We start from the raw sequence: 70,199 nt of genomic DNA, 5'->3' as shown, positions 1-70,199 counted from the left end.
GAAAGGAGATTCTTTTTTTTGGTGAGAGGACGCATTGGAGAAGACGCATTGGATGATTGGGAGGGATTCTGAAAATTTGTCGGGGAAAAGAACAGAGGAAACGAAAAGAGCAATTGCAACCAAGGTTGTCCAGGTATGCACCTCGTTGCTTTTGGAATTCTGACCTATATTTGATTTTTCCACGTGAATACTTAATGGTTTTGTTGATTTTGTGTGGACGAAAAGGGCCACAATTTGTTTTGTTGAGATTGGATGCTTGCTTGTTTGCCTTGTTTTGGTTTTGGATGTCATTGATGTCTTCGGAAGCATATAACTCCATGCCAGAATGTAATCATATTCTGTTCTTCATTTAAATCATATTGTGCATTTTTTCCCTCTGTTTCTAGCCCATGGATTAATATCTGAAGTGGGGGCTATCCATGTTTATTGATCAACACCTTCTGCCACTTCCTTCTCCAAGTTTTACTTCAATTTTTTATTTTTTTTTTATTTTTTTTATCTATATTCTTTTCCCGGTGTTCGAACCCTTGCTTTTGTATTTGGGAGTACGTTGAGGAATGCTGTAAGTGTTGATACACGGGATGAATCGTGTTGTAGTCCCACTCGAATATTTGATAACTGATTCTGAGAATCTCAATTCCCGGAGTTATCTGCAAGCGTATCTCCCAAGCGTTTCTGTCCGCAAGAATAGTGGTCTCCAAGAAAGTAGTTTGACTTGTAAAGCAGAGGCAAAGGGGCTCACTGCATCTTGTCACTTCTCACTATAAAGAACAGAGTAGTTGAATAGCTTCAATTCCTTGGAGAAAATTCAACCCATCTATCAGGACACCCAGATTCGTCATGCCAATTTGCTGCTAGAATTGTGTCTGACGCATGAAAAGCTGAAGATTGAAATTTGAAACCCTAGCCTCACCCGAGCCTTTCTGCAAACCATCGTATTGCGGATTTGGGGCAGAGGCGATTGAAGCCGGATGTAGACGATAAGTGACGGCAATGGAATTAATGCAAATCAGGGAGATACGATCTTGGAGAAAACGGAGTTCATGGGTTTGAGGGATGTAGTTTCAGAATTTCTAGAGATTCTTGATGCACTGTATTAGAATGTTCAGAAACAGTTTCAGTATACGGAAGGATCCAATACAGGTTTAGCAATTATTATAAAGAACAGAAAGAAGGAAATTGATGCAACTTCTGCGAACAAGTAAGTTCCAAATACCCCGGTTGGAAGAGCTTTCTTTATAAGGCGATCAATCAGATGAGGCATCTCGCACAGAACATCTTTCTGATTCTTTATGTTATCAACTTGATCTTGCCTCTTTTGTCGCATATGTCCAATCTGCTCATTTGATGGAATTCAAAATCCTCATTGTTGTTGCCTGAAAGAGAAATTATGGCAATTGGAAGACAATCAGTCTGACCCCTCTTGTTGAAAATTTTGTTTTGGAAAGATTTTCTGTTCAAACCTCCCCGCGGGTATTATTCGATGAAGTCCTTGGCATTAAATTTCAAGATGCTATTGAATTGATAAGTATGCAGCCAAATTGTTTCTAATTTAGCAGCCTGAAAGAGAATACGAAAGTTCTCAAGCCACCCTGATGTTGTTAGCTGCATGATCTCTACGGATGATGGGGAGTACATCTTATCATTTGCTATTGGTAAAAGATTTATTGCAGTTTGGAGCATTGATGGTATCAAAAAATAGTCAACTAGCTGCGTTCTTAGCTATTTCTGAACGAAGCACCCTGCTGTCCTCTTAGATAGCAGGCGTATCGATAATTTGGATACAGATGAGTCAGACTTATATGTCTTGGCTGTTTTTTTTGAAATTGGTGTTTGTTATTTTGGTATGCAAAGAATATGAAGGTCTTATGTAATACAAAAATCATTCTCTGCAATTAGAAGTGGATGAGCTAATGTAGAGAATAGCAATGGAAGGTCAAGAACTTTCAAAGAGACAGTAAGGATAAATTGGATAAGAAACTGTATGATAATGTCGCTAGTTCTGAGAAGAATGATGGAAAGAGGAAAGCTGAGATGGGTGATATTCGGACAGCAATCAAAGAGCAGGTAGATGAGGTTGGGCGAGCTTTGTATTTTGATAAGTCTCAAAGGATTTCAGAGCTGAAGACCATCAGCAGTCTAAACTTTCCACTTGTATCAGTGTCAGAAGAAAGAATTACCTCGATTACCTCCTGTTAAACTTAAATAGAAGGAGAAACCATTGAATACTAGCTGGGAGGAGAAGTTTGAGCATGAAGGACCTGCTTCTAAGATTGCTGTTGTAGATAGTGCGTTTCTTATAAGGTTGTATCTGGATGTTCCATTGGACAAGAAATCAACTCTTCAGGTGAAGAACGAACTGCCAAGGGCAGTTGGCATCTGCAAGTCAAGACATTACAGAGGATACCTTTGATCTGGCTTCTGGTTTCGCTACTGTTGGTGACGGATTAAGTGAATCTGTTGACTATCCAATTGAGTATTGTATTTCTGACGAATATGATGACGATGATGATGTTCAATACATGAGGGAACCTATTGAGAATGAAACCTGGTTTTCTGGCTCATGAAATCGATTGCCCAATTGACAATGAAAAAAGGAACAGAGCATGGGAGTATCCCAAATTCACTGGAAGAGGTCCAACCAAAGATGAAGACGAAGATCGATCTTTTGCAGATGAGGTATTCTTGTTTCTCTGGCTAGCAGGATTTTCGAGCAAAACATTTTGCACCGGTTTCAGCTTCAGATGATCCTATAGGGCTATCAGTGACTGAAATGAATGGGAGGACTGAAGAAAATGATTTAATAACTTGATACGATGGGCAATTAATGGATGAAGAGGAACTGAATTTGATGCGCGCAGAATTTGTATGGCAGGGATTTGTCACTCAAACAAACGAACTTATCATGTTAAAAGATGGGTGAATGATTGTGAGAGGCCAAGGCTTGATGATAATTGTATGGATGAAGATCAGTATGGTTCTGTTATATCGATTGGCATAGGGATCAACAGTGATGCTGCTGACATTGGCAGTGAAGTACGAGGAAATTTGGCAAGGCAATATAGGGAGTATTTGGAGAATTTACTGATGCTCAAGTGCTGGAATTCATCTCTGATTTTGAAAAAAACCTACTGCACTTCTTCCTGCTGCTATTGTTGCCTGTGTTCCAACAGGAGCGCGTGTTGAAGAAATCGAGTTCAAGATATCTCCAGGTGATATCGCAGTCGTTATAAAGCAGGTTTAGAGGAACTCATTGAAACTGAAAGATGAGGAATCTGCAGGTTTCAGTGAGTCATTAATTTCAGCATTTTAATAATTCAAGATATGAATAGATAGTTCAGATTGAGAGCTAAAGCATAGCCTTGCATTCGATAACGAACTTGATCCTCAGCCAGTTATTGATGCTAGACCATTGACACATTGTGGTGAATCTTGTGATGGAAATGCACATTACTACAGGATTACATTGTTCGTTGCTACCATTAGATTCTATTATAGTGAACCTGGCTTGCTTCATGGTGTGGAATAAATGCCATCTAAGGGGGTAGTGTAACTAAAGAACAAATGCTGAAGTGCACAGGAGTAGTGTAACAGAGGCCAATTAGGATGTTGCTATGGCATTGCTATTTGGAGTGGGGTATGCAAGAATAGTTATTGAAGAGTCTTTAGCCTTTAATAAAAGCAGATGATGCATTATGCTTGAGTGATGTTCCTGTTTCAAGTGGATTCCTTGAAGCGTCCACCCTAAATTTGGAATTAGAAGGTGATTCTTCATTATCTTATGAGCCATATAATCCAGTTGTTCTTTCGGGGTTATCGTCTCTTTCAGCCTCCATAAAGAAAGTTATAGGGGACAATTTCCCTATTGTATCCTCAACTCCTTATCACTCGCTATCTTCATACTTTGGCTTAAATGGAAAGGAACATCACAATAAGATCATGACGTCAGTTCCAGTTTTGAAATCTCCAGAGGCGTTTGAAAATTGTGATATGGAAGCAAAAAGTGGTTCTGATGAAGAGAAGTCACATGATAGCGAAAGACCACTGTCACCCTTGGCTTGTTCTGATATTCCTTTGGATGACGTAAAATCTGGTGGCAAAAATGAAGACCAAATGCAAAGTAAGGATGACATTGGCACAATTTTGGACTCCCAGAGCATTTTGGTTCTGATGTCTAGTCGGAATGCATCAAAAGGGCGGATTTGTGAGCAAAGCCATTTTTCTCATATCAAGTTCTACAGGAACTTTGATGTTCCCCTTGGGAAATTTTTCCAAGATAATTTACTCAATCAGAAGCATCAATGCCCCACATGTGGTGAACTGCTGGAAGCTCATTTTTACTACTATGCACATTGCAATAAGCAGCTTACCATACAAGTTAAACAACTTCCCACCAAGTCATGTTTGCCTAGGGAAGCAGAAGGTAAACTTTGGATGTGGAGTCGCTGTGGTAAATGTAAACCTGAGAATGGAATCACACAATGTACAAAAAGAGTGTTGATATCCACTGCTGCTCGTGGCTTGCCCTTCGGAAAGTTTTTGGAGCTCAGTTTTTCACACCTGTCTTCACCCAGTAGGGTATCAAGCTGTGGGCATTGTTTTCACAAGGACTTCCTCTACTTTTTTGGGTTAGGTCCCATGGTTGCAGTGCTCAGATATTCTCCCGTCTCAACTTATGCTGTAGCTGTACCTCCTCATAAGCTGGAATTCAGTAATTCAATTAGACAAGAATCTCTCAAGAAGGAAATGGAGAATGTCTACATGAAAGCAATATCACTATTCACAGAGGTTGTTAATGCTTTGAAGAAGATAGCATCTCGGTTTGCAGGCTCCACTCTGAATCTTGTTGGTTCATTGAAAGAATTTTCTGATGTTGAAGAGATGTTAAGCCAGGAGAGATATGAATTTGAGGCTATCACGGCCGGACCTCATTCAGAATAGACTATTTTGCGGGAGTTTTGTTGGTATCAGATGAGTAATACGTGTGGTGCAAAGTTGCTGCCGTGAATTTTCAGTTGATATAAATTCATATGGAAGGGTTGATCAAGATGAAAGTACTGCAGAAAGCAGAACTGAGGATGCTAGTTCTAGTCTAAATGGACATTTGCAGAACTCAAACATGGCAACTCAAGCAGATGGAATTGATAGATCCAACACACTAATAGAAAACAGCCTTAAGAATAATGGACACATGGGAAGAGATGTGGAAATCAGCGGAACTAATGATGGTCAAGAAGGAAGAGATACTGGTGTTTTAAAAACTAGTGGATTCTCCAAAGTAGGAACTGATATTTCTTATGATAATGAGAAGGATGCCATAATTTGGGAACCCCCGGAACCAGAGGATGACATGGAGTGTAGCATGGCTAATAGTGATGACGACGATGAGTTTGGTGATGGTACAAAATGGGGAGAGCCAAGTTCCTTGTGTAGCTTTGGAGAAGAAGGCAGCGGGAGCTGCAAGTTTAGGGATGAGAAGCAAAAGGCAATGGAAGAGGTTATAAATGGGAAGTTCAAGACTCTTGTGAATCAACTTCTTAAATCTGTGGGTGTTGCCTCTTCAGAGAAAGATGGTGACAGCTGGGTGGATATAGTTACTTTTTATCATGGGAAGCTGCTTCATTTGTGAAACCTGATGCCATTGAGGGTAAAGCAATGGGTCCGGATGGCTATGTGAAGGTGAAATGCATTGCAGCTGGTTCTCGCAACCAAAGTCAAGTAATTAAAGGACTGGTCTTTAAAAAGCATGCTGCTCATAAGCACATGCAGACAAGGTACAAGAACCCTCTACTGTTGTTGATTCTGGGCATGCTTGGTCATTCTTCAAGTGGGTTATCATCGTTTAATTCAATGGATTAGGAGAAGGGTAATCTGAATTCTGTTCGTGAGATGATAGATGTGTGTCGCCCGAATGTAGTTTTAGTGAAGAAAACTGTTTCTCGTGATGTGCATGAAACTCAGGATTGCAATGGGGATGGCTCAGAATTTGAACCTGGTCGATCTTGGGGGCCGAGGTCAGACATTATATAATCAGGATAGCAAAGAAGAGTTCTTACCTACAGCGGTTGAAATTTATTAAGTCATCCACTGACATTAAAGAGATCGTTGGCTTGATCTTGGAAAATAAATGTCACCATGAGCAGATTTTGTTCTTTTTCTTCAGCCAGGAACCAAATACATCCCATCATTGTACGGTTGAAATCCTCAAGGTGGATCAGAGAAGAGGAATTGCTGGAAAGATTGATTACAACCCTTTTTTTTTATGAACTCCAAATTCAGAAACCTAGTTGTGGATGACAATCTGATTCCACTCACGGTGTTCGCCTGAAAACGATTTGGGGAATTCGTTCATGGCATCACAAACAGTGTATGTACATATCAGTGTGAAGGTTTCGAAGCTACTGGTCGCTCAGAGGGTAGTGAAATTAGGTCCGGTTTGCAGTAGAAAACTCATGGCGGTTGTTACATGTTTGAGTCAAGCCATCTGTCAGAAATATCTGCAGCCCATGAATTTTCACATGAGATTCCAGAATTTAAACTCAGAAATATGGGAAAAGAAGATATTAAAAAGAGGAAACAGTGGCTGGTACGGGAATGTCTCACTAGAAATTGTTTAAAGTTGTACTCCATAAATGCAGGTATCCTTCTTCTGACCACAGAAGACCAAAAAGCTTCAATTCCTACTCTCCTATGTTAAAATCAGTCCGCGAAATGGTGGTCACTTCGACAGCGTCAATCATGCTAAAATGTTCCAATGCTCCTTCCCCTTTATTCCAACCAGGAACTAAGGAAAATGATGCAAAAGCCAGAATTTCATTGCTTGCTAACTCCACCAGCGAAGACAGGAGTATTGACTACAATGAGCAACGAGAAGCTTAAATATTCAAGAAAATGGCCTAGAGAAGTCAAAAATGGGGATTCCATAAGTGAGGAGAATTCATAAGGATGGAGTAGGCTAAAAACATTGAAGAGACAGAATAGGTATCAGTCATTTTTTAAAAAAAGGCAATAGAATTTTGCTTCAGTAAAAGGAGTTCATGAGCTGATAAATCATACTACGGCTAAATTGAATAATGTGAAATCTGATTGGTTCATGGCAACAGCAAGGGTATGTATTCTAACAGAGCTGCTGAATTAAGCCTCGATGCTGAGAAGATGACACAGAATGCAGGAAATGCAGCAATGCAGAAAATAAGAATTTTGAGCTTTATTATTCAGTATTTGACCAGTATCGGGGAGAATCCATCTGAGCTTACGAACCAAGTTATCTCATAGGTGGAAATGCTTCTGATCGCTGAATACTTTGGCAACGAATTAGGCCTTTCTATCCCGAATTCCCGAACTCCACTCCCTCTTGGCCACCTTGCCATACATCATACTCCCAATGACTCTTCTTTTTCTTTTTTGTGATCTTATACAACTTAAATTTGGATTTCAAAATCCTTTTCATTAAAACAATTTCAGTTTTCTTCAAACTCCATCCTTAGGGATTTCTAGGCATAAAATTTAGATTTCAATGATCTTTTGCTGCTGCTTTCCTTCCGGCACGCATTTCTATTGTTTTATTTGATTTTCAACTGATTTTATTTTTATTTTCTCGATTTTCAACAAGCATGAACAAACTTCATGATTCCAAACAATGGAATTCGTTGAATCAATTCGTGCAAAAGTAATATGGACTTTGGTGGGGGGTCCGACATTCATGATACCTTCTTCAATATTGTTTGCTTGATATGTTGGTTTTTGATTCTTCTTGATGATATACATGAATTTGTTTCGTATTTATTGTTGAGATGCTCTTGATTCCCATAGAGGAGTACTGGCTAGCTATCCAAGTACGCTCTCTTCTCATCTATTTTCTAGAACTCTATGGACTTGTATGCCATTGATGACCATATCCATATTTGACGTGATTCTTGGATGTCTTGATATATGCCTGATTTGCTTGAATAAAACAAATGTTATGTGCTACATTTCTACACTAACTTTTATGTTTTATGAAAGCGCTTGAAGAGCGGTTCAGGTACGCACCCTAACTCTCCTTTATTGCAATTTGATTGTGTTTGGCATGCCACTCTCTAAAATCACCTAGCCTATTTAGGTATCTATAATTAACTGATTAATTGCCACACTTCCTTTTATTTTGTCAGTAGAGACCTTTTTAGGGCTTAGAGGGGTGCTACCTCCTAGAGGTACCTTCCCAATAAGTAACCTGGTCCCCGGACCAAGACTCGAGTTTTTCAAAGACATGCCTTTTTCCAAAAAAAGAAAATTATGGAGTCACATTTTAGGGTTTTTCTTTCTTGTTTTATTTTCCCTTCAAAATAAAAATAAAATAGGTGGCGACTCCAACTTTTCTAAAATTAATTTTTCACAAATAAAAAAATGAGTCTCGCCGATCGAGTGGGGACGCACGTGAAAAATACGGGTCCACACCTACTTTTATATATCATTCATAAGGTAAAGTTTTCTCCAAGAAAGCCTCCCATTAGTGGATGGGTTTAACAAGATCCTTATGGTTGTATAACATATAAAGGCATCATAAACTTCATTGAAGATAACATAAGTATAAATTGCACAATGAAGTCCTACCACCTATGCTTGTTATCAATGTAATCTAAAATAAGATGGTGTAGGGGATGGTTGGACCCCTCTTTTCTCAAGGGCGCTTAATGATTGGGAAATTGAGATGATGGAACAGTTTATGCTTAAAATCCAAGCTTTTAGGGTGCAAAGGGAGAATGAGGATAAGATGGTTTGGACAACATCTAGAAGTGGTGTTTTCTCAATCAAGTCGTTTTACTCTACTCTGGAGCTTGGTGGTTCAGCTATGTTCCCTTATGTTGGTATTTGGAGAGTGAGTGTGCCTCCAAAGGTAGCTTTTTTCGCGTGGGAAGCATCCTGGGGCAAAATCTTAACTTTAGACCAACTCCAGAGGAGGGGTTATTCTTTGGCAAATAGGTGTCTTTTTTGTCTTGCTGAAGCAGAAACGGTGGATCATCTTTTACTCCATTGTGTTATGACGAGGACATTGTGGAATCTTCTTTTTTCTCTCTTTGGTGTGGAGTGGGTTCTCTCTAGTACAGTTAAGGAAACTCTCCTGGGGTGGTATGGAGCGTTTGTGGGGAAAATCCGTAAAAAGGCGTGGCAAATGGCCCCCTTATGTATATTTTGGTCAGTTTGGAAGGAAAGAAATTCGTTGGCTTTTGGGAATGAGGTGTTATCAATCCAAAGGTTGAAACATTTTTTTGTATGTAATCTGTGGTCATGGGTGAGGGTGTTTATAGTTTTGAGCCCGCAGTCTTTGGTTAACTTTTTTGAGTGGCTAGCTTTAGTTATAGGTAGGGGTTTCGGCTTGCTTCCTTGGTTTAGAGTCGAGGGGCTGCTTTTGTATACTCTTTGTATACCTAAAGGACACTAGTTTGGTGTCTCCTCTTTCATTTTAATGTACTTCTCCTTACTTATAAAAAAAAAATGTAATCTAAAATAAGATAGATTACCATTTCCCAAAGAGCTCATGGACCAAGTGAAAAGAAATTTGAGATGGAGATCTGTCAACACAAATTCCAAATACTCCAAGCCCTAAAAGATCCTTCAATTTTGCTGAATTCTTTCCCAGCTCAGGTGGAGGATTTTTTGGGACGGATGGATGTATGTCTGTGTGGATGTATTAGGGGGTGAGGGTGGGGGTGGGTTGTGAGGGTATTTTTACTGCATTAGGATTTTGTTATTCCCTGTTTTTTATTGGGTTAGATGTACCTAATCACTCTGGTAATGAGTTCCAGACTACTTTATATAGGTCCTTGCTTTTAACTTTCACATCACTGTTTTGTACTTGGTACTCTTTGCATAATTTGAATTCTCAGTCATTGAATCATATTATTTTTCCATCCTAGGTTTTTTGTCTTCTCTGCTCGTATTTTGTTTATTGAAGTGTCATCCACTCTAAGATATCATTTCCACAGCTGTTTGAACAAAATTATCTGTGCAGCTCTTTGTGTGTATAATTATAGGGTGATTTGTCACCCCAAGCATTAGTAGGCACATATTTTTCATGATTCAATAAAGGCAGTGTATAACTGAACTAACATCATCACTGCAAATGGAGACCAATCTGAAGTGGGAGATAAAATGGACCCCTATGATATGTGAAAGAGAGAGTTACTTGTGGACTGGTAGATGTTCCCCTCTCCCAAACTCATTTATCTTCAATTTTGACCTTCAAAAGTTAATCCATGGCTTATATCCATGTGAAATCTAGTTATATGATAAAAGTGATTGCTATGTGCACATGAACTGTTTTATTTGTTTCATTAGGTTTCTTTAAACTATGTGAAACTTTCAGTTTTTGCCTAAAATTGAATCGGCATGACATATGATCTCAGGCTACACCCAACTACATTAAGCATGGAAAAATTCCTCATGTAAATACTTTCTTGTGACAGAATCTCTTATTTTGTTTGAAATTGAATTCAAACATATTGGATCAAAGAACTAGGAAAATTGAAAAAAAAACTCTAATTTTTTTTTTCTTTTTTCTTTTTGGTGTATGCAGGAACTTATGAAATAGAAAAAAAAAAAAAAAAACAAAACCTTTACTGAACATTGTAACAATTAAACCAACTGAAAAATAGGTCATTGGTTGAACTGCTCCCTTTTTGTTTAATGAATTTGAAAATGAATACCATCCAAAAGAAAGATATAGCGTACTAACAACCTGGTTGCTTACTTTTAGGAGGGCTTGTAGAAAGATTTCCAAGTCTTGATTCTGAAAGCAGAAAGATCATGAATTTTGTTCTGATACTGATTTTAATTGATTGAAGTGTAGATAATAGGTAGTTACAATTAGTAATTATCTTATGTAGCTCATTCAATTTTTATGATGTGTTGTAAATGGCTGTTTAAATCATAAATGACCAGTAGCAATCTCCTTGAGTAACATCCATGTAGATCTCTTCTTTGATATCACAATGCAAGATTGCATTTTTTATATTGCTATGTCAGAGTTTATTATTTTTTATCAGAAATAAATTATGCATTGATGTGGTTAAAAAGTACATGAGAAGGCTGAGGAATCCTTCCCAAATTTACAAAAAATGATTAAAACAGATAGATGATTGAAACTTCCCTAGTGTACAATGTCATGTGCGACTATAAGATTGTACAATATAAAGCAACTCATCATTCCATGAGGGTTAACCTATCTACTTCGAACTGAAACCAAATCAATGCTCCTTTGCTTGCTATGCAAACCCTTTTGATCTACACACTGAATACCAATCAAGCTGAACAACATTTAGAAGAGTGCTCTTAAATGCTGTGGTACTGTCTGTCTCTGAGGTATGTTAGTTTATTATTGCTAATATGATATTAGAGATATTATTGTAATTTTCTCATTTTTAGACTCAGTTATATTATTATTAATAGATGGCAAGGTATAGGAAAATCAATGGAACAAACTTGAAACTCTTCTATCCTTTCTTTCCTCTCTTTTCCATCTTCCAAACCCTAGATTCACAAGTGTATAGTTTCAACTTATGAAGTTGAGAAAATGGCTAACCTTTAGAGACTAAGTGCAACTACATAGAAGAGGACTCGCACTCAATTATGTCGGACAGTCAAACTACTGGAAAGGAAGTGTCAAAAATGATCGGTGCTGGAAATTTGATGTAAAATTCTGCCACCATACAATCTTTTAACCATTAAATAGCTTCATTTGTTAGGTAGTTAGTAGCTCCATCCCCTAGGTACTTAACATAGAGTTTTGAGCTATGATTCTTATATGATGCTTCCATATAAGATAAATGGAAGAGAAATAAAAGGTAAAGATTGTGCAGAGGAATGACAATGTGGAGATAAATATGTGAAGAGAAGACAACTTCCTTGGGAGGATGATGAGTTCTGGACTTTGTTTCTGTGAAAAGAGAGAAAAGGGAGAATCCCTAATTCTTGTTATTGAAAAACTGTTAATAATACACATTGGACTTGGGTATATATATATACATGTTAGTGGGACCCACAATACAATAAGGAAAGAAAAGGAAAAAGAAAAGTAAATAACCTAAATAACTGTACACTATCTAACACTCCCCCTCAAGCTGGAGCATATATGTTATATGCACCAAGCTTGTTACAAATGTATTTAATTCTAGGACCTCTGAGAGATTTAGTAAAAGCATCTGCTAGTTGATCATTTGAATTGACAAAACTAGTCGCCACACATCCTGATGCGATCTTCTATCTAATGAAGTGACAGTCAACTTCAATGTGTTTGGTCCTTTCATGGAAGACTGGATTAGATGCAATATGCAAAGCGGCTTGGTTGTCACAGATGAGCTTCATCTATTCATTATTTCCAAATCTCAACTCCTGAAGAAGATGTTTCAGCCATATGAGTTCACATGTTGCCAGAGCCATAGCTCGATACTCGGCTTCAGCACTAGATTTAGCCACTACATCTTGTTTCTTACTCTTCTAGGATATTAGGTTACCTCCAATAAAAACACAATACCCGGAAGTGGAACGTCTATCTGTGGGTGAGCCAGCCCAATCTGCATCTGTGTAACCAACAACCTGGGTATGATCTCTGTTCTCGTACAACACACCTTGGCCTGGTGTGCTTTTGATATATCGAAGAATGCGGATTACAACATCCCAATGGCTATCACATGGTGACTGTAGGAATTTACTAACAACACTTACAGGAAAAGAAATGTCTGGACGAGTAATGGTGAGGTAGTTCAGTTTACCTACAAGTCGCCGATATCTCCCAGGATCTCCTAAAGGCTTCCTCTGTCCTGGTATAAGTTTGACATTTGGATCCATAGGAGTGTCTACCAGTTTACAGTCTAACATACCGGTTTCTTCCAAGATGTCTAAAGCATACTTCCTTTGGGAAAGAACCACACCGGAACTGGATTGAGCTATCTCAATCCCTAAGAAATACTTAAGTTTCTCCAAGTCTTTACTCTGAAAATGGGTGAAAAGGTGTTGCTTTAGTTTCTGAATACCATTATTAGTGTGGACAAGTTCAAAAGGAGAATTTGCCCGATTATTCAAACGCTTTGGGAACAAGACACGAGTATGTTTCCCAAGCTGACAAGACTCACACACAAGTGACGACAAAACGAAGGACCATTTTCTGGAACTTGGATAGACTAGGGTGGCCAAGGCGACTGTGGATGAGGAGGAGAGCATCAGTGGAAATGCAAACTGCAGGAGTTGAAGGCGAGGTGAGGTGATAGAGGCCTTGAGACTCACGTCCTATGCCAATCGTCTTCCCCGTAGTCCGGTCTTGCAAGGTCACAAATTTATCAGAGAAAGTGATAGAACAGTTAAGAGTACAAGTTATTTTGCTAATGGAAATAAGATTAAAAGGACACTCAGGGGCATAAATGACATAATGGAAAGGTAGGGAAATGAGAGGATGAGCGAAACCAAAACCTTTAGCCATAGTTTGGGAACCATTAGCTAAAGTAACAGTAGGTAAGGCAGAGGTAGTAGTAATAGAAGAGAAAAGATCTTTATTACCAGATATGTGATCGGAAGCGCCAAAATCTAGAATCCAAGGTCCAAGAGAAGATGTGTGGGTAAGACAAGCAGAAGCATTACCAGTCTGGGCAACAGAAGCAATAGAAGTTGACTTGGTGGCCTGATAGCGAAGATAGTCATCATACTCACTGTCAGTGAGGGAAATACCCTGAGACGTGGAGGAGCTGGGAGGTTGAGGCGATTGAGGATCAAATGACTGGGCCACGTGGGCAGTGCGGGAAGGCCGCCCATGTAACTGATAACACCGATCACGAGTGTGGCCAAGCTTATTGCAATAGGTGCAATGAGGACGTTGGCCTCTACCTCGGTTACCACTGCGTCCTCCTCGAGAGTTAGTTTGAGAAACTAACACAGAAGAATCTGAAGTGTTATCATATGGCAAAGTCTGAGTGGAGGAGATACGGAGGAGGCGAGCAAACACATCATCTAAGGATGGAATTGAGGAACTGCCAAGAATCTGATCGTGGACGGTCTCAAGATCTGTATGGAGGCCAATAAGCGTAAGAACCATGAAGAACTTGTCAATCTGTGTTCGTTGATCCCCAACATCAGTAGTAAGAGGCATCACGGTCAAGAATTCTTCCTTAAGAGTGGCAATCTGGCCAATATAAGTAGATAAATCTATGTCTTGTTGTCTGACATTGACAATAGAAGAAGCCACCTTATAAAGACGTTGGATATCATTCGTGTATAACCCTTTCGCCTGATTCCAAAATTTAAAGCATGTTTTGTAGGCCCGAAGATGAAGTAGAATCTTAGGATCAACTGATTGCCATAACACACTGCATAACTGTGTATCTATCTTCCTCCATTGTACTCTGTCAACCTCAAGGATATCCGCCTCCTGCGTAACAAGGTGATCCTCATAACCTTGACCCATAAACCAAAGCTCCACAGAGGCAAACCAGGACAAATAATTTTCACTACTAACCAATTTCTCCAAAGTAATCATAGGAGATTCAAATATGACAAAGGAAAAAGTAGAACTTTTAGTAGCCATATCTACTTATCTGGAGAACGAAATATGTTTAGATCGAAGAGAACCCTAATACGGCTTCAGATCGCGGCTGAAAGAAGAAAAACTGAGGATCCGCGGCTGTGAGAGACCAAATAGTAAAGAAAAATAAATGTGGCACTACTGGAAGGGTAGAAGAACACTTCCTAAGACACGTGCAGGGCTCGAGGTGGAGAGGAAGTCACTGGAGGTCGCCAGAAAGGCTGTTTAGAGGGCCGACGGAGACAAAAAACCCCAAAAAATGCACTTTCAGGGCTCGGATGGCACAAGCACAGATGGAGGGTGGCTAGACGGCGTCAAGCTAGGTTGGAGGTGGAAGCGCGTGGCCAGAAAGTGTTCCACGCGCCCTCACGCGTGAGGTTCAGGCTGCCGGAGAAGAAACGCGCGTGGCTGGCGCGTGGCCGAGAATCTCCCTTTGGTGCTTTGAGAAAACTTGAAGATCTCCTCCTTGCGCACCTGATGGTATGGTCGGTGTCGGAAAAGGACTTCGCCAGAAAAGGTCGCCGGAAAAGTCACCTGTGGTGAGGGTTTTTTGACGGCGATACGGTTGATCGGAAAGCTTTAGGAGATGGGAAAGGTGACCAAAATGAAACACAGTCACTAAAAGATTTCCCAGAATGGATTCACGGATAAACCGGAAATAATTAGGGTTTTTTTCTCCCTAGGCTCTGATACCATGTGAAAAGAGAGAAAATGGAGAATCTCTAATTCTTGTTATTGAAAAACTGTTAATAATATACATTGGACTTGGATATATATATATATACATGTTAGTGGGACCCACAATACAATAAGGAAAGAAAAGGAAAAGGAAAAGTAAATAACCTAAATAACTGTACACTATCTAACAGTTTCTTTTATTAATGTCGTGAGCATGAAGAGGTAGCAGATTGCTGAGATAAAGCTGATGCATCCTACAGCATCAGATCTGTTCTTGGTCTTCTTTATAAATGAGGTGTTTTAGTTATGCTCTCAGTAGCAATTTGCATGGGAACATAGGAATAAAACTAGCCTACAATGTCTGTGTCTAAGGTCTTCTACTGTGAAGAGAAAAATGATTCCATGCAAAAATAATGGTATACTGGGTATCTAAACATTTTGTCCTTTTGGGTATCAGAACAATCTATAAACACACATTTAATCAAATGTGGATTATCTGAACTTAATATAAGAACTTGGTAAAGAAACGCAACCAAAAACTTGATATGGTGGTTCAAACAAAATAGGTGCGCTCAGGTTCATAAAATAAAGAAGGAATTTAATTGGCTGTTGAAGAAATGGCATGTGACTATTAAAATTGCAAGAGGTCAAAATTGCATTAAGAACAGAACATGCATCTGAAGCAACAAGTTCTTGCTAGTTTTAGTAAATATCCATTTTTAGAGGCTCTATAAGGACATGGTACAGGCCTCATATGGGACCCCTGACCTGGGGTTGTGACTAATTAAAATTGAAAGTAGTTGAAATTGCATTCCTATAGAATTTCATAGGAACATTCATCTGAAGCACTTGTCTACTCAAATATTTTCTAGAGGGTCCCACAAGGCTTGGTTGAGGCCTCATAGAAAATTGCTAGTTACAGGTGGGAACTAGTGTCTGAGGTTTTCTAACATTGCTTTTACTGCATTATATTTAGTTTCCTGGACCTCTTAGTGATAACAAAGACTAGTTCAATTAACCAACTAGTTTTTAAATTCCTTGTTATTTTTGTTACATGGAATATCCTTTTGGATGAACCTACACAATGAAAGATGAAAGAAGCATTCAAAGAATGCCTAAAGTTTGCTTCTGGGAGAGAACTGGCCTACAAACCAAATCAGAAGCCAAATGTTCCAGAATAGATATCTTGTCCAAGACTACATGATGATTGTTTAGGGAAAAAAATGTGCGCTTATAAACTACATGATGATTGTTGACCTCCTCCCAAATTGTCAACCAAACTATCAATGAAATCCAAACATAGACAGATTAGCACCATCTTGTGAGCTCCTAAACCTAGTGAATAGAAATTTGAGATGAAGATCTTTCAACCCTAATTCTGATTGCCCCTTCTTTATTGTCCTTACCAGCTTGGGTGGAGGATTTATTGATTGAAGGGAGAGGGTGACTGAAGTCATAATATTTAAGATATTTATAACATATAATCTTCATAAACAGGGGCACAGCCATGCATGGTGCAGGGGGCCCTTTTATAATGCAAAATGGCCTTACCACTCATCTAAACAATGCAAATATGTTAAATCTTGGTTCCCAGAAATAAATCTCCCACTCTTTGTCCCCCTGAAATAAAATCTCATCCTCTTCCCCCCACCCCACTCACTCTCCCAAAATTTATGAAATACCCATTGGATTATATGTTCTATCTTATTATTTGCTTTGGTTATGGTGGTCTACATTGCTTTTTGTTATGTTTGTCTTGAAATCTATATTTGCATGATCCTCCTAAAGTACTTTTGCTGCATCAGGATTTCATTACTGCTAATAAATCCTAGGTTTTGGCTTCTATACTACTGTTTCTACTTAGTACTCTTGAATGTTTTATCATTGCAGTTCCTGGTGAGAGTTTTCTGTGTTAGGTATTTTGATCTTCTCTACTCAAATTTTTTTTTTTCTATTGACAATATTATCCACTCTAAGATATCATTTCTGTAACTTGTTGAACTACTATTTGGTGGTGCAGGTCTTTGAGTATATAATTCTTGGTTGATTTGCTATCCTGTAAGTTTTGGTAGAATCATATTCTATGATTACTTAGAGACAATGTACTTGTGATACCTGAATTTCCATCTCACCACAATGGAGACGATCTGAAGTGGGAGATAAAATGGGGACCCTATGATATGAGAAGAGAGTTAGTTGTGACTGGTAGATATTCCCCTCTCCCCATCTCCTTTTTTTTTTTGTTTTTAATCATCAAATGAATCTTCCAATATTAAATCATGGCCAATGTTCACATTGAAATCCAACCATCTGTTAAAGATGATTGTTGATTTCCATTTATGAATTTTTTTTACTTGTATTGTTAGGTTTTTTTTATACTATGCTAAACTTTCAGTTCTGGCCTAACACTGCACGAAACTCACTGGCGGCGCTCAACTATATTGAACGTGGAAGATTCCCTAAAAATCTCTTGTTTTTTTCTTTTTAAATTCAATTCAAATGTATTGGATCCAAGAACTAGAACAAATTAAAGTATATGAAATCCCAAATGACTTCTTTTTGGCGCATACAGGAACTTATTACATACACACTGAACAAAACGTTTACTCAACCTAACAACAGCTGAACCAATTGGAAAATAGGTCATTGGTTGAATTACTGCCGTTTTTGTTTGATGAACTTAAAAATAGAAAGAACGCAATGATTTACTAATAAAACTGGTAACCTACTCTTTAGGTGGGCTTTGTAGAAAGACTTGAGAGTTTTAATTTAGAAAGCAAATACATCATAAATTGAATTTAATCTGATCTTGTTCTGATACTGATCCTAATTGATGAAAACTCACATAATAGCTAGTTTCAATTTATTCAATTCTTATGATGTGTCATAGAATTCCTTATAGCCCTGTGTTGATTTTTTAATTTATTTTTTCCTTTCAGTCAAAATTTCCAGTCCAACTAAGCCTCTGTGGGCGTGGAGACACACACAGTGTTTAAATTTCTTAATTAGTTCAATTACTAAGAAGGGACAAATGAAGGTGGAGGGAATCTATTCCCTCTTTGAATTTCCTGACCTCAGTGTAGAGCTATTGGCATTCATGAATGAGTGACATAAAAGTGTACAGACACTCATCAAATCTCTTTTAGAGAAACCTCAGCCATAAAATTTCACCAGCATTTATTCCATTTCATTATTATCAAATTCAATATTGCATGCCATTGTTTGGTCTCAGCATTTCACCTGACTGCCAAAACTACCATCTCATCTACTCTTCAACAGCTAACTGTCTCTCAGAGTTGGACAGGAAGTTAAAAGCCTTTTCCAAAAGGCATCATTATACAAACTTCATGTTAATTATGCTAAAACAGGCAGTCATGGTGCCCTCCTTTGACTCCATTCTTGGTGCAATAATATTCCAAAGAGGGTGATCTTTCCAAGTGTCATGGCCAAATTGGGCCATGTGGCATGGCAGCTCCAGGCAAGTTGCGTGTCGTAATAGATTTTTGTGTTAGCTTGGTGCTTGGAAATTTCTAATTAAATATAATCTTATCCGGTTTAGCTTTTGCAAATTACTATATTGGAATATGCTCATTTATATTTGGTGTTTGAGTACATGATTTCTTTTTTGCTGATGTGTGATGGTTGGTATTGGACTGAAGTTGTTGTAGAGGGTGGGAGAGAGGAAATTGAATGTGCACAACTGTCCTTCACTTCACTATACCACTTCAGCATTTTGGAAGACAGGAAACTGAATATGCACAACAACTGCCTTCACCTCACTGGATTACCTTAGCATGTTTTTTGGAGTGGCTGATATTATTGTAGCTCATGACTGAAATTATCCAGTCAAATTAAATTTAAGTGTAGGCTATCTTTTGAGTGATAGAAAGCCGAAAGAGGGTGCAGGGTCAAGACATGTCTGCCATTTCTCTTCAACTTGTACTGTTTATACTAATAATGTCATAATTAATTTGACCCGCATGATTATCATGTTCATACGAAGGGAAATCAAATTACAGAAAGTAACACGTTTTGTTTTTTAAATTGTGTACTCCTAATTCACGATTACTTTGAATTCAAAAAAGAGTTACAATGTGATTTGGGAGTAGATTAATGTCGTTATCTTAACTTGTAGGAGGAGATTATAGATTGTATTTTCTTTCTTTCTTTCTGTCAGTGTTTCCTGTTAAGCTTTCATACCTGAATATTTTGCTCCATCTTGTTATGTTAAATTGTGTGCTTCTTAGAAGGTGGATTCATGGTCAATTTTCCGACATATGAGTGTCAAATGCAGAACTCTACTTCACTTTGTTTTACTTTCCATGAATGCGAGTTGAGTGGAAGTAGCTGATAGAATAATTCTTTCTTTTGACACCTTTCTCTTTTGTCTTTGTAGTCTTTCCCCCCTTTCTTTTCTAGGCTTTCTGCTCACTCATTTTCCAAAATTTCCAAAAATTTTCTCTCCCTTAAAAATTTTCAAAATTTCTAGGCCTTCTTCCCAATGTTGTGTCCTCATTTTTGGATCATTATATTCCCTCCTTGGGACCCAAAACTTGGTTCATAAGAAACCAGGAATGGCTTGAAAATAAAGCAAGTAAGCAAGATGCCCATCTTTCCTCATATAGCTTTATTGGTTTCTCTTTACTTTGCTTTCCTTAATACATGAAAATAAAAGATATGGGGGATGTTGTACTCCAAAGGGGGGATAAAGTAGAGAGAGAAAACCAAAAGAAAGTTCAAATCAATTAGTACCATATTTTTTTATTTGGTTGGTTGAGTTCTCATGTGATGGCTTCATAGTATCTACCATTCCTAACTACCAATGCATGCAGAAGAAGATAAAAGAAATAGTTATGAGGATAGAGATTGACCCAAGGATATTTTTTTAGTACAACAGGATGTCTTAGCTTAATGATAATATCCGATTGGCATCACAAACCCTATTCTTTGGATTGAGAATGGCTTGATGGTGACTTGTATTTTCTTTCTTTTTCCTTTTGTTTTTTGTGTCTCTGATTCTGAGGAGTTCGATCTCCTTTTCAAATGTGTGAAGGGAATGAAAATACAAGGGGAAAGGGTTTTTCGTCTAGGGTATGTTTGGATTGTGTAAACCATGAGAGAGGAAGCAAGAGAAAAATAAATAAAATAAATTTAAATTTAAAAATTAAAAACCAATTTTTTCTTCCCTATTTTCTTTCTAAACATCTTAGCAAAAAAGCAACCCAAAAATACACCTTAGAGCTGTTACCTTCTCATGTTTCTTTGTTGTTTATTCTTGTTTTTACATGAAGAAAGAAAGAAAGGGAAATAGTGGGAAGATGTCCCATAAAGTCTCATAATGGGAACATGGAAATATAAGAGTGCTTTTGGAAGTGGTTTTAGAAAATATTTTTTGAATTTTTAATACTTGAATAATGCAAATTTTTAAGTATTAAAAATATTAAAAACGCTTTCTAAAATCACTATCAAACGGATTCTAAGTGAACCAAAAAATCAAAATGATCATATATGAAACCTTTGGACTTCAAATTCTCCAATGTTGTAGTATATATGGATAATAAGAGCTTCATTTTGTTTTCAAACCGCCTTTAAGGTTTGAAAGGAAAAAGCAGGGTTGATAGCAACCCTTTTTCCCTATTGGATGGGCCCATGTCACCTTCCAATCCTTGGCAAAAATATTCACGTCACAGTACATGTTGAATATTTGGTATTGGATATGAGAGTCATTCATTTTTCTTTTATTAGATTGGGTTCAATTATGTTTTTTTAACTAACAATCATGAGGAAATATTTTTTATTCTTTTGGAAATTATAATTTGTAAAAATATTTTTTTCCTCCTTTCTTGCTACAATAAAATGGTCGAAATGTGATGAAGGTGATTAAAGGATAGAAACAACTTATTTAGAATTGTTTTTAAAAAATAAAAAATTGTTTTCCAAATTCGAAAACAAGTTCGATAATTTTTTACTTTTTTTTTTTTTTTGAAAATTTATTCTTAGAACATATTTTAATTGTTTTCATTAGTTTTTTAAGACATTTAAAAAAATAATTGTATGAATATGAAGAATAGTTGAAAATAAAGCATCTCAAATAAAATTTATTTTTAAGAAATATTTAAAAACACAAAAAATAAGTTGAAAATATTAGAGTCTATTTGGCTGTGTTTCTAAATTTTTTTAATATAAATTCATTGTTGTTTTATGAAAATAATTTTTAAAAATAAAGTGAAATAAATGATACTTTTAGAAAATAAGTAGAAGTTATTTTCATCGGTTTTTTAAAATAAGAGGAAAATATAGATCCATTTAATCATGTTTTCTGAAACTTGTTTTTAAATTAAAAAATAAAAATCAATTTTTAAAAATAAGTTTAAGAAAACATGACGAAACAAACCCTTACACATCAATGAAACAAATTTTTGTTCTAAACAATATCAAATAATTACTTTTGAAAATCACTCTCAAATGCTATTTTTAAAAACATTACCTAGTAGTGCTTGATATTTTTGGTGCAAATGCATATTGACCCTCCATCTTTAAGATCTTCTCTAATTTGTCCTCTTAAATTCAAAATCCAACCATTCACCTTCAAAATTTGCAAAAATGTGTCATTTAAAAAAAATTTAACAATGTTTGCTTTTATATACATAAAATTCCAGGTATCTTATTTTGGGTTTTACCCTAAAAAAAATAATAATAACAATAAAACATTTTTACAAATTTAGAGGTTTGAAATAGTTGAATTTTGAATATGAACGGGCAAAAAAAAGAAGAATCTTGACCTTCGATGTATAGATAACATGAATGAACGTGTATAAATAAATCTCGATAACTTCATTAAGTATTCACAAAAAAACATATTTATAAAAAAATTATTATAATTAATTTGTTAATTAGTGAGAAAAAGAAAAGGATGTACACTAAAATATAATTGGTTGTTGGGGTAATATTTTATTAAATAGTTGGAAGTCTATCAGATTAAGAAAAGGCTTATCCATTTTAAAGAAATGGAACGCTTGGAGGCAAATTCATTAATTGCATTCACTTCTTTCAACCCTTTAAATGCTATAAAGACACATTGAAATATGAAAAGCTAATAAACAAACCACAAGCTTACATTCACACCTTACACCTTACTATGTGTCTACCTGCATTGACCGTACGGTTTGACCTCTAAAATTTTCTTGGCTCTTTCTAGCTAGCCATGCGGCTCGGCTAGGGCAAACCCTAATTCCTCACCTTCTTATTACACCTTGTCTATGGGCATCATCCAAGAACAAAATGAGGGAGAAGTAGAGCTAATGATGATAATTTGAGACAAAAAAGGGGGATTGGTATGATTTCTTTGTTTCTTTTTATTTTTTATTTTTAATTTAAATGATTGGATGATAGTCGGGCCGATAATGAAGTCGTGAATGATTTAATGTTTTGTTAAATTTTTTGATATGATTTGGCGATTAGTATCTGAACGTCGTAGAAGAAGATTGACACGCAACTTAATGATGTTTTATTTCAAAGCTAATAAGGTAAAGGGAGTTTTATTTTATTACGAAAAGTTAAGTAATGTGTCGGCAAATTTGATGGTCAATTGCTAAAAGTAAGTTGAATTATCTAATTAGATTTTAGTGGTTGAAACCAATTTGTGGAATAAAAGAAGAGAATATGTTCAAAGATTCATAGATTTGTGATAATTCTATAGATCTAAGAAATCGATAAAAGTCACCTTTGAGAACATTAGGTTCATGTATTTTGAAATTGCAAAAATGAACTCGTGGTTTTTCAAAAGTTAGAGACAAAGATCTTATCAAAAGACCTAATTGAAAGGTAATATATTTTTAAAATATTTTTAACTTATCGTGTAATGATTTTTAATGAATTAACTTTTAAAAATTTATATAATCCTTTAATTTTCAAATAATTTTTATTTAAATCTTATGTAAAGATCTCGAAGATGAATGGAAGTTTTCAAAGCAAAAAAGCCAAAAGTAATGTGCTAAAGCTAATACCTTGAGGGGCTCATAATGTGTGAGGTGTTAGTTAATGGTAACTTTAGGAAGCGTTTCAAGCTTAAAAAGATTTTTTTTTTTTTAAATATTTGACAAAATTTAAAAAGCACTTTAAAATTTTTGAAAAATCATTTGAAACATTAAAAAAATCATTTATAGTGTTTTAAAAAAAAAAACACTTGATAAGTGATTTTGTTAAAAACACTTTGATTAAAAACACTGTAAAATGCACTTCCAGCCCATTTCATGTCCATTATTAGCCATTTTTTTAATCACTAAAACTTTTTATCAATAAATTGTTATTTTAAAACATATTTAAGTTAATTCAAATTATTTTTAAAATTCTCAACCTTTATTTAAATTGTTAGTATATTATTATTTGGGCATTTTTAGTATTTTAAAATTTTAGAAAAATTAGTAAATTAATATGATATTGAATCATTAAATTAATTTATTTATAAAAGGTTCTACAACCACCTTTAATTTTCTAAAAAAATTAATTTCCAAAAACACCATTACACCAATTTAAGATACAAAACCAGAAATCCCTAACATTCAATAAATGGAGATCACCTAACCCTAGAAGACATGAGAAACCATGAGCTATCTACCACATCTAACACAAGAAGATGCTCTGAAATAACATGGGAATTAAATAAGGCCCATTATCCAAACACGCCCTAAGGAGAGAAATCTCCAACTGGAGCCAAGCCAAAGCCGAGCCATGGGCGAGGGGAACTGAAAAAACCGTTGGAGATGAGATTCAACCGATCATCAAAAGTTAGTTGGCTCTTCACATCCTTTTATTTCAGCTGTTCCCGCAATATCTAACAGTCAACTCCTACCAGCCCTTTCTCTCTCTCTCTCGATTCAACCATAATTGAAAAACTGAGAGTTTCCTCTCTTTGTTTTATATCCTTAAATCAACCCTACCCCACACTTTCTCTCTCTTCCACATTTCTTCAGCAGCAACCCCATTGCTGCCTCCATAAAACAACACTGCTCATCCACAAAGCTTCTCTTGCCATGGGCGTGGACATGTCGAATCCACCCGCGTCTCGTACCAAAGACTTCTTCGCCTCTCCAGCTCTCTCTCTTAGTCTTGTATATTCCCTCTCTCCTTTTGTTCTTTCTTTTCTCACACCCTTTTGATTTTTCTTCTGGGTGTTTTTTGTTTTCTTTTCTTTCCTTTTTGGTCGTTTGTTTATGGGTTTTTGTTTTGGTTGTTGAAGGCTGGGATTTTTCGAGATGGCGGCGCCGCGGCAGCAGCTGCGGCCAACATGGAGGTGGAGGAAGGGGACGAGGGGAGCGGAGGAGGGCGGAGGGATGATACGGTGGAGATAAGCAGTGAGAACTCGGGCCCGGCGAGGTCAAGATCCGAAGATGAGTTTGATGGAGAAGGAGAGGGTGATGAAGATGGAGAAGGTGAGAAGGGAAAGAAGAAGAAGAGGAAGAAATATCACAGACACACTGCTGAGCAAATCAGAGAAATGGAAGCGTAAGCTCCCTCTCTTTCTCTCTTTCTCTCTCTGTCCCTCCTTCCCATTGTTTGAATTCCTATTCTTACCAAGACTTAGGTTTTCTGAGTCATCGAAGTCTGAAAATAATGTTACATTAATCCGTCAATGATGCATGGAATTAATGTAATAGTTAGACTGTTTTCAGATATAAAATTAACATTGATGTCACCCAAATCACTGGCCATTATCGAACAAATTCGATGTGTTCGAACAAATGATTTGGTTGTAATCAGTTTTTTTGGGCAGCAGTTGAAAAGAAAACTTTATCATGGAGGGTTAAAGGGGGTTGATGGCAAGCTTACAAAAGAAAAAGGCGTAAAAGCATCTAAAGCTAATGTTAGAGCTTTATTTTTCTTGTTTGACATGGGTACTTTGATTCACAGAAAAATATGTAGATTCATCTCTATCCATTTGTCTATTATCACCTTTGTGTGCTTTTTTTAGTTAATCTTTTTACATGATCGATACGTTTACAGGCTATTCAAGGAGTCACCACATCCAGATGAGAAGCAAAGGCAGCAACTAAGCAAGCAACTAGGCCTTGCTCCCAGGCAAGTCAAGTTCTGGTTTCAAAACCGACGAACTCAAATTAAGGTATGTGGCAATTCTCCTCTCCATTTGAGCAGTGGGCCGTGTCTGGTTATTGTATGGATCCATTTCTTTTAGGGAAAGTTTTCGGCTTTTGTTGAATTGGTCATTGTACTGGAATGGCTGTTGCAGGCTATACAGGAGCGCCATGAAAACTCTCTATTGAAATCAGAAATGGAGAAGCTTAGAGATGAAAATAAGGCTATGAGGGAGACCATTAAGAAGTCTTGTTGCCCCAACTGCGGCTCAGCCACCTCTAGTAGAGACCCCACCATGACAACTGAAGAACAACAGCTGAGAATCGAAAATGCAAGGCTGAAAGCCGAGGTTTGAAAAACTAACTTGTGAAACTGAAATCAATGGCTTTGAGGTGTTTTTTACTCTTTATGGTAAGGATGAATTTCATTTCAATATGTAGGTGGAAAAACTACGAGCAGTCATTGGGAAATACCCTCCTGGAACAGGATCACCTAGCTCCTCATGCTCGGCTGGAAATGATCATGAGAACAGAAGCTCTTTGGAGTTCTACACTGGAATTTTCGGGCTTGAGAAGTCGAGAATCATGGAGATTGTTAATCAGGCAATGGAGGAGCTCAAGAAGATGGCAACTGCTGGGGAACCGCTTTGGATTAGAAGCGTTGAGACTGGTCGTGAGATACTTAATTACGACGAGTACATGAGAGAATTTTCTGTCGAAAATTCAGGCAATGGAAGGCCAAAGAGGTCGATTGAGGCCTCAAGAGAGACTGGAGTTGTGTTTGTGGACCTCCCACGGCTTGTTCAAAGTTTCATGGATGTGGTAAGCCGTTTTTGAATCAATGGTTCATTGAATTAATCCAAAGTAATATGCTAGCTTTCAAATTTGATTGACTCCCTTTCCATGATTGTCCTCTATTTTCATAGAATCAATGGAAGGAAATGTTTCCATGCACAATCTCAAAGGCGGCTACCGTTGATATTATCTGCAATGGTGAAGGTCCTAGTAGAAATGGAGCAGTTCAATTGGTGAGTAACCCATCAAAAACCCTTCTCCATCATCTCTGATTTGAACGATTTGTGGAATAATTTCTGAAAAAGAAAGGGCATCTCTTCATAGGAAAAATCAATCTCTGCCAGAGCTTGTAGGAGTGGAGTTTTTTATATGGCTCAAAATGGAGAAAAACTGAGGAATTCTCTTCTGATTTTTCTGGACAACAAAAGGAAGGAAAAAATTGTCATCATTATGGCAGAAGTGTCTTTTCCTCATGGTGAAGGCTTTTTTGAAATTGCTTCTTGGATGAACTTTTCTGCAGTAATAAACTCAACTGAAGGTCAAAAAACCCTTTTGAAAATTTGGCCTTACTTAACAAACATGGAAAACTAGGAATTCACCTAACAATCTACCACACCTTCCATTCATCTGAAACCAGTTCCATTATTTACTTTTGCTTAAGGGTGCTGGACATGGCTTAGGTTAGATTCTGCAATTAACTTTTTTCCCATTATGCTGGTTCTAGATGTTTGCAGAGCTGCAAATGCTCACACCCATGGTGCCCACAAGAGAGGTGTACTTTGTCCGATTCTGCAAGCAGCTGAGCGCAGATCAATGGGCGATTGTTGATGTTTCCATTGATAAAGTTGAAGATAATATCGATGCGTCCCTTGTGAAATGCAGAAAACGCCCTTCTGGCTGCATCATTGAGGATAAATCCAATGGCCACTGCAAGGTAAGTACATATCTGCATATGCATATACCAGACTTCTTTTTGAAACTGCTCGCCTTTTGGAGACTACATGAAGTTTGAGTCTCATTTTTCCGATGGTTTAATCTTTCAGGTGATCTGGGTGGAGCATTTGGAATGCCAGAAAAGCACGGTTCATACCATGTACCGCCAAATTGTTAACAGTGGTCTGGCCTTTGGTGCCAAGCATTGGATTGCGACTCTGCAACTCCAGTGCGAGCGGCTGGTGTTCTTCATGGCAACCAACGTCCCCACGAAGGACTCGAGCGGTAATCCTAGATTATCAGTACATTTTTAGTTCAATCATCAGATACTTCACTGAGAAATTTTTTTAGCTTACACCCATTATTGAACTCCAGGCGTTGCGACACTGGCGGGAAGGAAAAGCATTCTCAAGTTGGCACAAAGAATGACCTGGAGTTTTTGCCGAGCGCTGGGGGCATCAAGCTTTAACTCATGGACAAAGGTCTCGAGTAAAACAGGAGACGACATAAGGGTGGCTTCCAGGAAGAACCTGAACGATCCTGGTGAGCCTCAAGGGGTGATCCTGTGTGCAGTTTCATCTGTATGGCTGCCAGTGGCTCCCCACGTCATATTCGATTTCTTAAGAGATGAAGCTCGCCGGAGCGAGGTTAGATGATTCTGCCTTGATAACCATCATAAGATGTTGATAATCAGTACAACAAATATTTTAACAAGCTTTCAATGTGTGAATTCCAGTGGGACATCATGTTGAGTGGAGGGCCAGTACAGTCAATTGCAAACTTGGCCAAAGGGCAGGATCGGGGCAATGCAGTCACTATTCAGGTGAGTTCTTTCCACCCAGAAGTCAAGAGTAAATGTTTTTTTTTTGCTTTTCTTTCCTCTTTTTCCCATCAAACAAACAAAGGATAACATGGGCATTTTGAATTCAGACAATGAAATCCAAAGACAACAGTATGTGGGTGGTACAAGATACCTGCACAAATGCATATGAATCCATGGTGGTTTATGCTCCTGTAGACATTGCCGGCATGCAGTCTGTGATGACAGGGTGCGACTCCAGCAGCATTGCTATACTGCCGTCGGGTTTCTCAATTCTTCCAGATGGGGTTGAGTCAAGGCCTCTCGTCATCACTTCTAGGCCGGAGGAGAAGAGCACTGAAGGAGGATCTTTGCTCACCATAGCATTTCAAGTCTTAACAAACACCTCCCCCACAGCCAAACTAACAATGGAGTCTGTGGAGTCTGTGAACACTCTTGTATCATGTACATTGCAAAATATAAAAACAAGTTTGCAATGTGAGGATGGGTGATCAGTGTGCCTATGTTAATTAGATAGATACTCTGATTAATTGTAAAACTTATAGGTTTTGGCTTTTTTCGGTTTTTGGTTCCAAGGCCAAATCGGCTACTTCTAATGTGTTTCTTCTTTCATTTTTTTCTTCACCAATCTTAAATCGTGGAGATAAGGCTTGCTGATTCTAGTCGTTTCTCATTCCTCCTATGATATGGAAGTTAGAGCTAGTGAGAACTTCCGATTACAATCTGCCTCCTGTCTTCCTTAATTTAATTGCTATTTTCACGGATAGGGATTCTCTATCCAAAGGCTAACCAGAAAAAAAAGTACAGGAAAGTGATGCCTCTCTAATTGCTGAAGGCCTAATTTTCATCATCTAATCCTACAACATTTTTGTTCATGAGAAATGGCTCTATAAAACCTAATCTATCTCCATTTGTAACACGGTGTACTACTAAATTCTATAGCAATGAAACATATCTTCCTCTATCTTTAGGTTGTGCCGGTTGCTTCAAACAACAAGCCAGAAATGCAAGTCCACATCTTATATTGAACAGAAATTTCAATGGTATAGTGTAGCAGCATTAAAATCTTAGTCATCTTACTCAAACCGGAACATGGAAAAACAATGTAAAGCATGCGGTACTGTACTCAGAAGATGCACCATCGCAAAACAAAAACAAAAAAAGCAAAGAAGACAGGGGATCCCTTCTCTCCAACAGTCAACCAACATGAGAAAACCACTAGTTTTGAAAGGAATTTCCATGCTATGGATGACTGCAACATACAACATTTGACAATTAGACTCCTTGAACTTTTTTGCCTTTTCATTTGCAGAAACTCCTAGGAGTTAATACTGAACACTAGTCAAACATCGTTTCACAAAAACTCGACTAACTTTATCATGCCTGTTGAATACCCTTTTTATCAACTTTCACACATTCAATTTGATTTTGTTCCTACCGGTGTTTCAACATGCCATTTCATACTCCAGCCTTTATATTATTTTGTATATGATGGGAGCCCAATTCCCAGAACATTCTTTACAAAATGATGAACTGGTTGAACAAAGCATGTGATGCCGGAAGCATACCTGAAAGAAATTGAAGAACTGTAGGCAAAAACATCCACATAGAAGTCAATTACCTATCTCAAAATTGTTCATGGATTCATATATGGAGAATGTATTCTCAGTTGGTTCCCAAAGTACTTCAAACGGCCAGTGTTAGAAAGGGTTTGTGCACAGTAAAAAGCCATTAACTACTTTCTTTGTGGCATATTATCGAACAACTATTTTGCAGGTCTCAGGTACTCAAAACTGTTTCCTAATGCCAGTGCTTGGTCCTTGGTAGGGAAGGTTTATTCCATCTGGGGTTACAAAATTTCTCAAATTCTTCTCAACTGCTTCATCAATCAAATACAACCCAAATTTATATCATATAATTCAATAATTCCAGAATCGGAACATACCTTGAATTATAGGACTAAATCCCAAATTTTTTTCTAAGAATTCCAACTGACCAAAAGCCAGCTATCATTCTTATTTTGTACATATTCATCATTGAAGCCCAGTAGCACATTGATTAAGCATCATACAGAATCCAATTCAGAAAAAAACTCAAGAGAAACTCATCATCAAGAGACTAAACCCCATCTGAAAGATAGAACACAAAGAAAACCCCAAATTACAACAATGAAACTCAATCCACACCCCATAAAAAAATTCAAGCATAGCCAGAAAATAGAACTCTAACAGAGACGAAAACCCAACCCAATTGACAACCCCACATTCAAAGCTAAAATTGAAGCATTATTGTAAAACCAAATTCCAAATTCATAATCTCAGTTCAACCCAATTCAGTACACAAATTTAAACACAATAACAACAAAATCCCACTTCGAATGCATCCACGGCAAAACAAAACAAAAGCATACTAAGCCTGCTGAGACTCCAATGGAATCTCAAGCTCTCCCGCCGCTGCCTCTTGGCTCTTGGCCCTGTTCCTGTTTGGAACTGGAATTGCAACAAAAGTCTTAGTCTTGCTAATGGGTCTGCTCTTTTCGAGCTGCACAACGTCCCCAACTTTGAACTGGTTGTCTGGGTCATGTGCCTGGTACTTCTTCTTCTTCCTCACTCTCCTCTTGTACTTTGGGTGTGGCGCAAGTCTGACCACCTCCACAGCCACAGTCTTATCACTGGTGGCGCAAACAACTCGGCCCTGCATGGACTTCATAGCACGGATTGGGGGGAGAAAAGTGGGTGGGAGTGGTGGCGAGGCGAGGGAGGTGGAGGAAGGTTTGGAGAGGAGAGAGAGGTTGCTGGAGCCATGGAGGAATGGGGTGGTGAGTTTGAGAGATTGGAGGAGAGACATTGCTGGGTTTGGGAGGAGGATGTGGGTTGGTTTTGGTTTTGGTTTTTGGCTATCTTTGTGGATTGGGTTTTGGGTGTGTTTGGGCGTGGGAATATCATGTCCTTGTGGTGGTTTAGGATCTCCCTGTCCTAGTTTCATGAATTTAGGAAAATAAGCTCTAATTGGTAACTGCCTTACAAAATAATTTTTTGCTCAATAAAATAAAAATAAATAAGAAAATAGATTTGATAATTAGAAAATAAAAATCAGTTTTTTATTTTTAAAAATAGAAAACATGATATTTTTAAATAATAATTTTTAATTTTTTTCTCTTTTAAAAAATAATTATGCAAATATAAAGAATAATTAAAAATAAAATATTACAAATAAAGATTATTTTTAAACTATATTTAAAAAATATAGAAAATAAATTAAAAACATTTCAATTATGATTAAAAAGTGCTTTCCAAAGCAATTCTCAAAATATATTTTGAGAATATTTTTTGAAAATTCTTTTTTATAATGTTTTATAGAATAGTCGTTTTTTGGGAATCTAAAATTTTCTTATCATTTTTTTTCTATATTTTTAAATATGTTTTAAACATTACGTTGTAGTAGTTTATCTTTTAATTATTTTTCATATTTATATAATCATTTTTAGAAAAGAACAATCTCACGTAGTAACTTAAAACAAGTAAAACATGATTTTTTTTTCATCAAATGTATTTTTCTATTTTTATAAAATTATTTTTGAAAACAATTTCCAAATTGAACCTAAATGACTTCATGTGTGAGTTCCATTCATATGTAACTTATACTTTAGTTCCATTTGTTTGTTACTTCATTTAACATTCTAAATTTCAAAATACATTCAACAGTGGAGATTGGGAAATGTGGGTAGGTTTAACATTTTACAATTTGGACCTTTCCACATTCTAAGTTTCACATGGCTTTCAAACCTCCTCTAACAACGGGGTGTGGGCTAAAAGGTGGCTTTCCGAGGGGAGGAGATGTCTTATTCTTGAGTTGCATTCACATCCATTTTATATTTGGAGACCACGGAAACTCTAAAACTTCCTTCTTAAATGCTCCGACGCACAAGTACCACCAGCATTAACTATCAAGGTTGACAAAATGGAAAACCAGCTCTGAACCAAGTCCAGATGGTGTGATATATAACCTTCAACATGCACCACCTTTTAGCACTCCAGTCTCTACATCTCTGAACATGGAACAGAACCGCGTATAAATGGTACTCTTCCACTTCCTCTGTATAAAGAGAGGGCTCCATATCTATCAAGAACAGAAGACTAGAATCGAATGACGAAATGGGGTTTGAAGCTTTTCCAATGTTTTTGGCCATGGCTTTGTGGGCTTCCTTCCCTGCAAATGGGGTTGTAGACACAGCTGAAAGGGTTGATGGGCTTGAGCTTCATTTCTACAGGGATAGCTGTCCGAGCGCAGAGGTGATTGTAAAGCAGAAAGCAAGAACAAGTATGGTGGGCGATCCTTCCACTGTTGCGGCCCTGTTAAGACTCGCTTTCCATGACTGTCGAGTTGATGTAGTTACTGTTGGGCGTAAACTTACATAATTAATGTGATAATGTCATAAATTAATATTATTTTATTTTTGCATTGTAGTTCATAACGGGACTGGATACATATTATTACTTGTTTTTTTATTGGTTCACCCTAATTCAGTCAAGTGGTCCAAATAATGTGTGTAATGTGTGATATATATAAATATATATAAAAAAAGACACGCACTGCACACTTGTCTTGAAAGCATACACAGACTAAATCTTGGGTGTAGAAAAGGAAGAGCTCATTGAACCCGGATTTTCATACCATCACGAACTAAGCATATTCTTGGACACCAGTGAAACACGAAAATGACTTTTCATGACATTAATCAAAGTAAACATTTCATTTATTATCATTTAATGTCTACATGTGATCCTATGTCGTTTAAAATTTTATCAGTTACTCCCCCCCTCCCTCCCTCCCTCTCTTTAATTTCTCTCTGTTTTTTAAGTGTTTGAAGTACTTAAAGCTTGTATTTATTTTTCTTACAAGGTTGTGATGTTTCAGTTCTTCTTGGGGATTCGAGTAGCCTCACAAATGAGACATTATCTAAGAAGAATTTCGGAATCCGGAAACTTGACACCATTGATGAGATAAAGAGCTCCCTCGAGAATGTGTCCTCAAAGTGTTTCTTGTGCTGATATCATCCAGTTGGCTGCAAGGGAGACCATCTTTCTGGTAAGTTCAACTCTTGATTTCTTAGAAATTCAAGCTCAATGAAGCTATGTGGTCACTTTTGTATGCTCATATATATGCCTTGATTATCGTGTCAAGAGCTTCAATATTAACATCTTAGTTCAAGAATATAAAAACAACAATCCACAAATAAACATGAGGTTTTAGCATAATTCAACTCAACATGCATATATTCAAGAATGAAAGAACCAAATACAACTATTGGTTTCGAAAAATCTCATATTTTCCGACTCTTATCATGGGCATAGACATATTTGATCCAATCACATCAAAACCTCGTATTCATCTTTATATTCTTAAACTATAATGTTTGCGCTCAACCTTCCGCACGATATTGATCATAAGTATTTGGTTGTGTCCCTCATGATGTATAAGAATCAAGGAACTGTGGAAGACATCAACATGTGTAGTGACTTTAATTTGTATTAGAGCAGACAAGGGACCATATATAGAGGTTTTGACGGGTAGAAGAGACACCCTCGCTGCAAGCAAGGAGAGAGCTGATGAACAGCTTCCTAAAGCTGACATTTCTGTTGATGAACTGATCAAAATTTTCGGCCAGAAGAATATTTTCGAAGAGGGAGTTGCACTCATAGGTACATACTGTTGAAGTAGAGAGAGGATTATTGAGAAACAATGACTTAACTTTTTCATTAATTAAGAATTAATATATATACACAAACCTAAAACACAAAAATAGAAAACAATCTACCCAAAACACAAAAATAGGAAACAATCCTAAAATTAGCCCAAAACAAAAAAAAATAGGAAATTACAACTAATTAGAAGAATTTAAAACTGAAAGAAAATTGTTGTAATGAATTCTCTAATATGTCCCCTCAAGATGGAGCTCCGGAGGAGACGCCAATCTTGACCTGTAATTCTTGGAAGTGACTTCGTAGAAGCGGTTTAGTAAGAGCGTCGACAAGTTGATCTGCTGAGGAAATTGGATGATGACCAAGATAGACAATATAGGCACTTTGTGTTGAAGAGTAACCAAGAAAAACACAAGGAGTGGAACAAGAGTCAAGTTTATGTTGAAAATAATAATGAAACCATGGATAACATAAGCAACCAAACACTCGAAGTTTAGTATAGTTGGATAGAGACTCAAAGAGTTTGTCAAAAGGAGATGAGAGATGTAGTGTGGGTGTGGGCATACGGTTGATGAAATATACAGCAATGGCAAAGGCGTAAGTCCAATAAGTTAGAGAGCCATTGGTACACCGCTATAATTGTTCCTTCAATTGTTTAATACGATAACGAGATGATTTGACATAAGTATTGGCTAAGGTTTGCCATACATCAAGGGAAGTGGTGGTGCGAGCAATAAGCGGTTGTAGTGAAATAGAGATAGCACCAAGGAGAGCGCTAAAAATGAGACGATCCTGATACTTCCAGGTTGTGTATGCCGGATTTAAGGATGCAACACCAGTGACGATGACTGTGGGTGGTGGTGCAGTATGAGTGTCATCAATAAAGTGATGAAGATCATAACCTTCAAGAAGAGATTGGATTTGAAGGCTCCATGTGAGATAATTGGTGGATGACAATTTGGTGATATTGGAGAGATTGATTGTAAGGAGGGGATATTGAGGATCTTGGGAGTTTTGGATGGTGATAGAATCGTTGGTGAAGGAGAATGATGCATCGGAAGCCATTGAGGAGAAGGGAAAAAAAAGAGAGGAAGAAAATACGTCCAAGAATATTAGGCTCTTAATACCATGTTGAAGTAGAGAGAAGATTATTGAGAAACAATGACTTAACTTTTTCATTAATTAAGAATGAATATATATACACAAACCTAAAACACAAAAATAGGAAACAATCCACCCAAAACACAAAAATAGGAAATAGTCTTAGAATTAGCCCAAAACACAAAAATAGGAAATTATAACTAATGAGAATAATTTAAAAATAAAAAGAAAATCTATTGTAATGAATTCTCGCCAAAATCAAATTTGAAAAAAGAGCTTCAGCATCACAGCACTTACTATTGTTCTAATTAAATGTAATTTGGTTGCAGGCGCTCATGCTCTAGGCGTAGGCCATTGCCGGAACTTTGAAAACAGGCTCCGGCCGAGAGCTGACCCTGCAATATCACCTTCCCATGCATTCGTGTTGAAGACAATCTACAGCGGTCCTTCTGTGTCAGACATAGCTTTTGCGACAAATGATGCCACTGCAATATCATTCGACAATCGCTACTTCATGGACACATTGAATGGAAGAGAGTTGCTGAAGTTTGATTCTGATATTTCCAGAGATCCCAGGACACTTTTGTGAGTGTTTTAGCTAAGTTGGCAATTCCGGACAAAATTCCTAAGTGTCCTCTAACTCGGCTTTCCTATTCCTATTCGGACTACTTGACTTTGAAGACTAAGACTTTGCTAAGAGGCTGAGGTATGTAGTCGAGTGTGGAGTGATTGGGTGTGAATTAACCCGGTTTTTAATCTTTAAATGTGTTAGAAAGTTGGGAAAAATTGTTTTTGGTGCAAGGCTTTCATTCCTCTGTTTCTGGATCTATCCAGGTGTAGGGGTGGATCTATCCAACTAATGTTTTTTTGATCAAATCTCAGCCATTAGATTAAGGGTTTCTTTTTACACTCTAAAAACCAATCTTCTATCATTTTCTGGTGAGAGAGACTGCTGAAAACGTGGGAGAGCAGCCACACTCCAAGTGTTCTTCATTTTTCTCATTTTTGCTTTCCTAAGTTGGTGTTTTTGATTGCAAAGAAAATCCACTTCTCTTAATGTTTTCAAAACTAGTTTTCAATGGATTTTCTTGAGCAATAAATGGGTTGATTCATTCCTTAATTCACATCTAAATCTCTCATTCTATTTGGGTTGTGCAAAAACCCATTTTCTTCTTGTGTGGATTCAAGAAGAGGCCGAGATTGAGCTTGGTGCGGACTCCAAGTATGCTCCAAAAGGAGAAGCTGAAAATGAAGGAACTAGTCAAGTATTCCGGGAAGGATTGGTTGGCTTGAGCTAGGTAAAACCTTGTACTCAGTTTTTATTCTTCATAGTGGAGTTTTCAATCGGTGATAGGCCCGTGGTTTTTGATCTCTTCGGAGGTTTTCCACGTTAAAAATCTGGTGTTCATTGTCTCTTTCTCTCACTCTATATTTTGGTTTATTTTTGAGGAGTGTTGAAGCATTTGCATGTGTTTTGCATTTATAAATTGTTGGGAGAGTGTTGATGCATACATTATTGCTTGTGGATGTTGTGGATGTTTTGCTTTGTTGAAAAGTTATTAGAAGAAAAAATTTATTGACATAAAGATAGTCTAAGGTTAGGTCATCTTTGTTGGGAGAATTTTAAAATTGTTCTACAACACCTATTCACCCCCCTCTAGGTGTAGTTCATTATTGAGATTCACATTTTCAACTTTCACATGTGGTGAGGTTTGGGATTAGCCTGGAGCAGTTCTTTGAGAGGTTCTCATATGGGTTTTCCAAGCTCTCAAACTACAAGGCTTTGGTAGGAGATGTGGGAAAGATTAGGAGGGACAGCAGGTTTAGTAATTGAGACCCAGAAATCAGAGATCGGTTCATTTTGATCGGTCCAATAGACTAGTCTGCTTTGCAATGCAAATTACCCATCTTTCTACAAGATTTCCATCCCAATTTGGGAACAAAGTCAACATGATTTGAGTATGGCAGGTGCTAAAGTCAAATCGCATTGCTTGTTTATTTTTCTCATCTCTGGAGTCAACACCAAACACCAAACAGGCATTAGGTGTTGGTTGTTAATAGCATTGAAGTGTGATTCAAATTTTCAAATTTTGATTTTTAAATTATAAATTCAAATTTGATGGACTTATTATTAATATTAATATGTATGTTTATTTGTGGATTGTTATGAATTTTAAATTAATTTAAATTCAGGAAATATGTGTTTCCATGTACTCATGAAAAAACCACAAAATAAAAACTGAATTTATAAAATATAAATTTTAAGTAATTATTTAAAAATAATTAATATTTTATACATTTTTTAGTTAAAGATATTATCTTCAATTACTGAGGTATCACCTTTTAATAATATAAGTATTACATTTGATCATCTTAAGTACTACATTTGATCGGTGAGTACATGAAATTTGAATTATTTTTAGAAGATTTCTATTTTATGATTAGGTTTATATGAGTGTGTAGAAACTCGGTTTTTCCTTTAAATTATTATAAATGTTTGAATTCTCTCCATTAAAATTTTTTATTGTAAAAATTGCAATATTTCATCTCTTTTTATTCTTACACTTAAAAAAGAATTTTCTAAATTTATTTCTCATCCTCGTTCCATTCCCTATCTTAGACTAGGCAAGGTAAAGAAGATGAATACATTAAGGGGGTGTTTGTGTTTGATACACCGGAATAAGGAGTGAGAATAGACATCTCATTCATTTTTTCTCTTATTTTTTATGTTTGGATAAATGTTAAGAAAGAAATTAAATAAAAAATTATTCATTCAAAAATCAAATCCAACTTATAAGTCGAATTTGAATTCATCAAAAGTATGTGGTATTTTGATTCATTAAACCCATTTGATAATATAAAATAACCTAAATTTACTATTTTACTCTATTATCTCATTCTCCAAGCCCGATGTTTATCTTCTTTACAAAGTTTGAGACCCCTTCATCATTCACTTCTATGCAAGAAGTGATTCTCCCAAATTGAATCAATCAAACCTTCCACGATATTTAGAAAAAAAATTTCAATTTCTAATTTCTAGAGTTTTTGAATGAAATTTGAATTCTTTTATTTCCTTTTTTGGAAATAGGAAAAACATTTGCTAGCTTTGAGAATTTAAATATTAATATATATATATATATATATATATATATATATTGGTGAAATATAATTTTATAACTACTTAAGCATGACAAATTATTCAAAATTTTAATAAAAATAATAATTGAATATTTATACATTAGGGTTATATGATTTTTTATGATTAATTTTTTATTTATTGATATATATATATATATATATATATATATATATATATATATATTATTCTTATTATTTAATAACAAAAAAACTCTCAAATTTTATTTTTTTTAAATAAAAAAATTATTTTAAATTATATGGAATGATATTATTGTAAATTTATTTCTTTTTCATTTACATTTTTATTATTATCAAACATTGAAATGAAAACAAATAATCATTCCAATCTTGCATTCCTAAGTTCATCCAAGTGCTATACATAAAATCATCAAATTCATTTATATCCACTAAGAAATAAGAATTAAAACAAAATATTCATTTTCATTTCCTATTCCAACATACCAAACACCCCATAAGGGAATAAACTCCACATTCCCAACAACCTTAATTAGTTTTTTTAATTTTTAAATATAAAGTTATATATAATCTAATATATTTAAAATGAATATTTTTAAAAATTAAATTATATATAGTATGTTATTTAAAAATATATATATAAGCATAAAATCATTTATAATAAAAACAATAATATAGTCGAAAAAAGGATGGGATAGGTATGGGGCAAGGACTAGGGTTCTTGCTTCCGATTTAGGTTTTTAAAATTTTCCTCGTTACTAACTCTAATTATTACTCTCTATCCATGATTAGACGAGGTTTTTCGTTAATCTCATGTGATGGCAACCCAACCTATATGAATAGAGATCCTAGGAATTAGATTCAATGAATATAATTAATCACTTAAATGGTTATAGAAACCTTATTATTTGTTCTTTTCTTAGAATGTATTGATGCAAATAGTGTTTGTTATAACATATAAGGTTAAATTTTGTTGTTAATAAATCTACAATCCTTCTTGGGTGGTGTCTAAAGTTGCAGGCCACACTTAATGGAATCCACATATGTAGGTGCCAAGGTGGGGGCTACCTTCTATAAAAATTTGGCAATTCTATGAAGCACTAATGAAAATTTGGGATAGGGCAGATGGCCTAAATGTGCCAAACTAGGGACTTATATGGAGATTGAAATTGTTATGTGAATGGTATGGTTGGTGGTTTACAAGAAAGAAATTGGATTCAAGAAAATTATTTCACCAAAATTCTCGGGCACAATTATCATTTAGGGCTAGTTAAAATTGATAATGGATTTAAAGTTCATATATTTAACATAATTGATGTTAAGAACATGAAATGCAAAAGACAAAAATACCCTTAAAGAAAATTAGGAAAAGTGAATATGTTTATAAGTCTCATATTATTTGAATTTAAGATCTTCTTTCTATCTTTCTTTACTCTGATTCTATGACTCTTCTCTTTTAATCTTTAAGTATTACATTTTTTCTCGTTTTTAATTTCTTTTCTAAAATTATTTTTTTCCCTTTTTCTTAAAAAAAATTGAAAAAGGAAGACACATTAATAGACTTTTAGTTATATTTTTAAATTTAAAAATTTTTTAATTTGATTTAATTTTTATATTTTATAATTGAATAAGTTAAATTTTAAGTAAAGACAAATATTTTTTATAATTTTAATTTATTTTAATTTTCTTATTTTATTTTTTTATTATTAATAATATAACATTTTAGTACCGTTGTTAAAACTAATTAATAAAACTTTCATTAAAATTTAATATTAATAATCGCATTTTTAAAACATAATTTTCATATATTTTAAAGAGATAAATAATTGTTTTTATTTAGATTTTTTTTGCATATATTTTAGAATTTTCAAGTCAAGATTTTAAGTTTTATTTGTTTATTTTTATCATAAAAAAAAAAAAAAAAATCATTAGAGAATTAAAAGTTAAAAAAAAAAAAGAAAAAAAAAGAAGGGAAATTGGACGGCTGTGATAGTATATTTGGAATCTTATTGATTGATAAGGTCATTCAGATAGTACGGTATAGAGGGTGCGACACTCTCCGTGATCAAAACACGTGTCCACAGATCCTCCCACCCTCAGCAAGCCAGACCCAGACCTAATGACCAAAGATCATGAATGGATAGCCTTATCCACCATCAACCCCATGGCACCACCAAATCTGGATTCCACATATCCCCCAGGAAAACCCAATTTGCCACGTGGCATCCCATGATCCATGCAAAATCTCAAAAGCCCAAATACTCTGCTACTACTCAAAAGCCAGCCAACCGAGGAAGAAGGAACTGAGTTTGGAGCAGAGCAAAGGCCATGGCTTCTCTAGCAACCTTAGCTGCAGTACAACCTATCAACATCAAGGGCCTTGCCGGCAGCTCCATTTCCGGAACTAAGCTCTCCGTCAAGCCAGCTCGCCGAAGTTTGAGAGTGGGTAACTCAAGGTAAAAACAAAAAACTGAATGCATTCATTGTTTGAGGGAGGTATGAACTTGGGCTAATCTTTGGAATCTTCTGTATTGAATTGCAGGGCTGGTGCTGTGGTGGCAAAGTACGGTGACAAGAGTGTGTACTTTGATTTGGAGGATTTGGGCAACACCACTGGACAGTGGGACGTGTATGGGTCTGATGCACCTTCACCATACAACCCTCTCCAGGTTTGTCACTCCCTTTTTTTCTCATCATTTTTGCCTGTCATCTTGAATTTAAATTGGAGTTTAGAGGGGATCTTCTGCCAAATCTGCTGATAGAAATCGCATTTTCCATTTGTAAATGTCTAAGAGATCTAATGGGTATAAAGATCCCTATATGTTGTCTTTGAATTCTAGTATCATAGTATGTGTTCCTATCTCATCTTATTGATTGGGATGTGTGAAGAGAAGTTGATGAAATGGGGTCTGGGATTGGGTTAGTGTCTCCAAATCTGTGTATGCTAATGGGAATAACTCTTTTTTGGTTGTAATTAGACCTAATTTTCATCATAAACTGTATATTGGGGGCTTTTTCAGGCTTCAGAATATGTGCAAAAATTGATATTCTACTGAAAGTGAATTAGGGTTTGAGGATAGGTATGTATCTTCAGGGGCAGATTTTGAGGAGGGGATATGAAGAAGTGTTTCCTGTAGATTGATAGTGGGATGGATTCTGGGGAAAAAGCTGGAGTGCAATGTGATTAAATACTCAAGTTTTTCAAGATGCCTTTCCCTTTTAGGACAGTGAATGAAATGATTAATGGCCTTATAAAAGAGACAACCAAGTAAGATGATAAAAGGTCGTGCTACAGCTTTTCATGTGCAATAAAGTTCGAGGATTGCACATTGGTGATTTGGTTCAAGTGAAAGGTGCCAAAACAGGACACGAGCAATATGTGTTAAGGCTGTAAGATTGAGAAGACATGTTGGTATTCAATTCAATAGAATGCATACGTGAAAAGAGTGAATGGCAATGGAGTTGTTGCTGACAGCAACTGGTTGGAATACATCTTTTGTTTTGTTTTATAACAGTATAGCTAATCAATCATTTCTTATGTTGAAATTCCTTGCATTCATGTAATACCAAAATCCTGACATTCTAAAATGTAATCAAGTCATCCTATTGACATGCATATTGACCAAGACAGCAGATCGCAACCTCGGTTCATCAGAAGTTGATGCTCAGGCCTATGCTAAATGCTTGAATCCAGCTATCTCATGCTGGATTCAAGCATTTGGTAGAGGTTATGAAATGAAAAGATGTGTTTGAGCACTTTTATTTTCCATTCCTTTTAAAATTTTTAGCTGAGTACTTATGAATTATATGTGCATATGGGATTTGCAGAGCAAATTCTTTGAGACCTTTGCAGCTCCATTCACCAAGAGAGGGCTGTTGCTCAAGTTCTTGCTATTGGGAGGTGGTTCAGTACTTGCTTATGTCAGTGCCACAGCTTCAGATGACTACCTACCAATCAAGAAGGGTCCGCAACTTCCACCACAGCCTGGGCCGCGTGGCAAGATCTAATTCTCTGGCAATTCGCATCTTTCGACCTTTTAATTGTGTCAATATGTATCTTTTTCGCAACTTGTAAGTATGTCTAAAACCTACTTAGGACCCCGTTATTATTTATTCAAAGATATTTGTTTGATTGTAATTGGGGCATTGCGTTTAATCTTAATTTACTGCAGTTTGATTATCATATCTTAGTCATCTGATTACAGCATTACCTGTACTATTTTGATATTGAGGTGGGGGTGAAGCAACTTGGAGAGAAAGCTGACTTTTGATGTCCAAAAGTGTATTCTCTTCAGAATAGTTCTTTTTTGGTCCTTTCCCTTTCCCTATATTTTGGCCATCTCTAGGCAGTCTTTGTATAGGTCCTGTGTATTTTGGTGCACCCTTCTTGACGCTTTTAATGCATATTTTGTTTACCTATCAAAAAAAAAAAAAAAAGCTCTTTTTTATCCTTTAAATGGCCCTCTATAACTTTTCTTGAATAGAAAACCAAGCATGACCTATGAACCACCTCTACTCTTTATCTCCAGAACAAGAACCAGATCTTAAAAGGGTTCCCGCAATTTTCTAAGGGATGGATCATGTGAAAAAAGCTAAAAATATCTAAAAATAGCTAAAATTTCATGCTGAAAATTTTTAGAAAAGTAAGGCATAATACTATTTGAGAGCAAAACGAAAGACAAAAAATATACCCTAAACAACCAATCTTATACATTTGTGGTGTCAGTAAATTTTGAATAGGAAAATATTCTGCTTTCAGTAGACAAGGATCTAATGTTTTAGTTGTTTTTAGCAGTAGTAAGGATGATACAAGTAATCAAACATTCTACTGAACAAGAAGCTCGTTTGGTCTACCCTTGGACATTCTTGATGCTATCTTCACACATCTTTGACTATAATAGTAAATATAATGCCACCAACAAAAACTGATTTCTTCAACTTTAATTAGTAATTTATTCATGGACTAAGATCAGTTAAGCTTGGAAGCTCTTAAAGTCAGAACTAGGGAGTATATTATAAACTGTCGATTTAGAGAATTTCTATTACCAAAGAGGTAGGATGCATGAACCCTTAGGAAAATTAAGAATGACATATTTTAGTGGCTGCAAGTCTACAGAGCCATTCAAATACCAAAGAAAGCACATTTAAAAATGCTTGGAAAACACATAGTTTTACTCATCCCTTCCTAGTTGCTGAAGGAAAGAAGTAAGAGGAGGAAAAAAAAATACACAACTCCAAAAGAAGTTATGTTTGGATCTGAAATATTACATTTCTAGGTGAAGCCCTCTCCTCCTTGAATTTCTCTGTATCATTCCCTCCCTCTCAGGTTTTAATCTTTCTCTCTAATTTTGTTATCAATGGCGTGCTGTTGGGCTTCTTAGACCACCCAGGTTCTCAAGCTTCTCTATGTAGGATACTTTTTTGTTGGTTATAATATTTGCAATTTTGGTCATAGGCTTCTCATCATTTTTGGAGAGTTCCTCTGAATTCCCCCCGGAACCCTTCTTCTCTTCGCCATCTTCCTTCTCCAAATTCCAACCCATGAAGTCTGACAATGTCATCGATTGGGGTGTCCCTGTAGACAGCTTCTCTATCTCTTCTTTCGGGTTTGGGAAGTTCAGTGGCTCCGGATCCGATGAGGAGCCTCTTAAAGGATTCCTCTTGCATGATGCGAGAGCTGGATTTTGAGCGAGAGAATCAGCATACAGAACATCTTCAATACGGGAAAGGACTGTGAAGGCCAAGGTTTCTAGTATTCGTGAATAACTTTCCAAAATAGCATGTCCCACATCCTGCCAAACCAAGAAGAATATAGCTTCAACTTTGGATATAACTAGAAACACCATTGATAAAGGTGATTTAGTAGGCTGGCTCCTAAAAGGTTGAAGAATTCAATCTTTGGACTGAGATAAGTGATAAAAAAAAGGCCGAAAACAAATGAACAATCACTAACAAAATACATGGATTTATATGGTGCACCACAGTTCATAGTTGTAGTTTATATTTGTTGGTGAAGCTCATTTAGAGCCACCATTCTTAAGGTCTATGGGCCTTCAAGGCTTTAAAAGCCATCCATATAGTTAAGAGGAGCCCACTTCATATATAGTACTAGGAATTTCTTCCCCTAACCTATGTAGGATATCAAAATCACCTCTAACATGGACATAACATCCTCATTGTGTCCTATGAGATTATGAGTGGGACCATTCAAAACACTCAGTCAAAGTCCCATAGTCCCACACCCCAACTCTGATACCATTTTGTAAAAACTCTCTTCTTTCTATGTAGATGTTTATCTGTTCTGGGCTCAATAGGCCCTCATAGCTGTAAAACACATTTATATAGTTAAGAGGAGTCCGCTTTATATACAGTGTTAGGAACTTCTTCCCTTCACCAATGTAGAATATTACACTACCAATGTGTGACTACTGAATAATAACTTGTTTAGATTCTAAATTGGGATAGAACAACCTAGTAAACATACACCAAATGAAAAAGAAAAGAAAACTTTCCCATATAGGAAATCATGCAATAACACTAATGATGATGATCACTGCAAAAGGAAATCTACCTGGAAATAGGACAGAAGATGATTCTCGGTGTCCAATTGAAGGTGTCATTGTAATATGGAATAGAACCCTAGACATAGACATAGTATGCACTCACCTGATTGAACTGGATTTTGTGAATGTCTAGTTGAGATTGATCTAATCCAGGGTATCGCTGCTTGATTATGAGTAAGATGGTCTCTGCTCTCTCTTCGAAGAGTTCTCTCTTCTCCAAGCTAACGGCTGAAGCCCAAGCAGACTTTCCATCTTTATTGTGCATCTTCCTCTTCCAAATCACAATGGATGCCTCAATCCTGTTCTTAAGGTCAAGGATCTTGCGGTTAGATGACAAGTCCATGGTAGAGAGAAATTGCCCAGGATCGAAGTGGTCAACTGTGATACTCTTATAGATTGAGTCTCCAAGGCTTGCCCTCCCATTCTACCAGAGAAAAAAGAAAAGAAAGTCAATGAAGATAGTAAGCTAGCATCTGCATTAAGGGATTCTTCTTCTTGTTCTTCTGTTTTTCACCTTTGGGAGGGATTCAATGTAGTTTTCAGGTATTTCCATTTCTGATAAAATTTGAGCATTTATGGCCATGGCTGCCTTAAGCACTTGGTTCACAGAATCCTTCTGAAACTGCAGCCACTTCCTTGTTACCTCAGATAGACCATTTGGGGGAACTTTAGCATTAGGTATCCACCATTTGTCACTTGTTCTCTGGCTGTCTTCTCTGCTGGAATCTTTAGCATCTCCAGACGGATAGTAGAACTCCTTTTGGTCTTTGAAGTTTTCTAGGGTGTCCTGTTTTTTTGTTAAAAACCTGGCATAAGTCATACACAAAATGCCCATATGTGGCTCAAATGAATTGAAGTCATGAAAAAACTGTGTCCTTACAATAAGCATTGCATCAAGCTTGCGTAAGGCAGGGATGTTCATAAGAAGGTCACATCGTTGCCGAGTCACCATTACCTATTAAACAAGCAACATAGAGTCATAAAAACTTTTATCAAGCTCTGCTAGGCTGGGGGATGGGGAGTTGTACCTCCATACTGGTTCCATCTTTCGATCTTTGTTGAGGAACCATTTCAACAATATGATCACTAACAGACAATAGCCAATCAATTTCTCTTCTCCACATTGTTTTCCTCTCTACTGGCATGGGCTCTAAACGCCGTAGTTCCCCAAAGACAGAAGCTGCATCATATTAAGAGAGATGAAAATATTACGATTTCTTCTATCATCGATCAATCCTCATTGGGGAAAACATGAGAAATCTTATACATATGGAGTACAAAATGGAAGAGATTGAAAACACCAGCAACATTCGTAATGGCATTTGACAGTGCCAAAGCTGATGAAACACCCTTTCCATGACCAGACATATCCTCTCCCAAAAGCAGCTTTGAAAACCTCTCTTTCATCAATTCAATGTCTGAATCAAGCCCACAAAGGAAGACAAAAACCCAGATCAAAATTCAGATATGTAGTTGATAGAACATGTGTTTTTTCTTAGTAAAATTAATGAAAAAACTCTTGCATTCAAAAGATGAAATGTAGACTGTAAAAGGCTCAGACTTGCCTGAGGGTCTGTTATCTTTGCTATGACTCCCAGCCCCAGCGCTATCATACCTGGAGCGGTGAGCACCCAAAGCTTTTGACCTTGAGATCATCCTATCATCTGGGGGAGACTCTGCCCCACTAGAACTCTCTGCTGTTGATCTCTGAGTTTGTCGCCCTCCATTCTCATACATTCCTTTAAAATGAACTAATTTAGACTTGTAAGGCTCCTGGTCTTGATCAAGAACTCGAACCATTATTGATTCAAGCAAATGGCTTGTGTCAAAAACAAGGAACTCCAAGCATAACAATGGTGGAAGCGATGAGAATGGAGAGAGATGGAGAGTAATAGGTGTTAGCTTCTGTGGTTGTTCTTAGAGAGACGGAAAAATGGGGAGAAACCCAACTCCCAAATGACTTGGGAGTTGTATTTTGACAAGGTGGTGAAGTCTTTCTCTTCTTCTCTTATTCCCTTTGTTTTTCGTTTGTTCTAAGAGAGATGAAAAATGGGGAGAAACCCAACTCCCAATTGATTTGGGACTTGGGTGTTGTATTTTTAGAAGCAGGTTAATTTGACAGATGGGATAGGGTTTGAATTTGTTTTGCCTTGTTTTGAGCTGGTTGCTTGAACGTGGGGTGCATGTTCGAGACTGAATGAAGAATAAACAAGATATAGATGGTCTTTATTGGGTTGAGAATCGAATGGTTGTGTTTGATTTTCAAGGTCAAAGCTACCTAAAGAACAGGAAAGACAGTGCATGGATGCCACCACCATCTCTCTCAACAAACTCCCCAAAATGGGCTTCTGCAAATGTGCCTCAAAATCAAATTCAGACCACTCTTCAGATGGAGTTTGTTTGGATATTGCTTTCAATGTGTTGCTAGCTTTTATTCAAGGGGCTTGTGAAAGTAGGGTGTTTTTGCACAATTAGACTTTTTTATTAAATAAATAAATGGTAATTATGAATCTATTTCTAAAATATAAATGCTTGTTTGGTCATATTTTTTAAATTTATTTTAAAAACTATTTTTAAGTTAAAGAATAAAAACAATTTTTAAAAACAAATTTGAGAAAATATGATCAACAAATCAATGTTTTCTTTTTGTTTTTAAAAATTAGTGAAAACAACTCATATTTCTTTTTTAAAAATTATTTTGTATTTCACTTAGTTTTTAAAAATTATTTGCAAAAAACAACTGTCAAACAATATTAGAAATTTTTAGAAACGGTTTTTTGTTTTTAAAAATAGAAAATTGTTTTTAAATCACATGGTTAAAGAGACTAATATTCTATACTAAAATCTCATTTTGAAAGAAGATTTCCACATGCAAAATCTTTTTACTGTTAAATGCTTTATAAATGTTGCGTTTTAAAAATATTTTTAAAAAATAATATTATTTAATTGAAAAAATAAAAAAATAAAAAACCTGTGAAAATACGTTGGGGAAAAAAAATTCAAAAATACCAAATTTTAGATCACTATTCTTGACGTTTATAGCTAAATGTACCAAATACACACAAAAGTCAATGAGTAATCAGTCAAACTTAACTTGGAAAATTACATATGTTTCTCTTAGTAATCAAGCATAATTGGAAATCATAATTATTATCTAATTATCAATTTTCTAACTAATTATATAATTAATTATTATGAAATGTGTAGTGTAATAAATTATGATATTTCAAACATCAAGAAAAAATAGACAACCTAAATACTCAATAATACTTGACTTTATTTAGATTCCAGTTAAATTTTAATATGACCAAATAGAGAAAAAATAATATTATATTGAGGATTTGTTTGGTAACTGTTTTTAAAAATAATTCTAAAAAATAGCTTTTAAAAATTGTTCTCTAATTTTTGTAGAATAAAAACATTTTTGAAAACCTAAAATATTTTTAACTTATTTTTAATATTTTTAAATATATTTTAATCATTTTTATATAATTATTTTTTAAAACAACTCTAAAAAAATAAATGAAAATAACATAAAATAACTAAAAGATGTTCTTTGAAAACACTTTGTTTTTTATTCTTATAAATACAAATAGAAAATAGAAAACAATTTTTTATTGTCAAACATGTTTTTAGTATTTTTTATTCTAGAGAACGAAAAACCGTTCTAAAAAATAATTCTCAAACAGGACCTACGATTCTTGCAATTATGAATTTATCTTAAGTTTTCACTTTTATTTTAAGTAAAATATAAAATAATTTATTATGAACTTTTATACTATGTTTAATTAATTGATGAAGTATAATAAAATATGTATATCCTAATAGATATGATATTTTATTAAATAATAAATTTATATATTAAGATATTATTTTCAATAAAATATGATATTCTTTCATATTATATCCGACAAATAATATCATAAGATGTTATATACAATATAATATGTTATGTTATATTTATAGCTAGTTTGTAAAGTGAATACAAAGAACAAAAAAAAGAAATGAAATATATGCTATTTTTCAATGTTTAATGTCGGGTTAAAATAAAAATTAAATACATTCTAATATTTACTATTAAAAAAATGAAAATTTTATTATATTTAACCACATTCCTGATTAAAATATAAAGTTTATAAATAAATCTTTTTATATTATGTTATTCAATATATAAAAATAATATATATTAAATAATATAGTATTATTTTATAACATATCTTATAAATATATTTTTTAGTTCTTCTCTTTTTATCATAAATTTAATTTTTTTAGTCAGAAATTTTTAATTTCAAAATAAGTAATATGAGAAATAAAAAATTGAGAAAATAAATAAATTTATTAAACATGAGACCTACCTCTTGGTTTAGGATTAATATGTTGGATAATATATCCCTTACTTATATTATTTTATATTGAACCAAATATGATATAGAATATGTTATTATTATTTTTATGTTATGTTATGTTTTATATATATATATATATATATATATATATATATATATCTTAAAATATTATATCTCATCCTAAAATGTAATTTTTAATAGGTTATGATATTTTATATTATATTAATACAATATATGCAATAGAGTATATTACATTATACTTATATTTAATTTATAAAATGAAAAATGCAAAAGAATATATATTATTTTCAAATGTTTGGTATTTGTTTAAAATTAAAAATATGTATATATTTTATTCCAATATTTTCAACTAAAAGAATATGATAATTTTCTAATAATATTCATGATTAAAGTATTTATAATTTATAAATAAAATTTTCTATATCATGTTATTCATTATAAAAAATAATTTTTATTTATTAAATAATACATATATCAGTATTATTCTACAATATATATTTTATAAATATTTTTTATTCTTTTTTTAACCAAAATTTATTTTCAATCAAAATATTTTAATTTAAAAAACAAATAATATAAAAATATAAAATAAATTTATAATATATATATATATATATATATATATATATAATTAACATATCTCATGTAAAAAAATATAAAAAATAAGATAAATAAAAATCTCATCATTTATCATTTGGTTAAATATAATACTATCAACTAAGATATAACTTATTTTATTACCTTATTAACTAAATTTAAGATAAAATATGTTATCTCATCTTTTATCTTATTTTATATTATTCTATTCATGTTAGATTCGAAGAGGAAGATGCTTACACATGTGGGAAGGGGCGGTCTTTCCCTTGACCTTTCACCTTTGTACCAAGTGTGAGATCATCACGAATAAATAATGTAGGAGTTAGTGCTTGTAGCATTATAAAAAGGCTTCCTTCTCCCTCCCCTCTTAAAAGAATAATATCAATGTCAATTTTCTACTCTAAATTGAATTTGTAAAAGAAAAAGACATTACAACCCATAAATTGTTTATATTAAAAAAATTATATTTTTTGTTCACTTTAATAGTCTGTTTGATTGTGATTTTAGGAAACGTTTTTAATATTTCTAATACTTAAAATTTTTTATCATTCAAATGTTAAAAATGTTACAAACGCTTTTTAGAATCACTTTTAAACGCACTCTAACATATTTTCACCCTATTTATTATAAAATGTCAATTATTTCAAGGTGCTCAAAAAAGTATGCCCAAATGTTATTATACGGAAGAAAAAAAAAACAGAAATAGTGGATGGTACCAAGATGTTGAAAGGGGATGGAGAGGGTTATGTCCTATTAGGCAAATTGGACACGCCCGGTGTCCACCGTGCACATGTAACCCATCAATAACGGTGGGCAGACCAATAATGGTGCATTGTCTGTCTTACAATATATAACCAAAATAGTTCTTTAGTACCATCTCATTGGATTCTTCCCACCTGTAAATTACAGTGCATGCTTGCGTCGGTATTGTTTGGGCCATTATCTCCATGCCCCCCTTTTGTTACGATGGTTCCTACTTCCTCCTCTTCACACAAATTGATTCCCCCTTTGTTACAATGTTTCACCATTTTGACACAAAATTGTGGGGGAAAGAATATATATATTCAAAATGAATGATTTTTATACTATACGAGACGAATTATTATAAATGATATCGATGTATGACTAAGTATTTTGAGTGCATATGAGATAAAGGAAAGAAGTTTCAGGTAATTAGTTATCTATTGGAATATTTTTTTTGAAAATTTGGATTAGAATGATATGGATTATTGTATTAATATTTTGAGTGCGTATGAGATAAGAGAAAAAGTTTCGGGTAATTAGTTATATATTGAAATATTTTTTTCCAAAATTTAGATTAAGTCTTTTGTATTACTTCACACATCACAAAAAAAGAAAAAAGGAATATTTATATATATTAGATTTAAGATCATTCTTTCCTTTTAATTAAATAATTCAATATTTATCCCATAATTAAAGAGGTTGGTACATGCCGTGGCCCATAAACGACGTCGTTTGCGTATAACAGGATTCTAATCCATGCAAATTCACAACTGCAAACGACGTCGTTTGGAGGAGCAGCATCCCTTCCCTTGCCTTGCCTTCCATTTATACCGATGAGTCGCCAGCTTATCTAAAACCAGCGAAGTCCCCCAAGATATCGGACGGCTCATCCGCCCCACAGTCACCGCCGCTGCACTTCCACCTCCGTGCGCCAGTGCGTCTTTCACAAAGCGAAACCATGGAAAGCATCGGGGTACTGTTGACTTGCCCAATGAACCCATACCTGGAACAGGAACTGGACAAGCGCTTCAAGCTCTTCCGCTTCTGGGACTTTCCAAGCGCCAACGATCTTTTCAGGGAGCATTCAAATTCGATCCGAGCAGTGGTTGGAAACTCCTTCATCGGCGCCGACGCCCAGATGATCGAGGCGTTGCCCAAGATGGAGATTGTGTCGAGTTTCAGCGTTGGGTTGGACAAGATCGATTTGGTGAGGTGCAAGGAGAAGGGAATTAGGGTTACGAACACTCCGGATGTGCTGACGGAGGACGTGGCGGACTTGGCACTTGCTTTGATTTTGGCGACTCTGAGACGTATCTGTGAAAGTGATCGTTATGTGAGGAGCGGGTCGTGGAAGAAAGGGGATTTCAAGTTGACTACCAAGGTTTGGTATCGATCTTCTTCTTTTTTCTAATTTTTTTATTATAATCTGTTTGATTGGTCAGAAAATGGAAGAAATTATGGCTGTTCCTGTTTTCAGCTAATTTAAGAGAAAGAAAGGAAGAAATTATGGGTTTCTTCTGAGAATTGACTCATTTCTTTGAGAATGGAAAAAAAGAAAAGGGTTGGTTTCGGTTTCTCTTATTATAGAGACAGGAAATAAAATGTTGAATTTAGCAGTTTATGTCATTTTAGATTTTTGAAAACGAAGAAAGTTGTTTGACCAAGGTCTGAATTTTTTTTCTTACTCTACTGTGTGGTTGGTGGAAATGAAAAGGAGGACAAATGGAAATGAGAGCATGGAAAATGGTTCCTCTTGTAAGGGAAACTTTTTATTTCTGTTGTTTTTGGAGAAAACATGGTTTTTCCCCCTTTTTTTTTTTTGGAAAATTTTTTCATGAAAAAATGGTTCATGTTTGAAAGTCCAATGCCAATCATTTTAAGGATTTAAGAGAATTTTGGGATGGAAAAACTGGAACCAAGTTTTTTATGTACATCATCCAAAGTAATTTCTGCTTTGGATTTATTTTTCTGTTTAGGTTTTTCTTCAAATATATAGAGACATGAAAACCATTTTTCTTATGTTCTCAGGAAACAGGTTTCAAAATATAATCTTAGCCAGTATGGTGCCAAATGTATTTTCTGTATAATTTTAACTTTCTCTCCTTTCAGCAACAAGAAGCCGTTTTGTAACATTATACTGAGTATATACATGGTAAAGTTTTCAATTTTAGAATTTTGATCATAGAGACAGCAGAGAACAAGAACATTTGGTCAACCATCAATGCAGCTATCTAGCTTAGTTGAGATGAGTTTTTGTTACTAAGTGGTCAAAACAATACGAGAATTTAAATTCTGAATCTTATTTTCTTTTCATTGGTAATGGAGATTAATGTTTTCATTTTGGTTTATTATTTCCTTTACTTGAGTTGGCTGTAAAATGTTAAATTGCCATTATTAATTGACTCACATGTCTCTTGTGATGCATAAGTTTTAGTTTTCATGCACTATGAAGTAGCTAAGTGATTTGATTTATTTAATGATGCTTTGATTTGGCAATCCTCCAGTTTCTTATGCTTGGTTTTGGCAAATTTTCAATTGATTTGATATAATCGACCATACCCATGGATTTCCATTGAATGATAATGAGTTTGAGGGATAGTTTGGTGAAGGAAATCATAATGGTGCATACATGGAGTTATGTGCATTCTATTCTAGAGACTGCAACATTTATGAAAACATCAGATACTGTGAGCACCTTACACAATCAGTGTCCTAGGCTTGTATTTGTGGTCCCGGTGGTTGGTTGTTTCTTGTTCTTGTGTCTGCATAGAAGTACTTGCTTTTGAGACACTGCTTTTTTTTCTTTGTATTTATTTATCTTGGTTTTTTTTTTTTTTTTTTCTCTGCATTAATTATATTTCACTGTGCTGAAATTGGTAAAGATTCTGGCTCTGGATATCTGTCAGTTTGTAGTAGTGATGTTGCTAGCTTGTGTTATTGCCAACATTTTTTGCTTGTGATATTTGGCTTTTCCCCTTGTGGTTTGATTAGTGGTGCTGTTAACTAGTGTTCTGTAGGTTTGGTGCTTTAATTAGAGCCAAAAAGTACAAGGAAGGAAGGTTGTTGTGGGACTGTGTTAGAATGATTAAAACGGATAAGCAAGAGTAAAGTAGATGTGGATTAACTTTATGACTCTTAGCCATCTACTAGTGTCATGTAGCCCTAAAACTGGCTGGAACGCTGAAAAAAAGATTTATTTAACTGACCTCAAGTTGGGATAAAGCTCTGTTGAATTGATTGAGCTGTATACAAGTCTTGCAAGTAGGAGTGCAACCTTAATTATTATTTCATTGATGCTGCAGTAGAAGGGCTTATTGTTGAATACAATGCATGTTCCAAACTGGTAAAAGTTGGTTTTTCTTATTTTCCTTTGACCATGTGCTTCTATTTGTCCAAGTTATGGTTCTTTCCTTTTTTCCTTTTTTCTTTTTTTTTTATAGGTAAAAAATCAGATACCTTTCTTATTTTCTATGAAAAAGGGAAAATGTTGAAGAAAATTGATCATAGGGTTGTAAAGGATCCTGGAAAGGCATGCTATGTGCTGTGTTTTGCAAGCACCAGTATGTTGGGCATTAGCTCAACCAGAACTCAGATAACCCTATTATGCATGGTTATAGCCTATGTTAACCCGAGCTCAATCTTGTTTTTGAGTCTAATCAGGCTTGTTGGTGAGTTTAACTGAATATTCATGTGTTAAAATTCAACATGATAATGCATTGTGTATTAATCTTACAAGTTAAATTACCAATTTACCTAAAAGTTTAAACTAACAGGTAGTGGACGGACAGTGTGTATCAAGCTTACTTGGGTTTTAGCTCTAATGCAACCAACAAAAAATCATGGTTGAGTTTAACACTTAATTTTGGTTTTCGCATGACTTGTGTATTTGGATTTGTAAGTTTTTAGTATTTTACCTTCGAATTTGATTGGTTTGGCTTAACAACTCCACTCATAACTTCGATTCATTTCTTCCACTTTAATTTTATTTCCTTCCTTCTAATTCTTTATTCTCCTTTCAGTTCACTGGAAAATCAGTTGGCATTATAGGGTTGGGTAGGATTGGCTCAGCAATTGCCAAGAGAGCCGAGGGATTTAGCTGTCCAATTAGTTACCATTCCAGAACAGAGAAACCAGGGACAAACTACAAGTACTATCCTAGTGTCGTTGAATTGGCCTCCAACTGTCAAATCCTGGTTGTTGCTTGCGCGTTAACACCAGAAACCCGCCACATCATCAACCGTGAAGTCATCAATGCACTGGGTCCAAAGGGTGTGGTCATCAACATCGGAAGGGGATTACATGTGGATGAACCTGAGCTTGTATCCGCACTGGTTGAAGGCCGGTTGGGAGGTGCTGGACTCGATGTGTTTGAAAATGAGCCTAATGTACCTGAAGAGTTGTTAGCAATGGACAATGTAGTCCTTTTGCCTCATGTAGGAAGCGGAACGGTGGAAACCCGGAAAGACATGGCTGACCTGGTACTTGGAAACTTAGAGGCTCACTTTCTGAACAAACCACTGTTAACTCCAGTGGTTTAATTGTCATGAGAAGGTATGTAGCTCATCATTCATTGAAGTCTTTTCTTAATGTTGCTCAATGAACCACTCGATGTTTTCTCTGCATTGTTTCCTCAACAACTTGGTATTTATGTTATGATGAATGGAAGACCTTAATGACTACTAAATTGTCTGTTAATGTTTCATATTCTTGGTGTTAGCTTCATTTGGTCTTCTTATTTTGGTAGCATATAATTGAGTACAGAAATCCCTGGATACGGACCGAGCCTTTAACTGAGACCAACCAATTGCTAGATTTAAAGGGAAGGGAACAAGGGTACACAGACTAGAGAATAAGCCTCTTCATCTGATTCTTGAAAGTTTGATTCTTTTATCGATTGAGCTTGCCTGTCACCCTCTTTCCTCATTCACCCGGAAAGCTGTTTAGAGTAAAAATTGCAAAAACATATACCTGCTGGTCAGATTCTGTTCATAATGGGGATTTTTTTCTTTTTCATTATGCACTCTTTATCATTCCTCCATCATTTTGTTGTAGTTTGCCCACAAAGCTTGACTCTTAACTGGGAAAACATTTGATTCTGCAAATCAAAGACCTCTGGCATGTTTGCAAATGTTTTTTTTAAATACTTGTCTATGTTTTTTAAAACAAAAATTTGTTTGGAAATTTGGGATGTTCTCAACTTGATTTTTGTATTTTCATATATTTCTTAAAAATAATTTTTATCTATAATATTTTATTTTAATAATTTTTTATATTTATACAATTATTTTTTAAAAAAATCTTGTAAAAACTATAATAAAATACTAAAATATATTGCCATTTTAAAACAAGGTTTTTATAAAAAAGAAAAACAAATTATCAAACAAAATTTTAAGTCTAAAAACTGATCCCAAACAAACTCTATGATGAATGGAAAGTGCTTGGTTCTCAGAAAGTGTGAGAGAAAGTGAAAAATAAAAAATAAAAATTTAAGTTATTAAATTATTTTTATATATTATTTTAAATTCATATGATTTATTTAACTCTTATATATAAGGATTAAATAATTTAAAATATATATTTGTGTTACTTATTTTAATTATATTATATTTTACTTTCTTTCTTATGTTTTGTGATAAAATCAACTATGAAAAAAAATAATTTTTGATAATCTTTTTTCTTTGTACAAAATTATGGGAGATCGGGTTAGACTAATTTTTGTTAAGATAACTTTTTTATTGTATGGAATCTGGATGCTCCAAATACAAAGAGGGTGACCCCTAAGATTGATGATGCTCCTATGGAGAAAGGCCTGTAAGCGATCTGCTTAGCTTTGATCTCTTCCTTCCCTTCATTAGACGCAATAAGCCTTATCTCTTAATAAATAGCTCTTATTACTTAGCGAGTGGAGAGTAAGCACTCGAATTACATTGGTGCCTTGGGAATGTTGACTTTGGTATCCTAGGATTGGAAGCTAATTCAACTTGAGCAATATCAACTGAGTCAACCTCTTGTTCTGCTTGAAGGCAAAGCTAATCCATATCAGAGTCAACAATCACAGAACTTGAATTCCAGCCTACTCTTTCTTAGAGGACGAGGACCCTTCTCTTCACATCCACTTAAAAAGTAAAAACTTATTAATACATTCACCCTAAAAATTTAAAAATATTCAAAACTCCATCTCATTCTTTTCTCCTTAAACCCATCTTCTTCTTCTTTTTCTCTCAATCTATTTCTTTTCAACTACAAACTCTAAGGTCAAGTTTGATTGATGAGGTATAATATGAAATAGGATAAGAGAGGATAATATATAAGTTATCTCCTCTCTCACCAGATCATGTGTTCAACCAAGATAAATAGTGATATATATATATATATATATATATATATATATATATATATATATATATATATATATATATATATATATATATTACCATCCTCTTTATATCTCTTATGTTAATCTTAAGTGAATATACAGGACATACATATCTATATGTATCATAATTTAATTTTTATCAAAATTTTATTTTTTATACTAATTATTTTGTAAAATACAAAATTTTGATTAAGAAATTTAATTATGGTTAAAAATAAGAACTAGGAAATATTTATAAAATAATACTAATATATGTATTATTTAATATATTTAAATCATTTTTATATGTTAAATAACATATATATCTATACATATAAAGATTTTTTATTAATAAATTTTTAAATATTTTAATCATGAATATTGCTTAATGTAAGAGAGCTTTATTTTTTCAATAATAAATATTGGAATTCAATATTATTTTTATTTTAAACAACTATTGAACATATAATATATATTATTTTTCAAAATTCATTTTACAAACTAAATATAAACATAATATAACATATCTCACTACATATATTACCTTAGGATATCACATCCATTGCATATGATTATCCAAATATATCATATCCCCTTACATATACTGTTTTATGATATTTTAGAATATACATTTGCTATCCATATTTTAGGATGTACATATCATATCCTATCTTAGTATATCATATCATATTATGTCATATTTTATCATATCCTACCATAGTCTAAGAGAAAATTACCATTTTTTGAATCTTATTTGATAGTAGAAGAGTTCTAAAGCTCATTTGATAATAGAAGAGTATTTGAATCACATGTTCATAGCCAATTGCAATTGCTTTATACATTATGTTTAAATCCATACAATATGCTATATGAATATCTTTTAGAGCTTATTCTTTATGTAATTTTTTATTTTTTAAAAAAAATTATTGAAAAAAAAGTGGAAAACATTTAAAAGTTATAAATTATGAAAAAGTGTAATAAAAAAGAAAAAAAAAAACGTTCAAACTTAGAATTGAGGAAATGTTTGAAACAGAAAGGTCGGACATAATAAAAATGTCTAGAAATATAAAGTTACATATTCAATTGTTTGACAAAAAAGGAGTCCAAAAAACTTCTGACCTTGCAACACAAAACATTATTGACAACACCTCCTTCTTCCAACTTAAAAAATATGAAAAGAAATACATAAAATATTATAAAAGACATATCTTTGTACTTGTATTATCATTTAAAATGATCATTTGTTTATTCATTAATGAAAAACATATCTTTCTTGATAAATTTGGTTAGGATTATAAGAAAATTAAAGGAGAAGAAGTGAAAGAACAAGAAACGGGTGGTTTAAGGATTCATTAAAGAACATTTTTGTCAAAAAAAAATCATTAAAAGGTGGATGCAAAGGGAGTTTTGGTGCAATATAATTTTCATAATATTTTTGCCCTTTCCCATTAAAAAAATTGAAAGAATTTGATGAATATATATATATATATATATTGAGGAAAATTTCCATGTTTAATTTTATTGGAAAATATGAAAAAAAAAATCAAATATAAATAAATTTAATTAAAAACTAATGTATTTTCAAATTATTTAACAATTTAGGTTATATTTGAAAGACAGATATAATATAAGATAGAAAAAAAAAGATAATATTCTTATCCTATATTTGGTTAGTATGAAATAAAATAACTAAATATATAATAAGATAAATGGTAAAATATATTATTTATATTTTTTATATTTTTTTTATAAGAAATATGTTAATTACAATTAAAGACATAAGTGTTTTTATAAACTTATTTTACAAAATAAAAATTTTAAATCATAGTTTAAAAAATCTAAAAAAAATATTTATAAAAGAAATTTTTAATCATGAATATTATTAATTAATAAATAAATAAAAATTTATTGAATTTTAAATTATTGAACAATTTTTAAATATAAAAAATTCATATTTTTTCTCTTTTAGCAAATATTGGAATGTAATATATATTTTTATTTTAAATAAATATCAAATATTAAAATATATTATTATTATTATTATTATTATTATTATTTATTCATTTTAAAAATTAAATATAAGTATCAAATATAACATATGATTAGATATAAAAAGATATTATATATATATATAAAAGACATTTTAATACCTATGTTATTAAATCCCGCCAATCCAACTTAACCTCCCAGCCTAACCAAACGTCCTAGCTTTGTTCTGTTATCTAAGCATGGCCTCCTCTCCCAAGTTTAAAATATGCACTTCAATTCTTTCGTTCAGGAACGACACCGTTTGTTTATGACGCAGTGAAGAACCCTAACCCTAACCCTAACCCTAACCCTAAGTAGTGTTCGCATTCATTGTAACGATGGAAAACATATGCGTTTTGTTGACCTATCCAGTTCCAGAATACCTTGTACAAAGACTCGAAAAACGATTTACAGTCTTCAAGTTCCGTGAGGTTGCTTCGAACCCTCAGTTCCTAAGAGAAATCTCAAATTCAATTAGAGCAATCGTCGGCACCGCCGTATGCGGCGCCGACGCAGGACTCATTGATGCATTGCCGAAGTTGGAGATTGTGGCGAGTTACAGTGTAGGTTTCGATAAGATCGATTTGGTGAAGTGCAAGGAGAGAGGCATTACCGTTACAAACACGCCCGATGTGCTTACGGACGATGTGGCGGACTCGGCGATCGGGTTGGCTTTGGCAACGTTAAGGCGAATATGCGTCTGTGATCGGTTTGTGAGAAGCGGGAAATGGAAGAAAGGCGATTTTGAATTGACCACAAAGGTACGTAATCCGTTTGCTTTAACAGGAGTTTGCATTTCTTTTGAATCTTTTAAATTCAAATCTCGGCATAGTGGCTCTCTCCCTAGCAAATAGAAAAAATTAAATTACTTCAGAAACCGTCAAAAGACTCCAACAACTCTTCCTCAAATCACTCAACTTTAAATTTCTCTCTCTCTCTCTTTATATACAGATATATATACACATAGCAGGAATATGCGTTTCGTTTCAATCTTTTCAATTCAAATCTCGGTATAGCGGCTCTCTCCCTAGCAAATCTCTCTCTCTCTCTCTTTGGTATAGCGGCTCTCTCCCTACCAAATAGAAAAAATTAATTACTTCAGAAATCGCCACAAGACGCCGACAACTCTTCCTCAATCTTTTCAATTCAAATCTCGGTATAGCAGCTCTCTCCCTACCAAATAGAAAAAATTAATTACTTCAGAAATCGCCAAAAGACGCCGACAACTCTTCCTCAATCTTTTCAATTCAAATCTCGGTATAGCAGCTCTCTCCCTACCAAATAGAAAAAATTAAGGGAGAATTATGTTTTGATGGGCCAATTTGGGAATAATAACATTTTCGGAACCCAACTTTCCATAATGCAAGATATGTCCACTGTTTGGAAAAATATTAAAGGAAACATGCATTCTGGTCTGAGGTGTTATTTCATACCGAAAATACCCCTCCATTGTTCATCTTCCCTGTGAAAGGTCCCGATATTTCCTACCAGCCCACGCAGGTTGCAAAATCTGTCCAATTTTTTTTTTTTTTTTTAAAAAAACATAAGATGCTATTTGGTAATCTGATCATGATTTGCAGGCAAAGGTTGGATTTTTCAGCATGGCTCAAAAATCGTGGATTTAGGGTTTGTGAAATTTAAATCCAATGGCCCAAAATCAAAGAGACCCCTAGATCAGATCAAGAAAACACATGGAGGAAAAAAAAAAAGCACTTTTTTTTTTGTTTTTCTTGGGGGTTTTGCATGGATTTTGTCGGAAATCAAACGAGGATGGATTTTCTCGGAAATCAAACGAGGATGGATTTTCTCGGAAATCAAACAAGGATGAATTTTCCCGGAAATCGAATGGGGGATGGATTTTCTTGGGAATCAAACGGGGGTTGCAAAAAAAAAAATAATAACTTGATTAGATTAGTACCTGCGAGGATTGAGAATGGCAGAGGAAAAATAGGGCTTTTTTTAGGGATTCTCTCGTCTGGAGGCCAACTTCAGAAAAGGGCCTCGGAAATCAAACGAGGATGAATTTTCTCGGAAATCAAACGAGGATGAATTTTCCCGAAAATCGAATGGGGGTGGATTTTTTTGGGAATCAAACGGGGGTTGCAAAAAAAAAAATAATAACTTATTAGATTAGTACCTGCGAGGATTGAGAATGGCAGAGGAAAAAATAGGGCTTTTATAGGGATTCTCTGGTCTGGAGGCCAACTTCAGAAAAGGGCCTCGGAAATCAAACGAGGATGGATTTTCCCGGAAATCGAATGGGGGTGGATTTTCTTGGGAATCAAACGGGGGTTGCAAAAAAAATAATAATAACTTGATTAGATTAGTATCTGCGAGGATTGAGAATGGCAGAGGAAAAAATAGGGCTTTTTCAGGGATTCTCTCGTCTGGAGGCCAACTTCAGAAAAGGGCTCCTTGATGCCCGAGTGAGAGACGGTGTCGTGAGAGACGGTGGCTGCTGACAGGGACAACTAAAGGGCAATTTTGGAATAGCATTTTAAAACAGTAGATAGTGCATGTTTCCTTTAATATTTTTCCAAACAGTGGACATATCTTGGATTATGAAAAATTGGGTTTCGAAAATGTTATTATTACCAAATTGGCCCATCAAAACATAATTCTCCCAAAAATTAATTACTTCAGAAATCGCCAAAAGACGCCGACAACTCTTCCTCAATCTTTTTAATTCAAATCTCGGTATAGCAGCTCTCTCCCTACCAAATAGAAAAAATTAACTACTTCAGAAATCGCCAAAAGACGCCGACAACTCTTCCTCAATCTTTTCAATTCAAATCTCGGTATTGCGGCTTTCTCCCTAGCAAATAGAAAAAATTAATTACCTCAGAAATCGTCGAAAGATTCCAACTCTTCCTCAAATCACTCAACTTTAAATTTCTCTCTCTCCCTCTCTCTCTCTCTCTCTCTCTCTATATATATATATATATATATATAATATTTGATATTGTGTCAATAGAATCTGATACTCATTTCTTTTTTTTCTTTTTTTATCTATTGCTCCTCCCTCCTGAAAACCCATTTTTATTTTCCTAAAGGCGGTTATTTGGATAATGGTCAATTATTGATTGTCAATTATTGATTTATACTCCACCCAAAACTCCTTACTGCTTGTCAAGACTTCAGTAGTTGTGTTTATTCTCCCTTCATAGCAGTCAGTGGTCAAGAATGGCTTGCTGATCAGGTTGTAATCATGCAACTTATGTAGTGATTGAAAGTGAACCCTTTACTCTTCTTAGACTTATTAGCAAATCCCCACTTAGATTTCTTAACAAATAATTGATGTTGCCTTAAAATTTTTAGCACTTCTTTTGGATGACTCTCGTGCTCCTCCCTTGTTTGATTGTAGTCCAATATACCATTAAAGAAACACCAACGAAGAGTTGCGAGTGCATTGGTAAAACCAAAGGACGTTACTCAAAATTCATGATGCACTGCTTGAAAGGTCGTTTTAGATGTATCTTCTTGGTACACTTGAATCTGATCGTACTTGGAATTAATATTTAATTTTGAAAAGAACACAACCCCGTGCAAGCCAATAGCTCATTTATACTAGGCATGAAAAATACATATTTTATTGTGACTTGATTAAGGGTTTGATAATCTACCCACTGCATATTAGACTTGCCTTTGGGAGCTCCATTAAAGGCAGCAAGGGTCTGGATGTGGTGGAGAGATTTCAAAGAAGGTTTTTTATGCGTTGAAGAGGTAGTACCTCTCAAAAGGAGGGAGACTTGCTTTGATCAAAGGTAAGTTGTCTAGTCTACCAATTTATTTCATGTTTCTGTTCTTCATCCCGAAAAGGTCATCTTAAGATTGGAGCTGATTCAGATTTTCCTCTTGGATAAGGCCGTACTTGTGAAAAACCCCTGTCTGATAAATTGGTCTATTGGCTACTCAAAAAGTATGGAGGTCTCAATATTAGAAATCTCTCTGCTCTTAACATGACTCTCCTTGGCAAGTGGAATTGTAGATGTGCAACTGAGAGTCCTATGGAAACACGTTATATTAAAAACGTTTAGGGAAGAATAAGGGGGATGGGGTTGAGTGATGGCTATGTCTCACTTCATAATTGACAATGAAAGACGGTGTAAATTTTGGAAAGATAGATGTTGTGGAGACTTATCTTTGGAAGGGTCTGTCCCGACATTATTTTCTATAGCTACCAAAAATTATTCATAGATAGCAGAGGTGTGGGAGCAAGTTAGGGAGGATGGTCAATAGTATCCTTGCTTCTCAAGATAGTTCCATGATTGGGAGCTTGAAAGGGTAACGACAATTTTATAGAGATTGCATACAAGCTGAGATGAGGATGATAAGAGTGGGTTGGAAGGAAACTAAGCGTGGCAAGTTCTCTATTAAATCCCGCTACTTTTCCTTAGTTTGGGGAAGAAGAGAGCCTTTTCCCACAAGTATAGTTTGACGTTCCTAGGTAGCTATAAAGTTGAGATTCTTTGCATGCGAAGCTACATGTTTAATGACTGATCAGCTCATAAGGAGGGGATGGATTATGCTGATTCACTGAACAGATGCTTTCTATACAAAAAGATAAGGAAGAATCAATTGATCATTTGCTCCTTAATTGCTCTAAAGGAAGTAACTTGTGGTAGTCAATTTTCTCTCTATTTGGTGTGACTTGGGTAATGTACTCTACAATCAGAGAAACTCTTTTGAGTTAGCATGGATCATTCATGGGAAAGTAATAAAAAAAGCTTTAGAGGCCACAAGGCCACTTCTATGTGTTTATTTTGAATGTTGTGAAAAGAAAGAAACAGAGGTCATTGGAAGCTAATGAAGAGTCAGATCAAATAATTAAATTTTCTTTTATGAATACTTTTTTGAAATAGGTTAGAGCGTACATAGGTAATCATTTATTGACAATGATAGACTTTGTTAATTGACTTATCTCTAAGTAAAGAGAGGGAGATTGATCTTTTTGTTTTTCTCTATTCTTTTCACTTGCCTATTTGGTGCCTCTTGTATACATTGTATGTACTTTGGTGCTCATTTGCTTAGGCACTAAATGTCCATTTTGGGATCATCAAAAAAGAATATTACACAGTTAGAGCACAAGTGTCTGTTTTTCTTTTCACATTTCCTTCCCGATTGTGCCTTACTTGGTAAAATCTATTTGGTCAGGTTGAAGCCCTGTAATGTCCCTTGTTAACATCCTTGCACGACATGGTAATCAATGAAAAACACTATCTATTGACCCAAGATTTGAAGGCTTCAGGCACCTAATATAGTATCACAGCCTCCCGAAGTGAGCAAGAAAAATTCTGCCTTAATGGGAGTGCCTCGGATTATGGAAGTGGCCCAGAGTGATGTTCCTCCAACTAAACAATCTCCATTCACCACCATTAGTTCAAAATTAGATCCTGATTGAATTGGAATACTTCTCCTTTTTGCCTCTTTTGGTTTTAAAAAGATGTGTGGATCCATTGTCAATAAGCATATTGATGAGCTGACAATATAATAATCTACCCACCCGCATGGTTTGAGATCTCTAGCTACTGTTCCTTTGATCCTGCTATCTCCATATCACAATTTTTGTCTCTGATTGTCTCTGACATCTTCTAGGATGCCTTGTGCATGTCTTTCCTTAGTTTTTGGCGCTTCTTTTTGATATATGTATACTTCTTTATGTATAAAAAAAATGTCTTTCCTTATTCTCCATGACTGTCAAGCATTTAATGACAAAAGATGGCTTCAACATCCTAACAACTTGATCAGCTGTCACTTTGTTTCTTTCAGGCTTATTCATCCTTTATTTAAGAAATTGTTTGTCCTCTTGGCCAAACCAATGGCAGGATTCATACTGGTAGGTTCGAACAACTATGCCCCAACTCTTATCTTGTCTTTTAGCCACAAGAAAGCAACTGATCAAATATAACTTTATGAACCTTTTAGTTCAATTAGTAAGCCTTTAAAATTGATTTTGGAACTCTTGCATAGATGTTGCTTTGCATACTTTGCAAGATCCCAAGCAAAATTTCCAAAACTTGCCGTGAAAGCTGCTGCCAACTCAGCCCATTTCATATAAGATTAGTTTTGTTCACATTGAAAGCAATATAAAGTTTTGCCTTTCATATGAAATGAAGCAATGAAGCCTGCTTGTATAGCTAACCCAATGGGTCACCTCCCTCAAATCTGGGAAACCTTAAAGCTTGAGTTTATATGGGTGTGCACACTCAATAGGCAAGTAGTAGTTTATGCAGAATCATAAAAATATTTTCAATGTTATATGATAGGAGATCAAAGAATAAGAAAAGGGCAATTGCACCTTTAAGAAGCTCGATAGCTACTAAATTTTCAGTACATGCAGGCTTATATAGACTCATGAAATTCTTTTTCCTAATAAGACGAAGACTCTATCCTAGGGGGCGTATGACTTACTTTTTCCTATTAAATTAGAAACTTAGACAAATAAAAATCTGACTAAAAATAAACTACCAAAGTCGATTCTAATTAAAAAAAATTAACAATAAAAAAAGTCTAGCTAAAAACTATGGCATGTTAAAATCACTTGATGAGTATTTTTCTCTTTTCTTTCATAAGACTTCAAGGGGTGCTTTCAGGTTGCTCCCTATTAATGATCCATTCTTTTGCTAGGACTTCTCTAGGTCACAATTCGTGTTCTTGGAAATTTCATCATATTTTAGATCAAGAGCTGTTAGCATTACAGTGGAGTCCTGCTATCGTACTTGTCAGTCAAGCTTTGGTGTTAGGTGGACAGTGGACTCCTAAAATTGTTTAATGGCTTCATGCATTTTTGCTCCTTGAGTTCCTTCTCTGCCATCTCTAGAGCTGCCTAAGAAACAGAGCAGATGCTGACTCTCTTTGAGGAGAGTCTTGCTTTCACAGAAAATACAAAGAAAATTGGGTAAAAACTACTCTTCCCTTTATTTATCAAATTCTTAAATAAACATACACTAACAGACTCAAATCACTCTTTATCAGCTTATTCCTACTCTAAATTGTGACCTATATCTTGAGTACTACACAGACCTATATTGACTTTTATGTTGCATTTGGATTTCAGAAGAAAAAAAAGAATCTCAAATTGTTATTAATCATGAGTGAGAATTATTTAAGAACTAAGGCATTTTTTGTTTCTTTTCCCTTTGCTTTTTTTTTTTCTTTTTTAATCAGAACAAAACCAGAATTATTAAGGTCAAGCTATTTTTGTTTCTTTTCCCTTTGCTTTTTCTTTCCTTTCCTTTTTACTTATCCTTGTTCTTCTGTGATCTAACAGAGGCTTTCTTGATTTTCAATGATTTTTGTGATAATGAAGGGTATTAATTCATTGTACCTGGTGATTCCAAATTTAGGTAGTTGCGATATTCAAGCAGCTTATGGGTCTTGTTTGTAAGATTTTGATCTTGACAGATGTTATGATGGAGAAAAGCAATAATTTAAGTGAAAGTTTGGAACTCTAGAATTTAAGAGTTGTTTTCGTATGGAAGTTGGGAAATGAGAATGTGATAGGTATCATTCTGTTGATTCATAGGCTATCCATTGTGTGTTGATAGTGCTAGCTGGCGTGGGTGAAGTCTTTTATGCACTGAAGGTTTTAAGTAGCCTGTTGGTGAACTCTATGAATTATACTGGAGATAGCTTTTTGACCCCAACATGGAAACCCCATTTTGTAACCTGTCAGTGCATTAGAACAAAAATTAAAAAAAAAAAAATGAAATTCAAGAAATGGATATTAAGTTGGAAATTAGGTATCAGTTTTAAATGCTGGTATGAACTAACCCTCCAACCCAAGTGACTCCTGTCTTACCCACAGCGAGAGGCAGGGAAAGCAAGGTATTTGAGTAATGGGATTCATGTGTTTAAACAGGTTTTGTTCTTTTGTTAGAGTTTACAGTCGGAACTTTTTTTTTTTTTCCTGACTTATTTGTCATGGAATGAGAAAGATCATAATTTTTATGTTTCTTTGTTATCACATCAAATGGCCCTTTTATTTGGATATTAAATTCACTCTTTTTTCTTCCCTTGTGTTTTGCTCTTTTCTTCTTTTTCTCAGTTCAGTGGTAAATCCATTGGAATTGTTGGGTTGGGCAGGATAGGTTCAGCAATTGCAAAGAGAGCTGAAGCTTTTGGCAGCTCAATTAGTTACCACTCCAGATCAGAGAAACCAGAATCGAATTACAAATATTATTCTAACATAATCGACTTGGCCACCAACTGTCAAATCCTCTTTGTGGCATGTGCTCTGACCAAAGAAACGCACCATATTGTTGACCGCAAAGTCATTGATGCACTGGGTCCAAAAGGCATTATCATCAACATTGGACGGGGTGCACATATTGACGAACCTGAGCTTGTGTCTGCACTGCTTGAAGACCGGTTGGCTGGTGCAGGGCTGGACGTGTTTGAACATGAGCCAGAGGTACCTGAAGAACTGTTGGGGCTTGAAAATGTAGTCCTCCAACCTCATGCGGGAAGCGATACCGTGGAAACGAGTGTGGCAATGTCAGACCTTGTAATCGATAACCTACAGGCATGCTTCCAAAACAAACCTGTCTTAACTCCAGTCATTTGATTTGTCGTAAGGTATGTGGACATGATCACTTAAAGTCATTCAGATGGGATTTGAATCATTTGATTTACCGTCTGAATTTGATTAAAATGTTAATAAAAATTGATGTAAAATTGTCATTAAGACTTCTATTCAGACAATATATATGAAAGTGTTTGGGATCAAAATGCCGTTTGTCAATCCATTTTTAGACAATCAAGTTGGTTGATTGTATTGCAACTACCTTTGCCTGCATCCATGCTGTGAGCCTAACCGAATTTATATCGTCTGTTAGAACCGTAGAAGGCTTTCTTGCTCACACAAGAACTGTCTTAACGGATGAAAGATTACATGTTTTTGCAGGGCTAAAATTGATTCCCTTTGTGATTGTTGAATGGTATGATGCAATGTGTGGAAAGAATCAGATGCTGAAAATTCATAAGTTGGGGACAAGCTTTGGTTGCACAATTGTGGGAATCTTGCAGCTGTCATTCCAACATCAGGAATAAATGCCTAATGTGGAATCTCATTAACTAGCATTCCAAGCAACCATTTTTTTCTCAGCATCCAAACAGAGCATGAAAGTATGAAGGACAAATGAAAAAGAAATGCATTTTTAAAGGGGATGGAGACATCATATGTACAAAGAGGGCATTGCGGCTGCCCCTTAGAGATATTACAGGGCCCTCATCACAATGACGAGATCCAAAAAGCTCCATGTGGCCTTGTGGATGTAGGTGCCTCCCAACATTCTTTTTTCTTGGTTTTTTTTTTCCTTCCATTTTCCCGCACCTTATTTTCCCCCATGTCAAGCTACAACCGAGTTAAAGATCAAAAAAGACAAAAAGACAAAAAGAACCAAAAGGAAGGGGTAAAAAAACAGCCGGAAGAGAGAACTGCACTAGACTTTGTTTTTCATCTCTTCTTCTTCCATTTTCTCCAAGTTTCTTTGCAACCGAACACAGCCTCAGTCCGAAGAAGAGGCCCCTTTGAAGATGAGGAAATTGAGAGTCTCCAGTGTGAAATATATAAAAGTTCCCTTAGAATGAGTGAAGAAACATCCAAAATTTGAACCCACCACACATTGCCATCCAGTCCCATATATCATATCAAACTCCTGTCATTATAAAACCAGAAAAAGTAGGAAAAGAAAATAAGAAAATAAGAAAAAGAAAACACAAAGATATTGGGTAAAAAAGAGACTATATGATGGATACACAGTGGGTTACCTTCTTGATATAGGCAGCAATGGATTTGTAGTCTAGGACATCATAGATATCCAAAGCTTGAGAGGCACAAGCCATGGCTTGGATCTGCATCTTCACAGGCATGTCAGTGTCCTCTATCAATGCTTTCCCTTCCAACATCTTCTCTCTCTTTCTCTAAACTCTCCTCTCTCCAAAATCAAGAGTTTTAAGAGAAACCCAGCTGTGGATTTGCACTCTCTGACCCTTATCTCCAAAACCCAGAAATGAAAAGAGAAAACCAGTTGGGATTTGCTCTCAAAATCTGTGGTCTCCCAAACCCAGAAAGGATTCTCCCAACTTTAGCTTGTGTTTTTTTTTTTTCCAATGTTTTAAGCGCAAAAGAGAAATCACCTTAAGGCCTTTTAAAGCCGGAAGCCTGGGAGTTAGAGATAGAGGTGCTGTCCTCCAAATGTGAAGGAGCCACTTGTACCATTTTAAAGGCTGGCACATAATCCAATTTATCTGTCCTTCTCCTCTTCTCACTTTTTTAACCTTATTCTAATGTATGGATAAATTCAGACCTTCCCCTGCGTACAGTTCCATCACTGTGAGTGGGTTATATTCCCACTCTTATCTTGATTATAGATAAAGGATCTCAATTAATTTGATTATTTTAATTTTATTTTATTAATAATGTATGGTATCTAGAGGCTCCACTGTATACTTTTCCGATAGATATCAAAAAGACATTACCAATCAAATCAGGTAAATGATGTCACATACTTTTTTTTTAATCTCGTGAATTTATTCTCAATTTTTGTTTGTGCCTACTTAATTTGGTTTATTTGTTTATACTAATATTCTATTACTTAAATTTCTTTATACACATACACTGTCATGATAAGAAATTTGGTAGGTACCATTAGACTTCAACATACATATACAAGTATCATGACAAGGAATTTGGATCCCTCAATATGTTTCTATTTGGGTTAAATGGCTTAAAATGGACTATTATCCTTGATTACCCAACTTGTAATAATTATGGAATTGAGAAAAAATTGGCAAAGTCTAGGTAAAAGGAAAAGAATTAAAATTGGTAAAAGAAAAAGGTTTGTTTCCTAGTTTCATTATAAGTTTCCTTACATGATACCCAAATTTTTTATTACCCGGAGGTTTATCAGTTCTATGGGATTAGTCGTTGTGCGTGTAAACTGGTGTCAACTTCAAGGTCTCATTGGATTAGTCGTTGTGTGTGTAAACTGGTGTTAACTTCAAGATCTAGACATCCACAGTCATAAAAAAAACAAATGATATTCAAATTTAAAAACAATTTTACCTCTATAATATATGTATTTCTCAATCATTTTCACTCACAAAAATGCATTTAAAAAAATCATTTAAATAATTAAAAAAAAAAAAGCTAAGAAACGTGGATTTCATATTGAATTTGTGAGAGTGAAATGGATAGAAGAAAGAAATACAAAAGGGCTACGCAAGAGATGTGTGTCAAGGCCTTTGTCATGTACATGAAAGAAAGAAGGTGAATTTGTAATTGTATGGAGCTCCAGACAATTCACATCTTCTCTCACTTTGTCGTGTTTACGAGTCATGAGAGGATAACGATGTGGATAGAGCTGCTGAGGCTCTAATTTATTCAAAAAATAATAATATATAAAAATTGTTTTTCTGATTTCACTTGTGATCGGCGGTCAAATCTGCTTCGAGAACGTCTTCTTTTCTTTCTTTTTTTAATTCCCTTTTTGAGTATTTTATTCATTAATATAACAAAACTCTTCATAAGATCTAGAAATGGGACTGAAATCACGTGACATGCCATGTGGTCTTCGCTGTATTTTATATGAAGGTACTTTTAGAATGTAAAATTGAATGTTGTCTTGGTCATTTCCAAATCAGCAAACAAAATAATAGGAGAGTATTTAAGTACAAAATAATAAATCTTAAATTTATACCTGACACCATATAATTAATTATGCTTTTCTATATGTACCAAATCGGTGCTGTTACGGGACC

General features: G+C 35.0%; 8 protein-coding genes and 1 long non-coding RNA gene across 10 annotated transcripts; 6 read left to right on the top strand and 3 right to left on the bottom strand.

Moving 5' to 3' along the window:
• Positions 1-15,363: 15,363 nt before the first annotated feature.
• On the top strand, positions 15,364-19,224 carry LOC117922552. Its single transcript, XR_004652495.1, has 2 exons — positions 15,364-17,431; positions 18,886-19,224. It is a non-coding gene; the product is annotated as an uncharacterized LOC117922552 (long non-coding RNA).
• A 4,965-nt stretch (positions 19,225-24,189) lies between these two features.
• Positions 24,190-28,584, top strand: LOC117922270 (homeobox-leucine zipper protein GLABRA 2). Its single transcript, XM_034840343.1, has 11 exons — positions 24,190-24,336; positions 24,465-24,730; positions 25,229-25,346; positions 25,473-25,667; positions 25,759-26,139; positions 26,244-26,345; positions 26,837-27,046; positions 27,156-27,330; positions 27,421-27,692; positions 27,782-27,868; positions 27,976-28,584. Exons 1-11 carry the CDS (start codon positions 24,259-24,261, stop codon positions 28,354-28,356), a joined length of 2,265 nt encoding a protein of 754 aa, XP_034696234.1. The 5' UTR covers positions 24,190-24,258; the 3' UTR covers positions 28,357-28,584.
• Positions 28,585-30,129: 1,545 nt separating this feature from the next.
• LOC117921596 (30S ribosomal protein S17, chloroplastic) lies at positions 30,130-30,746 on the bottom strand. The gene has a single exon (XM_034839528.1). The coding sequence runs from the start codon at positions 30,710-30,712 to the stop codon at positions 30,275-30,277; it is 438 nt and encodes a 145-aa protein (XP_034695419.1). The 5' UTR covers positions 30,713-30,746; the 3' UTR covers positions 30,130-30,274.
• Positions 30,747-32,019: 1,273 nt separating this feature from the next.
• On the top strand, positions 32,020-35,257 carry LOC117922461 (peroxidase 29-like). The gene is made up of 4 exons (XM_034840591.1): positions 32,020-32,269; positions 32,768-32,902; positions 33,406-33,567; positions 34,998-35,257. The coding sequence occupies exons 1-4, from the start codon at positions 32,020-32,022 to the stop codon at positions 35,255-35,257; spliced, it is 807 nt and encodes a 268-aa protein (XP_034696482.1).
• A 4,791-nt stretch (positions 35,258-40,048) lies between these two features.
• LOC117922601 (photosystem I reaction center subunit VI, chloroplastic) lies at positions 40,049-41,965 on the top strand. The gene is made up of 3 exons (XM_034840763.1): positions 40,049-40,238; positions 40,325-40,451; positions 41,611-41,965. Exons 1-3 carry the CDS (start codon positions 40,111-40,113, stop codon positions 41,788-41,790), a joined length of 435 nt encoding a protein of 144 aa, XP_034696654.1. The 5' UTR covers positions 40,049-40,110; the 3' UTR covers positions 41,791-41,965.
• An 876-nt stretch (positions 41,966-42,841) lies between these two features.
• Positions 42,842-46,444, bottom strand: LOC117922600 (rop guanine nucleotide exchange factor 12). Of its 2 annotated transcripts, none has more exons than XM_034840761.1 (7): positions 45,911-46,444; positions 45,647-45,763; positions 45,374-45,525; positions 45,226-45,300; positions 44,860-45,132; positions 44,449-44,769; positions 42,842-43,574 (listed from the first exon to the last, which is right to left on the bottom strand). In XM_034840761.1, the coding sequence occupies exons 1-7, from the start codon at positions 46,143-46,145 to the stop codon at positions 43,137-43,139; spliced, it is 1,611 nt and encodes a 536-aa protein (XP_034696652.1). In that variant the 5' UTR covers positions 46,146-46,444; the 3' UTR covers positions 42,842-43,136. The 2 variants fall into 2 exon arrangements, with proteins under 2 accessions (XP_034696652.1, XP_034696653.1); XM_034840762.1 differs by having other exon boundaries at positions 45,613-45,763; positions 45,911-45,992.
• A 4,454-nt stretch (positions 46,445-50,898) lies between these two features.
• LOC117922513 (hydroxyphenylpyruvate reductase) lies at positions 50,899-54,775 on the top strand. Its single transcript, XM_034840644.1, has 2 exons — positions 50,899-51,434; positions 54,073-54,775. The coding sequence occupies exons 1-2, from the start codon at positions 51,012-51,014 to the stop codon at positions 54,589-54,591; spliced, it is 942 nt and encodes a 313-aa protein (XP_034696535.1). The 5' UTR covers positions 50,899-51,011; the 3' UTR covers positions 54,592-54,775.
• Positions 54,776-58,621: 3,846 nt separating this feature from the next.
• LOC117922490 (hydroxyphenylpyruvate reductase-like) lies at positions 58,622-67,166 on the top strand. The gene is made up of 2 exons (XM_034840620.1): positions 58,622-59,197; positions 66,484-67,166. Exons 1-2 carry the CDS (start codon positions 58,775-58,777, stop codon positions 67,000-67,002), a joined length of 942 nt encoding a protein of 313 aa, XP_034696511.1. The 5' UTR covers positions 58,622-58,774; the 3' UTR covers positions 67,003-67,166.
• Positions 67,167-67,565: 399 nt separating this feature from the next.
• On the bottom strand, positions 67,566-68,607 carry LOC117922493 (dynein light chain LC6, flagellar outer arm). Its single transcript, XM_034840622.1, has 2 exons — positions 68,208-68,607; positions 67,566-68,095 (listed from the first exon to the last, which is right to left on the bottom strand). The coding sequence occupies exons 1-2, from the start codon at positions 68,343-68,345 to the stop codon at positions 67,946-67,948; spliced, it is 288 nt and encodes a 95-aa protein (XP_034696513.1). The 5' UTR covers positions 68,346-68,607; the 3' UTR covers positions 67,566-67,945.
• Between the last annotated feature and the right edge of the window lie 1,592 nt (positions 68,608-70,199).

Source organism: Vitis riparia, chromosome 9, assembly GCF_004353265.1.
Source record: "Vitis riparia cultivar Riparia Gloire de Montpellier isolate 1030 chromosome 9, EGFV_Vit.rip_1.0, whole genome shotgun sequence".
In the NCBI taxonomy this organism is placed as follows: Eukaryota; Viridiplantae; Streptophyta; class Magnoliopsida; order Vitales; family Vitaceae; genus Vitis; species Vitis riparia.
Note: the sequence above shows the minus strand (reverse complement) of the source record. Positions and strands in the feature narration are given on the sequence as shown.

Excerpts from the sequence above, each read along its gene's own strand:
- LOC117922513 (XM_034840644.1), top strand. The coding sequence starts at position 51,012 with ATGGAAAGCATCGGGGTACTGTTGACTTGCCCAATGAACCCATACCTG. Across the intron at positions 51,435-54,072 it reads ATTTCAAGTTGACTACCAAG|TTCACTGGAAAATCAGTTGG; the intron begins GTTTGGTATCGA and ends TTCTCCTTTCAG.
- LOC117922490 (XM_034840620.1), top strand. The coding sequence starts at position 58,775 with ATGGAAAACATATGCGTTTTGTTGACCTATCCAGTTCCAGAATACCTT. Across the intron at positions 59,198-66,483 it reads ATTTTGAATTGACCACAAAG|TTCAGTGGTAAATCCATTGG; the intron begins GTACGTAATCCG and ends TCTTTTTCTCAG.
- LOC117922493 (XM_034840622.1), bottom strand. The coding sequence starts at position 68,345 with ATGTTGGAAGGGAAAGCATTGATAGAGGACACTGACATGCCTGTGAAG. Across the intron at positions 68,096-68,207 it reads TTGCTGCCTATATCAAGAAG|GAGTTTGATATGATATATGG; the intron begins GTAACCCACTGT and ends TTATAATGACAG.
- LOC117921596 (XM_034839528.1), bottom strand. The coding sequence starts at position 30,712 with ATGTCTCTCCTCCAATCTCTCAAACTCACCACCCCATTCCTCCATGGC.
- LOC117922461 (XM_034840591.1), top strand. The coding sequence starts at position 32,020 with ATGGGGTTTGAAGCTTTTCCAATGTTTTTGGCCATGGCTTTGTGGGCT. Across the intron at positions 32,270-32,767 it reads TGATGTAGTTACTGTTGGGC|GTTGTGATGTTTCAGTTCTT; the intron begins GTAAACTTACAT and ends TTTTCTTACAAG. Across the intron at positions 33,568-34,997 it reads AGAGGGAGTTGCACTCATAG|GCGCTCATGCTCTAGGCGTA; the intron begins GTACATACTGTT and ends ATTTGGTTGCAG.
- LOC117922601 (XM_034840763.1), top strand. The coding sequence starts at position 40,111 with ATGGCTTCTCTAGCAACCTTAGCTGCAGTACAACCTATCAACATCAAG. Across the intron at positions 40,239-40,324 it reads TTGAGAGTGGGTAACTCAAG|GGCTGGTGCTGTGGTGGCAA; the intron begins GTAAAAACAAAA and ends ATTGAATTGCAG. Across the intron at positions 40,452-41,610 it reads CACCATACAACCCTCTCCAG|AGCAAATTCTTTGAGACCTT; the intron begins GTTTGTCACTCC and ends TGGGATTTGCAG.
- LOC117922600 (XM_034840761.1), bottom strand. The coding sequence starts at position 46,145 with ATGGTTCGAGTTCTTGATCAAGACCAGGAGCCTTACAAGTCTAAATTA. Across the intron at positions 45,133-45,225 it reads AGCTTGATGCAATGCTTATT|GACACCCTAGAAAACTTCAA; the intron begins GTAAGGACACAG and ends ACAAAAAAACAG. Across the intron at positions 44,770-44,859 it reads ACATTGAATCCCTCCCAAAG|AATGGGAGGGCAAGCCTTGG; the intron begins GTGAAAAACAGA and ends TTTCTCTGGTAG.
- LOC117922270 (XM_034840343.1), top strand. The coding sequence starts at position 24,259 with ATGGGCGTGGACATGTCGAATCCACCCGCGTCTCGTACCAAAGACTTC. Across the intron at positions 25,347-25,472 it reads ACCGACGAACTCAAATTAAG|GCTATACAGGAGCGCCATGA; the intron begins GTATGTGGCAAT and ends TGGCTGTTGCAG. Across the intron at positions 27,869-27,975 it reads GCAATGCAGTCACTATTCAG|ACAATGAAATCCAAAGACAA; the intron begins GTGAGTTCTTTC and ends TTTTGAATTCAG.